Raw genomic sequence first — 72,089 nt, 5'->3', positions numbered from 1 at the left:
TCATTGAGTTCATTGACTTTTTAGCTTTTGCTAACTTCCTAGATATTCTAGCTTGAGTGCTCTTGCTGGGATAAAGTACCTGTGGTGGTTTGAGTGAGAATGGCCCTCATAGGCTCATATATTTGAACACTTATTCTTCAGGGAGTGGCACTACTTGGGAAAGACTGGGAAGTGTGCCCTTGTTGGAGTAGGTGTGCCATGTTGGAAGAAGTATATTATAACTAAGAGTGGGCTTTGAGGTTTCAAAAGGCCAAGCCAGTCCCAGTATCTCTCTTACTGCTGCCTATGGATCTGGATATAGAACTCTCAGCTTCTTCCACAGCACCATGTCTGCCTGCATGCTACCGTGCTCTCTGCCATGATGAAAATAGAATAAAACTCTGAACTGTAAGCCAGCCCCAAGTAAATGCTTTTTTTATATCAGTTGTTGTGGTCATCTTGTCTCTTCACACCAATAGAACCCTGACTAAGACAAATTCCATAAGCTAAAGCAACTCAGGGAGGGAAAGACTTGTTTGGCTTATAGGTTACAGTCCATCGTTGAGGGATGATAGACAAGGAACTCAGGGACGAACCTGAAGGTAGAACCAGAAGAAATCATGGAGGAATGCTGCTCACTAGCTTGCTCCCAGGCTCATATTCAGCTAATATTTTTATATAGCCCAGGACTCCTTGCCTGGGAACGGTACTGCTCACAGGGTCTCGGCCTTCCCACATCAATTAGCAATTAAGAAAATGCCCTACAGACCTCCACACAGGCCACACTGATGGAAGCAACTCCACAACTGAGATTCTCCCTTCTCAGATATGTCTAAATTTGTGTCAAGTTGATGAAAATTAACCAGCAAATTAGATGTCACACTTTAGTCAGTGTAATTTCATGGCCATCCAACGATCAATCAGATTTCTTTAAATGCCTTGACTGCTTGTCAAGAGAACCTGTGTGTGAAGGCATGCTTTCAAATTACAAATAATTTACAAGTCAACCTTAGCGTTCAGTTTCTGCTTACCAAGGCCAGGCAACGTTAAGTGAATGGATTTTTTTTTTCCTTCCTGAGCCCATTTGGATGTGTGCAGAGTCTTCTAAATCCTTAAGAATATGTTGAGCTTTTCCAAAGTTTCCTGTGGCCAATCCAATTTTAAAGGCCTTCTTTTTAAGTTTTTTGACTAGAGTCTTGTTTTCCACAATGAAATCACCATTAACACAAGATTTATAATTTATGTTACCACCATGGGGATAAGACTTTGATATCTGGGAAAGGTATTTTCTCCTGCTCCCATCAGAGATTAACATGTGTGTGTGTGTGTGTGTGTGTGTGTGTCTGTGTGTCTGTGTGTGTGTATCTGTGATTTTTTTGTGAATTTCATATCACACACTTCAATCCAACACATATCTTCATGCCTTTGTATCTGCTCTTTGCCCTTGCAATCTCCTCTCAAAAGAAAAGAGAGAGAGAGAGAGAGAGAGAGAGAGAGAGAGAGAGAGAGAGAGAGAGAGAGAGAGAAACAGAAATCATAAAGTGGAAACTGCAGTGTGTCACACAGTATACTCCTTTATTTACACATCTTTCCTTGCGAATGTTCATTGCAATGAATTCTTGGTCTGGTTCGAGGCTTCTGGCTTCTGTTACACTATAAATATTGGATCTTCACTGGGACTCCTCTTGGATATCCTGTTGTTGCCCTGTATCATGGAGATCCTGCAGCTTTGGATCTCCAGTCCTTGCTCCTTCACATGTTACAGCAGTTCATAGATGAGCTAGATGTTTGGGTAGGCCAACTCAAAGCCCTGGATCTGGGCCTGGCCAGTATCTGAGCTGCTCAGTCCACCAGCTTTCCCACACTCATTCCAACAGGGCCCACACTCTGGCACTGTGTCAGCTAGCTCACCCAAATGTTGCAGCTAGCAATGGGGCAGGGCCTGTTCTCCAGCTCTCAGCCCAGTGCACCTGCCCCCACACCACCAGGGCCAGTTCTATTGTGTTGTCCAGGTGAGATGTGAGGTTGCTCTCCTGAGTGCCACAGCCAGTGAGGGGTAGGGGCAGCTCTGTGCAGACCTTGGACATTAATATGTCCCTAGAAGGCAGCTCAGACCAGAGATGTCCACAGGACCAAAAAGTGGGCTTTGAGAGTTTGTCTTCTAGAAATGACAGGGAAACTTTACCCATGTTACCTTAACAACATGGCTACCTAATAAGACCTGAACAATGATAATACCAGTTGACAAACCAGCATACATGGGAGAATTCTCACAAGGCTCAGCTATAGGCAAGGAAATGACTGTAGAAAGAGGGACAGTTAGTTTTCCCCAGTGATGAGCTACCTGTTAGGTTATGTAATACCAAGTGGTCAGCCCTGAAATCATATATAAACACAAGCAACACTAAACAGAATCGGCAGGGCAGGTTATACTTATATATTGACGTGAATATATATAACAATAATAATTAAAGAAAAAGAGACCATAAATTTGAGAGGAAGCAGGGTGAGTATGGGAGGGGTGGAAGGAAGAGAGGGAGGAGGAAATGATAATTATTCCTTAATCTTAAAAATTACAAACAACAAAAGTCAAATAATTTGGATAAAATATATAAAAGTAAAGGAAAGTCAGGGATGGTGGCATACACCTTTAATCCCAGCACTCGGTAGGAGAAGGAGGGTGGATTTCTTTTTCTTTCTTTCCTTTTTCATTAAAAATAGGTTTTTTCATACATTATGTTCTGATTGTGGTTTTCCCTGCACCAACCCCTTCCAGATACTCCCCACTTACTCAACAATGAAAAGCCATACCCTCTATTTCGCTCCCTCATTAGAATACAAAGGAATCTTTAATAATAATAATAATAATAATAATAATAAAAACATACAAACAAACCAGAATCGCACAAATCAAACAGGAAAAAAAAGAGCTAAAGAAGATACACATACAGATGTTGATATGTCACTCAGAAACCAATGAAAATGAAATCAGAAAACTTAATATATAAGCAGAAGACCTGTAAGATTAAAAATAATGCCAAACCAAACATTGGGATAAAAAAAAAAAAAAAACATCCAATAATACTATTGAGTTTGTTTTGTGCTGGTCATCTACTTCTGGGCATGAGGTCCACTCTTTCTTGTATTCCCAGTAAGACTCCGTTGGAAAAAATAAATGTTTCCCTTTGCAAGCAATTATCAATTGGATGTATCTTCTGGGTTCGGCTTGTGTCCACTTCCCATCTTAGCAGTGGGTCCCATTTGACTTACACTGCAGGGTCTATGTATGCTGCCAGTCTCTGTGAGTTCATATGTATACCAGCTCTGCTTTGTCTAGAAGGCCTTATTTCCTTGATATCTTCCATTCTTTCTGACTTTTATACTTTCTGCCTCTTCTGCAGAGTTCCCTGAACCTCTGGGAGGAAGGATTTGTGGAGACATCCCATTTGGGGCTGAGTGTTCCAAGGTCTCTCACTCTCTGAATAATATCTGGCTGGGGGGTGGTCTCTGTATTTGTTTCCATCTGCTGCAGGAGGCAGCTTTTCTGAGGAATGTTGGTCTCTGAGAGTTCCTGAGGAACCTGGCCTACATGGTGAGTTTGAGGCCAGCCAGGGTTATGTAATGGCTCAGCAGGTAAAAGTGCTTGCTGATGGAAGCACATGGTGGACGATGGACAGAACCCCTTCTAAGGGCCTACCTTGAAAGAAATAGCCAAGGTTCTTTGCAAGAAACTTAGTAAGGTCAGAATCTAAAGAGCTACATAAAGAAGGAAGAATAAATGAAAGTACTATCATTTTACTTTTCTTCTTAGTTGATCTAATAATTAGTTCTTCAAAAGCAATAAATGCAACAATGTATTAGTTGATTGTAGCTTATGGAGAAATAGAATGGATGCCAGTAGTGGTATAAAAGACTGAGAGCAAATGATTAAATATATTGTTATAAGGTTCTCCTGGTGAAGTGGCATTGAAATGATTGCAAACTCTACTGCAAGTAATACCTTTAAAAACAAAGGGTAATTGGTGTTCTCAAAGGAGAGGAAAATGGGATCGTATACACTTTCCGATTAAAATATGAAAAGTTGGCCAGGCATGGTGGCATGCATGTTTAATCCCAGCACTCAGGAGTCAGAGACAGACAGATCTTTGTGTAGTCCTGGTCAGTGCAGTCCATATAGTGACCAAAACCATGTGTGTGTAACATATATACCTAATACTAAACAATTAATCTCTTTAAATGTAAATGGCTAAAGTAAACTAAGATACAGGAACACACACACATATCAAAAACTAAATAAAAAACACAATAAAATCCAAAACACTTGAAATCGACTAAGCTATCAGAGGGCTCATTCCTGGAGAAAATGGTCTCTCCCTTTCTCTGCAGCCATCTGTAGCTCTTCATAGGGGGGGGGGTGCTTGTAAGATTTTTCCCATCTGTGTTGGCATGTCAACTGGTATAGTCATTATGCAATATGAAGCTCTCAAAAACATAAAAAACCAAAAATATTCTTTAAAAAGATACAACTATATATCCTCCCTCACACAAAAGTCTTGTTAAATATAAAGACAGATAGATTAGAAGGGCTAGAGAAAGATAGACCATGCTAACACTAAGAAAAAGGAGAGTCAGGTAGCTTATTTATTTCAGGTAAAGCAGATATCAGAGATAAAGACATCAGAGATAAAGGGGCAGAGTACAGGCAGTGGTTAGAGAGAAACTCACAGCTATTCTAGGAAACCCTATATATTTACTTACTTGTTTGTGTGTTTACTTATTTACTTTGTAATTTGCTCTCCTTCCAGAAGGCTTGCCTTCTAGGTTCTTTTATGTATATATACACTGGGGAGTGACGGGTTGGACATGCTAAGGTGCAAGTGTGGAAAGTCAGAGAATGCTTTTTAGCAGTCAGGTTTTCCCTCCCACCTTGCTAAGGCAGTATCTCTTTTGTTTCCGCTACTGTGCTGTTCTCTTAAGATAGCTGCTCTGTCTGGTGGATCTCCTGTTTCCATCTTCTGTCCTGTTGGAGTTTTGGGTTACAGATTCATGCTATCACATCTGGCTTTTTGCATGGGCTCCATGGTTGTCAAGGTTGCATGGATAGATCTTTTACCCACGGAGCCATCTCCCTGGCCCTAAAACTTCCTCAAACAAACACATATTCTTTTCTGTTCTAGAGAACCCTCACAAATACAGAATCCTTTCAACAAAAGGTACTGGAACACCCAGTGTTGTGGGAAATATTAAAAAAGGAACGGGCACATTCCCGTGCTTGTGCTGACAAGTCTCAGCCCCAGTGGTCCGGCCAGCCTGTTCTTATATTGTGGAGACTCTCTGGCCCAGAGCTCCCAAAACGTCTCCACCCAGCTCGCTAAGTTCCCATCTGTGGGTTGTTACCACGCCAACTCTGTGCTTCAAAATCCCCCACAGCCTTTGTGGTGCACCTCAGGCAAACCCACACTTTGCCACCATACCTTTCTCTCTTGAACCCGGACGAGCCGCTGCATGAAGGAAACACAACACAAAACTTAGTTCAGAAATGACTGTAACTCAATTTCTGGGCGGAGCAACTAAAATCCTAACCTTGTAAGCCTTATTAAATCTGAATCCTCCAGTGGCAAATCCTGACAGATCCGCCATTGAAACCGGGAGACACTCATAGCTACATCGTGTCCTCAGACTATCCCCATTTAAAAAGAAGCTAACTGTCTCTTCCTTCCTCTCTTCTCTTCTCCAACCTGGAAGTCCCACATATTCACCCCGTGATTGGCTCCTTTATACATTAGAGAATTGGTTCAAAAGAAGTCACCTGAGTATGACTCACTCCTTGTCTGAATCCCCTCCCAGGAGAGCTGAATTAGTATCAACACACAAACAGCACCATGCCCATCCACAATACCCCACCATGTGTATAAACCTTCAACCAAACAAAAATGTGACCTTGACATACAACCAACCAACAACAACAAAACCACCAGCAGCAGCAACACCCGTACTCTAAACATCACATCTTCTAGAAAAAGTAATCCAAAATGGAACACAGAACCAAATGTAAAGTTTTAAGTTATAAATTTTTAGAAGAAAGCATGGGAAAATCTGGGGACATGGCTTAGATACACTTGTAGTGCAAACATGAGGATCTGAGTTCAAATCCCCAGCTCCCCTAAAAAAAATTCCCAGTGTGACAAAGTATCTATAACTCTAATGCTGGTGGATGTAGAAACAGATGGGTCTTCAGAGCTCGCTCAGTCTAGCCAATTCATATATCCTGGATCCAGTGAGAGACCTAGTCTCAAAGCACTTGATGGAGCTCAATAAAGGAAGATACTCTAAGTCAACCTCTGGCCTCCATAGGCACATGTGTTAGTCAGGGTTCTCTAGAGTCACAGAATTTATGGATAGTCTCTATACAGTAAGGGGATTTGTTATTATGACTTACAGTCTGTAGTCCAACTCCCCAACAATGGTCAGCTGTGAATGGGAAGTCCAAAGACCTAGTAGTGGGACCTTGCTCAGTCCCACAAGGCTAGTAGATAGATGCCAACAGATGTGCTGGCAAGTAAATGCAAGCAGGTGAAGAAGAGCGGATCTTCCTTCTTCCAATGTCCTTATGTAGGTCTCCAGCAGAAGGTGTCGCCAGATTAAAGGTGCATACCACCACACCTGGATCTGGGACTTATTTTGTCTCAGGCTGACTTTGAACTCAGAGATCTCCTTGCATTAGTTTCCTGGGATTCATAGCCACTATGCCTCAAGATTTCCATGCCAAGATCCAGGTCAGAAACTTGTATCTCCCAGCCTCAGGATCTGAATCATAGATGACCAGATGTAGTTCATTCCAGGTATAGTCAAGTTGACAACCAGGAATAGCCACTACAGCACACAAACATGAACACACACACACACACACACACACACACACACTTTACATACACACACTCACACAGTGCATTAAATTTCAGTTAAAGGTTGTTTTAGACATTGCACCATAGTATTAAATGAAACAGAGGGAAAATATCAAAAAGTCATCATAATCAAAACAATTTTTCTTCTGCATGATGCAAAACCTTGTTAAAAATAATGAAAAGGCAAACTATAAGTGAGGAAAAATTGTAAACCTCATATCTAACAAAGTTCTATATTTAGAATATATAGGAACAGAGTTGAATAGTAAGAAAATAACTTAATCAAAAGTGCTAAATTTTTTCACCAAAGACACCATATGAAAGGCAAATAGATACACAAATAATAGCCAAACTCTGTGAAGAAACACCAATTAAGCTTTCATTGAAATATACTGATAATACCAAGTGCCGGCAAGGATGCAGAGGCTGAAGCACACATTGCTGGATTCCGAGAAACCAGATAAAATTCTTATCTTTGTTACTCTGTACAAAAAGTGTTTTTGGAATGTTCTGGCTTTCCAAAATTTGATTTATCTTTGACTTTTCCAAGTTTAAGTATAATATAGGTTGGTCCAAAATTTCTTACATTTACTCTGCTTGTTATTGGCCAAGACTCCTAGATTTCTAATTTGGTGTCTAACAGTAATTTGGAGAAATTGCCAGTTGCTATTGTGTCAAATTCTGCTCCTGTCCTTCAATGTCTTCATTCTGTTTTGGGTATTCCTGCTTTGAATATGTTGTTTCTTTTGTAGCTGTCTCACACTTTTTGGATATTGTGCTATGTTTGCTTCAGTTTTTCTTACACTTGCTTTTCGGTTTTTGGATGTTTCTATTGTTGTGTCCTCAACTCACAGACTCCCCATTCGACTTATCTAGTCTGATAATTAGCCCATCAAAAATTATTCTTCATTTGTGTCCCGGGTCCCAGTATTTTTGATCTTTAGCATTTTTTACAATTATCTCTTAGAAAGTCTTCCTCTAGTGCTTATATTATCCATCTGCCTTGCATTGCTGTGTGCTTTGCCCATTGGCGTCTTCAGCATATTAATTATGGAGTCTTGAAAGTCTTTGTCTGATAAGCCGTTTCTATCCCATCTGAGTCTCGTTTAGATGCTTCTTGGTTTCTTCAGACTGTGCTTCTGCCTTTTATTATGCCTCGGGGGTTTTGTTGTTGGAAAGTGGACATGATGTACTAAGTACAAGCAACTGTAGCAGAGAGTCCTTTAGTGATACAGTCATAAAGCACTGGGGGAGGGGAGGAACATTTAAAAACCCGTGCTTAGCTCTGAGTCTCTGGATGAGCCTGTGGCCCTGGACTGTGAACTTAGAGGGGCTCATGGCTTCTCCCTGTCCTGAGTAGTTCAGGGAAGTAGAAGGGGCTAGGCTGTGTATTTCCTTATTCTAGGTAAGCAATGATTTTTTTTTTTAATTCCCAGCAGATTAGAATCATATAACAGTTTCTCCTTAGGGCAAGTCTTGGTAAGATCATATATTTCAAAATGGTTAATCTTCTCCTACTCTTGCTGGAAGCACAATGAGAGTATCCTTTGAGAGCTTGGTAGAGCTCCTGTTGCTAAAATTCACAAAAAATATCAAGGCTCCTAGAGAAATGTTAACTCTCATATCATCCATTCAGAGTCTCCAGCAATTTGTCAGTTGCAGTGCAGACTTTCCCAGTCTTGCATTGGTCCCAGTACAGGTTGCGACTGGGTTGGCGGGGCTCTTCTCTGGAACATTATGGTTTCTATATATCCCTTCCCATCTCTCCAAGTTTTGAAGCAGTACTTTGCCCTATGACCTTACTACTCTCAGATCTAAGAAGAGTTGCTGATCCCTGACCCCTCCCTTTTCTACCCTGTCTTTGTTAGGATGGAGTGGCAATTTCTATACTCCTTGCATGCTAGACGGGAAGTTCTGTGTATTCATTTAGGACTATGCCGGGGCCTAGCAAACACAGAAGTGGATGCTCACAGTCAGCTATTGGATGGAACACAGGGCCCCCAACGGAGGAGCTAGAGAAAGTACCCAAGGAGCTAAAGGGATCTGCAACCCTATAGGTGGAACAACAATATGAACTAACCAGTACCCCGGAGCTCTTGACTCTAGCTGCATATGTATCGAAAGATGGCCTAGTCGGCCATCACTGGAAAGAGAGGACTTGCAAACTTTATACGCCCCAATACAGGGGAATGCCAGAGCCAAAAAGTGGGAGTGGGTGGGTAGAGGAGTGGGTGGGGGAGGATATGGGGGACTTATGGAATAGCATTGGAAATGTAAATGAGGAAAATACCTAATAAAAATATTTTTAAAAATTTAAAGAAAAAAATTCTCAGACATAGCAATAGTCCAGATAATGCCTGACTGGCTTTTGAAAATGCTGGCGTGAGTCAGATTTAGATCCCAAACCCAGGTTATAGACCTGCAGAGAGACTGTGAAAGTCTTAACCCTGCCTGTATCTCCTTCATAGTTTTAGGGGTGCCATTCATGTATTATCTAGGTTCAACAAGATCAGTAGCTTCCCAAAGGGAACGTATCCAGAGTATTAGAACTATTTTGAAAACTGAATTCATGCCCCATCCGAAGAATTTCTAATTTAGGAGATTTCTGTAAGGCCGGAGGAACTATTGCTCTGTTCTTATATTTTCACTTATTTGTCTTTTCATTTGCTTTTTGCTTTTCAGCCATTCACGTGTCTAGAAAGGTTTAAGAGCTATTTACTGGTCAGACCTCTTCATCTGACTCTAATTTCAAGCAGTCAATATGCATTTCATGGCTGTGACCTGCAGGTGGCGATGCTGTAGTACAACTCTGAACAATAGCTATGGAAAACCATTTGGCTTTAAAGAAGAAATAATGTAAAGTCAAGGCTCCAGATCCAGTCAGAATAAAAGACCTCACAGTTTAGGGGACATAAAAAAAAGATTGATCCATGCCTAAAAATAGTCATTTGTTCCTTCTAGTAAATCTAAGTGGATTTGAAATGTGACTTCCACCCTTCTAATTTGAGTGACAGCCAACAGGCCAAAGGCAGCATATATTTGAACGTTTCTCTAAATGCATCGCCATTACCCAGTGGAGAAAATCTATCACTTAAAACTGACTCTCTCCTCATTTACAAAGTATCAGTTCCTGAGTAGAAGGATTGGAAAACTTAAACCTCCACTGTAGATTATTATATTTGCAGTCCAAGAGCCTGTAATCCTGAATCAAAGGGAGCACATTCTAGCATCCAGGACCACAAGCCCGAGGATAGCATCCTTGGTAACCATCTAAGACCCAAGGGCTGGCTGAAGTTCTGATACAGGATTAGAATTTTCATCTCCTATGTTTTATTTTAATTTTTCATATTTTTCTCTTGAAAAAGGTCTTGTGTAGCCCAGGCTGGTTTTGAACTCACTATGTAGACAGAGGATGACCTTGAACTCCTGGTCCTCCTTCCTGCACCTCCCAAGTGCTGGCACTGCATGAGTCCAACACCACACCCAGCACATTCCTTGTTCTTAAAGTGCCTCCCAAATAGATGACAATTTCCCTAGCAAAGTGAATAACTTGGCGTCAAGCCTGGCCTAAAGATATTGTTGGCAGCATGCATCATAGATGAAGTTCAGGGTCTCAATTGTTCCAGAAGATACATTTCTAGGTCTCAAGAGAGATATGTCTAAGGTCAAACATGTACGTGGCCAGAGAATAGTGGTTTGACTCACTTAGCATCCTGTTCCAAGGTGCTCTCAGAAGCAAATGTCCTTCAGTAAAGCAGAGCTTCCCATGCTGTGTGACACAGCACAGTCTTCTTGGTTTCAAGTGTCTGAGCAGACCCTGAGGATGTTATAGTCGGGATCAGTCACTTCTCCCCATGAGCAATTGATTCCACTGATCCTGCCGAGTTAAACAAACACTGGTATTTTGTATATATTCCACAGCATAGGAAAAGCTTTGGAGTTTTTACTTTGTTTTGTGGTGTTGTGGACTGAACCCAGGACTTTGTACACAAAGTAGGAAGTTCTACAATGAATCCTGCCAGGACTCTGTAGGGAATACCCACTGGGTTCAATTCTTCAATACCTCTAGAAGATGACTAACACTTTGGCCTGTTGTGTGCTATAGTCTAATTTGTCCAGATTAAGGCTTCCCCTTGGAAGCATGGATGGCCTCGGGGTAAGACTGTTCAACTGTGGAAATAAGCCATATGTGATAAAATGACAGCAAGCTGATCTGTGCCCATTCTAGAGATAGAATAGGGAAATAATAATATTTTCTGCCAGACATAAATGTAATATGGTGTTTTATTTGGAGCTGTTGTTGCTGTGATGAAACACCATGATCAAAAGCAACTTGGAGAGGAAAGGGTTTATTTGATTTACATTTTCTGAATCACAGTCAACTGTGGAAAGTCAAGGCAGGCACTCAAACAGGAAAGGAAACTGGAGCCAGGGGCTGATGCGGAGGCCATGGAGAGGCGCTACTTATTGGCTTGCTCCTCACGGTTTGCTCAACCTGATTTCTTTTTTTTTCTCTTCTCTTCTCTTCTCTTCTCTTCTCTTCTCTTCTCTTCTCTTCTCTTCTCTTCTCTTCTCTTCTCTTCTCTTCTCTTTTTCATTTCATGACTCTCTTCCCAATGATGGCTGACTAGGCCATCTTCTGCTACATATGCAGCTAGAGACATGAGCTCTGGGCATACTGGTTAGTTCATATTGTTGTTCCACCCATAGGGTTCCAAACCCCTTCAGCTCCTTGGGTACTTTCTCTAGCTCCTCCATTGGGGGCCCTGTGTTCCATCCAATAGATGACTATGAGCATCCACTTCTGTATTTGCCAGGCACTGGCATAGTCTCACACTTGACAGCTATATCAGAGTCCTTTGAGCAAAATCTTGCTGGCATGTGCAATAGTGTCTGGGTTTGGTGGCTGATTATGGGATGGATCCCTGGGTGGGGCAGTCTCTAGTTGGTCCATCCTTTTGTCTTAGATCCAAACGTAGTCTCTGTAACTCCTTCCATGGGTATTTTGTTCACTATTCTAAGGAAGAATGAAGTATCCACATGTTGGTCTTCCTTCTTCTTGATTTTCTTGTGTTTTGCAAATTGTATCTTGGGTTTTCTAAGTTTCTGGGCTAATATCCACTTATCAGTGAGTGCATATCAAGTGAGTTCTTTTGTGATTGGGTTACTTCACTCAGGATGATATCTTCCAGATACATCCATTTGCCCAAGAATTTCAAATTCATTGTTTTTAATAGCTGATTAATACTCCATTGTGTAAATATACTACATTTTCTGTATCCATTCCTCTGTTGAGGGACATCTGGGTTCATTCCAGCTTCTGGCTATTATAAATATGGCTGCTATGAACATTGTGGAGCATGTGTCCTTATTACCAGTTAGAACATCTTCTGGGTATATGGATCTTCCAGTAGTACTATGTCCAATTTTCTGAGGAAATGCCAGACTGACTTCCAGAGTGGTTGTACAAGCTTGCAATCCCACCTACAATGGAGGAGTGTTCCTCTTTCTCCACATCCTCGACAGCATCTGTTGTTACCTGAGTTTTTGATCTTAGCCGTTCTGATTGGTGTGAGGTGGAATCTCTTTTGATTTGCATTTCCCTGATGATTAAGGATATTGAACATTTTTTTCAAGTGCTTCTCAGCCCTTCAGTATTCCTCAGTTGAGAATTCTTTGTTTAGCTTTGTACCCCATTTTTAATGGGGTTATTTGAATTTCTGGAGTCCACCTTCTTGAGCTCTTTGTATATATTGAATATTAGTCCCCTATCAGATTTAGGATTGGTAAAAATCCTCTCCCAATCTGGCCTTTTTGTCTTATTGACAGTATCTTTTGCCTTACAGAAGCTTTGCAATTTTATGAGGTCCCATTTGTCGATTCTTGATTTTACAGCACAAGCATTGCTATTCTGTTCAGGTATTTTCCCCTGTGCCCATATTTTCGAGGCTTTTCCCCACTTTCTCCTCTATAAATTTCAGTGTCTCTAGTTTTATGTGGAGGTCTTTGATCCAGTTAGACTTGAGCTTTGTACAAAGAGATAATAGCATCCAGGACTACAAGCCCAAGGATAGCACCACTCACAATGGGACAGGTTCTTCTCCATCAATCAGTTACTAATAAAGTGTCCTACAGACTTACCTACAGCCAGATCTTGTGGAGACATCTTTTCATCTGAGGCTCCTTCCTGTCTAGTGACTCTAGTTTATGCCATGTTGACATAAATCTAACCAGCACATACATGTAGGCAGCTCATGGACTCTTTCTGAAGGCAAGAAATAAACTATCTTTCTACTACATATTTGACTCTCACTCATAGCCCTTTCCCAAATAAGAGATGCATGAAATTTGCCACTAATCCCAAATTACAATGAGTAAAGCAACATAGAGACCCCCCCCCAACACACACATGCACCCTGTTGAAGGTCCAAGGTTATCAGCCTTAACCTACATATTCTTTTTTCCCCCATGGAAGTCACTGGGACTGTGAACATAAGGCCAAGCTCAGCTAGTTGGTTCTTGAGGAAAACTATAATTTTTATTCGTCATCCTGAATTTGATATCTATCCAGTCTTCTGTGGTCAATTGTAAAATGCATGATGGAACAACACTTCAAGGGCAAACATACCCTGTTGTCTTTTCTCTGGCCCACTGAGGCTTGTGTACAGAGGTAGAAGTAAGTGGTAGCATGTTTATTTTAGGACTCATAAGTGGTGACAGTGTGAAGCCACAGCAACAGTAGGAAGAAGGAGTACATGGGCTAGAAGAGCATCACTTTGTGTATAAGTCAGTGCTCTGGGAACAGTCACAAAGTTGTGCAGCCATCACCATTATTAATCTTAGATCATCATCATCACTTCAGGAAGAAATGTCACGCTTCACTTTAGTCTTTCCTTAGCCCGTACGAACCACTACTCAACTTTCTGTGTCATCTCTGTGGATTTGTGTATGCATAAATGGATGCACACCATGTGCTTTCATATTTGGATTCTTTTATTTAATGTGTTTTGAATGTTCATCCACATTGTAACAATTGTCAATACTTCATTATTTTCATAGGTGAATAATATTCCATTGCACGGACAAACCAAATTTTATCTATTCATCCGTTAATGGAAATTTAGTTTTTCCCACTTTTTTTTTTACATGCAATGCATAATAATGTTATACATATTAGTGCATAAGTTTTTGTGTGGACAAGTTTTTATTTCTCTTGGGTAAAAAAAAAAAAAAACCTAAGAGTAGAATTATTGCACTGTGTCACATCTCTCAGTTTTCAAGAAACTTCAAGACTTTTTCTAATTTGCTCTTATGACTATCTGTTGTTTGCATTGCTGTTCATAACAAACAACAGAAACCACAAAAAACTTCTATAGCCTGCCATGTACTATTTGACTCAGAGAATAACTCCAGGTCCAACCTGACAACTTTTACTTCCTTTTGTCTGGCCCCTTTGTGTCTGCCCCGGTGGTGCTGTATCTAAATGGAGGCCATCATGTTTAGGGAACAGAAGGTGGTAGGCAAGGCTCACAGGACAGAAAACCTTTGCCAGGCTTCTGAAATAAGAACATGTAAGCCAATCTATATGAAGTAGAGCAAACAAAAGAGCAAGAGAGTGATGGACAAGGTCAGACAGGCAAGGGCTTTGGCCAGGGAAAGTTTGTCTGATGAGCTAATGTTTGAGCAGATAGCTAGATGAAAGCATTGTGAATAAAGGGAACAGTTAGGGCAAAGGCCCTGTGGTGGCAGCATGCTTGGCTTTTTGGAGGGCTAGCCAAGGGCACTAGTATGGCTAGAAGACTGTAAACAAGAGTGGGAGTGATAGAGTAAAGGCAGGCGGAGATACACAGGGAGGGGAGAGGTTATAGCACCTTTGGTATGGTTTAAATATATCCTCTCCAAGTCATGTACTGAAGATGCAATTTCCATACAACAGTGCTGAGAAGTGATTTACAGGTAAGTAGGTCATGAGACTGTCACCTTCTTGTATAGATTAATGCTATAATCATGGATGAAAGTTAGCTTATCAAAGGAATGGGCTCATGACAAAAAGATGGGTTTGTCCCCTTTCTTTCCTTCCATTTTGTTGTCTTTCTGTCACAGTCACTGTATACTTGCTCCTTCTGGCCATGTGATGCTTTCTGCCACATTATGATGCAATAAGAACTCCTGCAAGATCAGACTTCCCAGCCTTCACAACTGTCAACCAAATAAACATCTATTGTTTATAAATTACCCAGTGTGTGGTATTTTGTTCCAGCAGCAAGAATAAATCGACAAAACGGTCTTGATGGCCGTTAAGCAAGTATATACTTTACTGACAAGATAAATGGAGCATCATGTGGGGGGTTATAGAAGCAGCTGAGGCTGTAACCCAGTGGCAAAGCATTTGCTGATGGTACATGAGGCTCTGGCTTCAATCTCCAGCCCCACAGAAGAAAAAGAACCACTTTAAGAAAGGAAGAACAGGGCCTGACTTATATTTTAGAAGAATCCCTTTGGCCACTGTGTGAGGTGGGGCTACAGAGGTGATCAGATTCTCTACAGCTCTGCTCTTCACCTGACCTGGAAAGCAGGATATACACAGGTACATCAGGCAGAGGGATTTACTTAGATCACAACACCCCCTGTTTAACACTCTCCAGTGGCTTCCCCAGCACATCCAATCCACTCTGGTGCCCTTGCCTGTAAGATCAGTGCCAGCCTTTGTTCTGAGCACATCTCACTCCCCCTCTCCCTCCAGCTATGCCAGCCTCATTGAGCTACCTTCCCAGTGGCCCTGCTGTTCACACTCAACAGGCTTATTTTTGATTCCTTTGCATTTTTCTTCTGCCATAATTTTCTCCAAAGTTTTATCATCACCCCAAACCCACATGAATATCACATACATAGGAAAGGACTTTTCTGACCCCTTGCCACAGAGCAGCTCTAGATCCCCCCACCCCCTCACCACAGCCACCCACAGTGCTCAGTCTCACACTTCTCTTTGTGATTATCTTGACTATTTACATATTTTAAGGTCACCCTTGAATGTGAGCATCAGAACATAGGCACTTTATTTTACCCAGTATTGTATTTCCAAGAACCTGGGAAAGTGTTGGCTCATTGTAGGCACTTCCTCCATGTCTGTTGAATGGACAATGGCAAGAAAGTCAAGCCATTGCTCTTGAGTTTTCTAGCCATATAGGATAGGCTAGACTTTTTGAAAGAAACTGTGCAAAAAGTAAAGGAAGCTAAAAGTACAGCAAAGGAAGAAAATGCAAAAAGTATTGCTAAGCTTTTGAATAAAGCATAGGTCACTGAAAGCTGGATTGAGTCTCTATCCACATAAAAACCACAATAACCTCACACTCAATGGAGAGACTGAATACTTCCCACTAGGGACAAGATGCAGACACCACTCAGGCTAATTCTATCCAACACTGAAATGGACATTCTACCCAGGGTAGTTAGGAAGAAAGTAGAAGAAAAGGCCTCCAAATTAGAATGAAAGTTGAAAAAGCACCTCCTTTTGCAGGCAACATGATCTTGCATCTCCAAAATCCTAAAGAAACCACTGAAATAAACACCACTAAAATCAAAGTGGGAGGTTAGCAATGTTGCAGGCAGCTTGCAGGGCATTGGGACTAGAAGACAGGACGTCCTGCCTGTCCAGAGTTGCTGGAGCAGCCTTTCCATGCTCTAGGCTACCATCTCTGTGGAATGAAATAGTCCAGACACACAAAGACTCATTCTGTCTTTCTGTAAGCTGTGCTCCAGCTCTAGCCTCATCTCCTTTTGTTCAAAGGTTGAAGGATTATATTTTCATATCCTGTGTGCCTTGTGAACTGTGCCAGCCAAGCCAGTCTGCAGCCAGAGTGTAGTTATCTCAGGATAAGGAATTCAGGATAAGGAATTGGACTCTATAAAGCATCATTCTTTAAGCTTTTGTACTCTCTCTCGCTCCCTCCCTCCCTCTCTAGTTTTGTTTTTCACTTGGTTTCCTAGCAAATTTCCTTTTGAGAAATTCCAATATTGTCTCATCTGAACCAAGGGGAATAAGATTTGTCTACAAGTTGGTCACTGTAGGGCTAGCTTAGAGGTCAGGGGTCCCTTGAGGCTAGGTGTGGGGGGTAGCTACAGCCAGCACAGCTGGAGATGCAAAGGAGGGTTGAAGCTGTGCAGATTTGTTTTTTGGATGATGGCTTAAGATACTGAAATGATAGGCTTTTGGCTTAGGATCGAGTGCATCTCACTAGGGAAGAATGTGGTTGCTTGGAGACTTGCCGATCTGATCAAGATGACTTTAACTGGGGGGAGGGGGGACATGCCCATATCACACTGTAAGGCCAGATACTATAGACAGCAGCAGGCATGTCAGGAACAGAAGAATAACAGAAAGACACCCTGTGATTTTCGGGAGAAAATGGCTGAGAAGGAAATTGGGTATGGTGCTTCCAGCTTGGATTGTCAATATGCCAGTGTGAAGAGTGAGAGCAGAAAACAAAGCAAATTGAGATTGTTTTCAAACACAAAAAAAAGTAAAGAAAAATCGAAGCTATCACCGAGACTCAGGAGTAAAAAAATCCACAACTGAAAGACATTCATCATCTGCTAGAGTGACTTGAGTTTCCCAACCATAGGACAGAATCCTTTGTGCTCATTTGTACCAACTTTGTGGCATCCAGAGGGTAAGATTAAGAACACAGAATCAGAGAGAGAAGCACTGAGGAAATGAACATGAAGTCCAATAACTGTGGAAACTCTTCCCTTGGTGGTGCCCTTGGTGCCTCACATTGTGGACAGATGAGTGAAGAAGTCAGACAGGGCTTCTGCACTCACAGAGCTCCTACTAAGAGCAGATAGACAAATGCAGGCACTAAAAATGGACAAAATAACCTCCAGATCACTATAAGATCTGCAGAGAAAGTGCAAGTGATTGCAATGAAGAGGAGGGAGGACTGGGAAGCTTGGGGGCCCTGAGGTCACCTACCTGCAAGGGTGACTGTTGACTGCAGGGAGAACAAAGTGTGGGAGTAAACCATGGGAACAGAGAGAAGTGCTAGGAGACAGGAAACAGCCAAGGACCAGAGGGTGATCCAGGCAATTGGCTCAGATTTCTCCTGCCGGAAACTGGCAGGAGTTTAGATAGCTTACTGGGGGAGGTAGGAATTATGGAAAGGCAGCAAGGAAGTCACAAGGGAAGAAGGAAAGCCCAAGTGAGGAGACTTCAATCCCACTTAGAAGACGGAACAAAATAATTGTGGAAGGCATAGGAAGGGAGGGACCTGGGTGGGGCAGGGGAGGGGGAGAGGGAAGGGGAAAGAATGGCAGGATCAGGTATGGGGGTGGGGAACAGGGGGGCAGGTGAATGAATGGAAATATGCAGCTGTGGGGTGGGGAGGGGCGGTGGGAACCTCTGGAAAGTCCCAGAGACCTAGGGTACGAAAGACTCCCAGGACTGCAATGCCCAATAGTGGGGTGATGGAACCTAAAGAGACCAACTCCAGTAAATAGATAGGGCCTCCAATGGAGGGATGGGGTCACCAACACATCTCCAAAGTTTTTGACTCAGATTTTTTCCTGTCTAAAAGAAATACAGGTGCAAAAATGGAACAGAGACCATTTTAAATTAACAATGACCTAACTTGGGATCCATCCCATGGGTAGGCACCAAACCCTGATGTTATTACTAATGCTATGTTGTACCTGAAGACAGGAGCCCAGCACGACTGTCTTCTGAGAGGCTCTACCAGCTTACTGAGACAGATGCAGATACTTAGGGCCAACCATTGGACTGAAGTCGGGGACCCCAATGGAAGAGTTAGGGGAAAGATTGAAGGTGCTGAAGGGGATGGCAACCCCATAGGAAGACCAACAGTGTCAGCTAACCTGGACCCCTGAGAGCTTCCAGAGACTAAGCCACCAACCAAAAAGCATACATGGGCTGGTCCAAGGCCCCTGGCACTTATGAAGCAGAGGAGTGCCTTATCTGACCTCAGTGGGAAAGGGTATGCCTAATTCTGAAGAGACTTGATGCCTCAGGGAAGTGGGATGTAGTAAAAGGTAGGTGAGGTGGGAGTGAGGGAATACCCTCTCAGGGACAAAAGGGATGGGGAATAGGGTGAAGAACTCTGGGAGAGGGACTGGGAGGGAGGACAACATTTGGAATGTAAATAAATAAATTAATTAAATACTTTAAAAAAAAAAAGAAAAGAAAAAAAAGGAAAGGTGGATCTAATAAGATTGACTTCCAACCCAAAGTCATCAAAAAAGACAAGGAGGGGCACTTCATACTCATCAAAGGTAAAATCCTCCAAGAGGAGCTATCAATTCTGAATATCTATGCTCCAAATAGAAGGGCAGCCACATTCATTAAAGAAACTTTAGTAAAGCTCAAAGCATACATTGCACCTCACACAATAATAGTGGGAGACTTCAACACACCACTTTCACCAATGGACAGATCATGGAAACAGAAACTAAACAGGGACACAGTGAAACTAACAGATGTTATGAAACAAATGGATCTGACAGATATCTACAGAACATTTTACCCTAAAACAAAAGGATATACCTTCTTCTCAGCACCTCATGGTACCTTCTCCAAAATTGACCACATAATTGGTCACAAAACAAGCCTCAACAGATACAAAAATATTGAAATTGTCCCATGCATCCTATCAGATCACCATGGACTAAGGCTGATCTTCAATAACAAAATAAATAATAGAAAGCCAACCTTCACGTGGAAACTGAACAACACTCTTCTCAATGATACCTTGGTCAAGGAAGGAATAAAGAAAGAAATTAAGGACTTTTTAGAGTTCAAAGAAAATGAAGCCACAACATACCCAAACTTATGGGACACAATGAAAGCATTTCTAAGAGGAAAACTCATAGCTCTGAGTGCCTCCAAAAAGAAACTAGAAAGAGCACACATTAGCAGCTTGACAACACACCTAAAAGCTCTAGAACAAAAGGAAGCAAATTCACCCAAGAGGAGTAGACAGCAGGAAATAATCAAACTCAGGGGTGAAATCAACCAAGTGGAAACAAGAAGAATTATTCAAAGAATAAACCAAATGAGGAGCTGGTTCTTTGAGAAAATCAACAAGATAGACAAACCCTTACCCCGAATCACTAGAGAGCACAGAGAAAGCCTTCTAATAAACAAAAATCATAAATGAAAAGGGAGACATAACAACAGATCCTGAAGAAATCCAAAACACTATGGGACACAATGAAAGCATTTCTAAGAGGGAAACTCATAGCTCTGAGTGCCTCCAAAAAGAAACTAGAGAGAGCACACACTAGCAGCTTGACAACACATCTAAAAGCTCTAGAAAAAAAGGAAGAAAGTTCACCCAAGAGGAGTAGACGGCAGGAAATAATCAAACTCAGGGGTGAAATCAACCAAGTGGAAACAAGAAGAACTATTCAAAGAATTAACCAAACGAGGAGTTGGTTCTTTGAGAAAATCAACAAGATAGATAAACCCTTAGCTAGACTCACTAGAGGGCACAGGGACAACATCCTAATTAACAAAATCAGAAATGAAAAGGGTGACATAACAACAGATCCTTAAGAAATCCAAAACACCATCAGATCCTTCTACAAAAGGCTATACTCAACAAAACTTGAAAACCTGGACGAAATGGACAAATTTCTGGACAGATACCAGGTACCAAAATTAAATCAGGATCAAGTTAATGAGCTAAACAGTCCCATATCCCCTAAAGAAATAGAAGCAGTCATTAATAGTCTCCCAGCCAAAAAAAGCCCAGGACCAGATGGGTTTAGTGCAGAGTTCTACCAGACCTTCAAAGAAGATCTAATTCCAGTTCTGCACAAACTATTCCACAAAATAGAAGTAGAAGGAACTCTACCCAACTCATTCTATGCTGGTCTCTTCTTAATCACCGCTAATTTCTTAGCTCCAGCTAACCAGCATCAATAGTCCCAGTAATGCAACGTTTTTGCTTTAGTAGTTCTGGTATCTTGTTAATCACAGCTGATTCTTCAGCCTCAGCTAACCAGAACTACAGAATCTTCACAGTCAAATCAGCAATGGCCCTGAAAAGAGTCTTTAATTTTCCCTCTGAAATTTCAGAAGCCAGACCTCCATCTTCTGCACTGTTCTCAACATTATCTTCCAAGCTCCTACACAACATCTGACAGAGCTCTTAACAATGAATGGATCTTCAAGCCCAAAGTTCCAAAGTCCTTCCACAGTCCTCCCCAAAACATGGTCAGGTTGTCACAGTAATACCCCACTCTGCTGGTACCAATTTGTTTTAGTCGGGATTTCTATTCCTGCACAAACATCATGACCAAGAAACAAGTTGGGGGAGGAAAGGGTTTATTCGGCTTACATTTCCACGCTGCTGTTATCACCAAAGAAAGCCAGGACTGGAACTCACGCAGGTCAGGAAGCAGGAGCTGATGCAGAGCCATGGATGGATGTTACTTATGGGCTTGCTTCCCCTGGATTGCTCAGCTTGCTCTCTTATAGAATCAAGACTAACAGCCCAGAGATGGTCCCACCCACAAGGGGCTTTTCTCCCTTGATCACTAATTGAGAAAATGCCTTACAGTTGGATCTTATGGAGGCATTTCCCCAACTGAAGCTCCTTTCTCTGTGATAACTCCAGCTGTGTCAAGTTGACACAAAACTAGCCAGTACAGGAGCCATCCATGTGTTGGGGAAATCCCTGGGAAACAGATCAGATACATCTTTCCTGAGACACACATTCTCCATGAATAGTACCTTTCATGTTTCCAGATAAAACATCTAAAAATCAGCAAGGATACTCTGAAATACCAAATGGAAGGGATCTGGGAAGTGCTGACAAAGTCTGCTGTTGTCACAAGGAAGTCTGGAGCAGAGTCAGAAAAGGGACAGTCTGGAGGGTTGAGCAGGACAGGATTAAGATCACCGCAGGCCAAGACCAACTGCAAGTGGAGGCATTTGAGTCAGCCTGAACAACATTTACCTCTGTGTTTGTTTGCTTTATTTCATATTTGTTTTTAAAGGTCAAAGAGAAAATCAGAGGAGTTCATATATGGTCTTAAATTTCCAGTTCTTTTAGAAAAAGGACCCTCAACTCCAATAGTAGTGATTTGTTCTTGGGTACAATGACAATGGAGTAGATGACTCATTTGGGAAGGTCCTATGCTCTCCAGTGAAGGGGTCTTCACTGAGACTGTAGTAGGTAATGAAGGATGCTAAAGTGAGTGAAGGTGGAGAACAGGCCTGGCCCAAGCAGAGCCTGCCAAGTCATCGGACCTAGCAAACAGATGCAAAAGCTTAATTTGCCTTTTAGTTGCCTATATTAGAGAAAAACAGAAATCAAATGAACAGTCAGAAACAGCCAATAGACTTTTTATTATATAACTATGGATATTCCAACTAGATAAACAAATAAGATGAGCAAATTATTGTAACTCATCAAATGATTTCTTGGCTTCTTCTGCATCCATCCTAACCATCAACAAATATGCTCAGTTTCTGTACAAAGGGAGCTTAAACATGGAAGTATGTAGCCATAAGACGGTTAGGGCAGTGACCTGGATACAAACTGATAGAGCCTTGGAAATGGGCTCTGATGGGCATGAGAGGCAGAGAAAGAATTCAGTATGTAGTTTTCAATGGGTAGGACAGGATGTGCTAATGTAAGAGTGTTGGACTGTGAAGCATTTTAGCAGGACAGGTAGATTTCTGCCTCTAGAAGTTATGGAATTTGTCCACTAATTGCTTGAAAATGGGAAAGACTGTAGAAGTAATGGTTGAGAGGGAGGAGAGCATGCTCTATTTTGAACATAATATGTATTTCAGGTGTACTAGACATTCTAGTGGAGATGTGAAACAGGATCACAGGTGCTGTCAAGTCAGAAACTCAAGCAAGGATGTGGGTGGCTTGAAAAGATGGAATGTGGAAATTATCAGATTATAGCCACGAGGTTACAATGTATATTTCTGGCAATATTGTCTGTGAGATGCTCAGGCAATATCTTATTCCTACAAAACACCTATAAATTCTGGAAAAAAAAGATAACATATGTCTTTTTAAACACATTACTGAGCTCAAAAGGAAATAAGTGAGATTCAAGAGCCCAAACAGAGAGAATTGAACTGAAAGAAGCAGCTAGGTGCTCTACCACTGAACTACATCCTAACTCCTACCTTTTGATTTTTTTTTAATAATGCGCATAAATAGCATTTTAGGGCAGCATCTTTGTATCTTTCTGGTGACCCTTTATATATTTTCTTGAAAGATATGTTCACTCAAGTCCCTTGTCCATTAAAAAGATTTAACTTATTTCAAATTGTGAGTATATCTGTTAATCTTTGTGGATATTTGCACCTACGTACAGGTGTCTGTGGAGGCTAGATAGAAGAGGGCATCTGATTGCCGGGGCTTGAGTTATAGTGGCTGTAAGCCAACCTATGTGCTTGGTTGAATCTGAACTCATGTCCTCTGCAACAGTAGCAAGAATTCTTAACAGTTGAGGTGTCTCTCCAGCTCCTTTTGCCCATTGTTAATTGTTTTTTTTTCCTGCTGAGTTGTAGCAAGTCTTAGTTGTTATATATTTGGGATATTAAATCCTCCTACAGACACATAGAGCAATAAAACATAACGAAGGCCTTAGATTAAAGGTTTGTGTTCATGTGCTACTGAACTTTTACAGCAAATAGTATTGAGAAAACTGGAAAGCCACACACAGAATGAAATTGGACCCTTATCTCTACTCTACAAAGTATAAACTAAAAATGCGTTAAACTTGAACAGAAAACTTTGAGTTCCAAAGAAAACATGGGGTAAAGAAACCCTTTGACATCCATCACAGTTGATCAATATTTTTTATAGAACATCAACAAAAAAAGTTTTTAAAAATGGTTTAATGTTAAATATCAGTACTCAGGATTTGTTTTTACCATATACAAAACATCTATTTTTCTAGTTTATACTCCATTTTAAATCAGATTTTAATTAAAATATAATATGCAAACAGAAAATCTCATGTATGCCTTAAATGTTTTACTTAAGGAATTATCCAGATGGACACTTTAATCAGGAAACATAATATTGCCCCAGAAGCTCCAGCCCCTTCTAGCCTGTTCTGTCACTGTCTTCCAAAGGTCCTATATTTCAATATCTAACATAGTAGATAAATTCTATGTGGTTTGTGACTTTTTAGCATGTAACATGATAGCATAGACTGGTGCATGTCTGGCCACTTTCATCCATAGTACTGGGTATCAGTGTAATTTGTTCATTTTCATTTCTATATAATATTTCACTGTATGAATACACCAGAATTTATTTATGCATTCTACTAGTGCTGGCTGTTGGGGTTGTTTTCAATTATTATTGTTACAAACAATCCTGCTAAAACATGACATCACACATGTCTATTGATTAACACACACCTGTACATGCTAGAAGTACTGCTCTGTGAGTGAGATGATGTATGCACTGACTTCCTGTAGATACTGACAAGAACTTTCCAAAGTGGTTGTCCAAGTCTATTCTCACCCGAACAGTATTCATGACTTGTAATTGGGCTAGGAATGGATCTCAACAGTCGAGTGCTCACCTAGTTTGTGAAGGCTCTAGGTTCAATCCTTAGAAACACAACAAGGGGACAAGAGCTTAGTTTGCTGGTAAAGTTCTTGCTTAGCATATGAAAGTCCTGGTTTCGATTCTTAGTATTACAAACAAAACAAAAAGAAATTGTTAGCCACTTGTAACATGTCTCCTCACTTTTTAAAAAATTTTTATTAGATGTTTTCTTTATATACATTTCAAATGCTATCCCAAAAGTTCCCCCGCCATGCTCCCCTACCCACCCACTCCCACTTTTTGGCCCTGGTGTTCCCCTGTACTGGGGCATATAAAGTTTGCAAGTCCAATGGGCCTCTCTTTCCATTGATGGCCGACTAGGCCATCTTTCGATACGTATGCAGCTAGAGACAAGAGCTCCGGGGTTCTGGTTAGTACATCATGTTGTTCCAACAATAGGGTTGCAGATCCCTTTAGCTCCTTGGGTGTGTCTCCTCACTTTTTAGGTATGGTTCTTGATAAACAAAACCTTAGTACAACCCAACCTAACAGTTTTTCCTGTATGACTATCATGTTGATGTTCTGATCATCCACACGTATATGAAGATGCTGAAGGAACCATAACCTTGGTAGTTACACTAAAAAAATTCCACTTGATAATAATGTAAGAGAACAAGTAAATGCAACTGTTTTGACTTCAGCATTTCTATGTATGTATTAGTGAATAAGGTCTATGGAAAATTCATAACAACAAAGAGTTATGGATAAACAGAAATCTAAAAATTCACAAACTATCCTAGGTTGCTAGGTTCCTGAGAAGCAAAAGTAATCCATCTCCATAGGATGGAATATCAAGCCAGGCCAGACAGTTCCCCCACAAAATCTCACAAAACTGAATTAAAACACCTGACGAAATGATAATACAAATTGGCAGAAAAAATAGGCAGTAGCGTTATCCCTGTGTGAAACCCCTGAAATGGACCCAGAATATATGACTATTATAGTTAAAGAAATAAAATGAGGGGCTGGAGATATGGCTCAGTAGTAAAGACAACATATTTATTCTTACAGAAGACTTGAAATTGCTTCCCAGCACCCATGTTGGGTGGATTACAACTTCTTGTAACTCCTGCTCCAGGAGGCCCCATGCCCCCTTTTTTTTTTTTTTTTGTCATCCACAGATGTGTTCCCATTGGTGTTGCAAACACTCACACAGACACACATACATGAATAAAAATAAACCTTTAAAAAAGAATTAAAAATGAACAGGACAAAATAGTAGTAATAATAATAATTAATAATTCTTTGAAAAGACTACTTTTTGCTTTCCCATCCACATTAGAATATGGCAATCAATATTTTCATATTTTTAATTAAAGAAATTGTAGACTCATGCATTTGCCAGAAATAATACAGGATCCTATCTAATTTTCACCTTGTTTTTCCGACTGAGAACACCATGCATTATTAAAGTACAATATCATAATCAGAATTTTGACACTAGAACAATAGACTCATTTTATTTGAATTTCCCAAGTTTTACATATACCAAGCATTTGTGTGGGCATTTATGTTGTTATACTCTGCCTCGTTCCTGCCTTTCCCCCTATACTCAATCACAAGCAACCACTAATCTGTTTTACATCTCTATAATTTTGTCATTTCAAAAATACACGAGTTGAATCATGCTGTATATAAAATTGCAGGGTTAGCTTTTTTTTTCACTGAAGATGACTCTTTTGAGATTCATCTACATAGTTGTGTGTAGCATGGTTTATCCCTCTTTTGGTGACTAGTATTGCAAGGTCTGAATATACAACAGTTTGTTTATGCATTTGCCTATTAAAAATATGAGTCTTTTCCAAGTTTGGGCCATTTTGAATAAAGCTGCTTTAAATGTTCACATGCAAATTTTTATTTGAGTCTAAGTTTTCTTTTCTCTGGAATAAATGCCGAGGAGTCCAGTTGCTGGGGCACTTGTCCACGATACATTTAGACTGTAAAAAGAACTTCTTTGAAAACAGACATGGACATACTTCCAGTGGGATTCATTTCACTCAGAACTGCTCTAGTCATCCAGGCTCTTCTCTATGCCTATATGAATTTTAAGATTTTTAAGACTTTTTTCTTACTTCTGTAAAAAATTATATTGGGATTTTGTTGGAGATTAGGTTGAATCTATAGATCATTTTGGTAGAGCAGTCATTTAACAATATCAATTATTTTCAATCCCCCAAAATGGGAAGTTTCTGCAACTTCCAGTGACTTCTGCAATTTCATTATTCAGAGTTTGAAAGTTTTCATTGTAAAGATTTTTTTGCTTCCATGTTTAGACACAGTTCAAGGATGTGTTTATAGATAATTGAGAAGGGACTGTTCCCTTGATTTCTTTCTCAGTATGTTTACCATTCATACATAGAAAGGCTGCTGATTTTGTATGTTAATTTTATATCTTGCCATTTTGCTGAAAGTGGTTATTACGTCTATAAGCTTTCTGATGAATTCTTTGGTGTCTCTCATGTATGCAGTCATATCATCTGCAAATAAGGATACTTTGACTGCTTCCGTATCTACATTAAGCCCTTTTATTTCCTCCAGTTATCACAGTATTTAGTACTTCAAGCTGTATATTGAACAGAGTCTAGGAAGTTGACACTCTTGCCTTGCTCTCCTGGGTGCTGCAGCAGGTGAGAGGCCGACCCAGCTTTCACACTGTCCGGCCTTGTTCACCTACAAGGCCCCATGCGTACCCCTCCCCCACAACCAGAGCCAGCTCTATTGTGCTGCCCAGGGCAGGTGCAGGCTCTGCTCTCCTGGGTGCCAGGTTTCCCAGCTGTCACAGGTGGCAAGGGGTGACTGAGGAGGGCATCTCTCACTCTCCAGAGGCAGTAGCAACCTTTTTTTTTTAAACAAATTTTTATTAGATATTTTCATCATTTACATTTTAAATACTATCCCGAAAGTCCCCTATACCCTTCCCCCACCTTGTTCCCCAACCCACCCACTCCCACTTCCTGGCTCTGGCATTCCCCTGTACTAGGGCATATAATCTGTGCAAGACCATCTTCTGGATAGCAACCTTCTTTGCTCAAATTTTACTAGTTTGAGTTTTCTCTTTCTTTTTTCTTTTTCTTTTTTGATTTTTGTTATTGAAGTTGTTTATCTTCTCAAACAACCAGTTCTCAGTTCAGTGATTATTTCTACCGTTTTATTAATTTCTATTTAATTAATTTCTGCCCCTATCTTATTAGTTTTTTCCCCATATATTGCATCCCATGATGTTTTAGAATATTTAAGTTTTATTTCAGAGGTATACACCTTTTAATTTTTGACACTGAATTTTAATTTTTAATTACAAAATTAAATCCTTTACCTTTCTTTCCTCCTAACCCTCTCACATACTTCTTGCCAATCTCCTTTAAATTCATGGCCTCTTCTTCATCAATTATATATATATATATATATATTAACTTGTTGAGTTCATATAATGTTGCTTATATGTGACAAGGAAGACAGCAACGAACATGCCAAAGTGGACAGGAAACAGCCCACAAGGCCTCAAGGCTACACAAATAAGTACTGAAGGTAGTTACTGAAGATAACTGAATAAAGTTGGGAGTGGAAGAGGTGATCCTTCCCAATGGACAGCACACCAGTTTATTGTCTCGTCACCAGACTCTAATGCCAAATGGTAAGCCCTCCACAAAGAAAGGTGGTACACGTCTTAACTTTTCCTTGTGACTTCTTTTGTATTGAAAAGAGATCCTTCTGTCATACAATACAACCTAACAACAGTTTCCTCTCTTTCTACTCCTCCCAGCTCGCCCACCTCCCATTCCCCAGATCCATTCTGCCTCCATTTTCTTCCAGAAAAAAAAAAAAAAAAGGCCTCTAAGAGATACAGCCAGACAGGACAAAACAAGAGATCATGAGACCAGATAAAAACCCTCACACTGAGGCTAGATGAAGTACCTCAATAGGAGGAATGAAGCAGGCAAAACAGTACGAGACACACACCTGCTTCCACTGTTAGGAGTTCCACAAGATCAAACTAACAGCCATAACATATATGCAGGCCCCATGTTTGTCACTTCAGTGTCTGTGAGCCCATATGTGCTCTGCTTAGTTGGTACCTTTTGTAGTCATGGGTTATCCTCAGAGATCGTCATGGTACTTTTTCTTTTCTTGTTTTTGTTTGTTTTCTGAGACAGGGTTTCTCTATATAGCCCTGGCTGTCCTCGAACTCATTGTGTAGACCAGGCTGGCCATCCTCCTGTCTCTCAGATTAAATGCATGTGCGACTACAGCTGGATTATGTTGCCTTTTCTGATTTTTGTTTGAATTAGGCATGATGCAATTCTTTAAAATATTTGAGATTTTTCCAGGGCTCAAGAGATGGCTCAGTGATTGAAAATGTTTGCTCTTTGTGCAGAGGACCTGAGATTGATTCTTAGCACTCACAGTTAGGTAGCTCACACTACCTACTCCAAAGGTTCTCATGTTCTTCTCTGGTCACCCACACTCATGTGCATACAAACACACTGCATGTATTTATACCACATGCATGCTACAGCCCTTAGAACTTACAAAGGGCTCTCCGATCTCCTGGTTCTGTAGTTACAGACGGTTGTACATTCAGATGGCTGTGAGCTCCCCTGTGGCTGCTAGGTTTTCCTTAAGAGCAACAAATGCCATCTCTCCAGCCACATACATACAAATTTCAAAACCAAAACCAATTCTTAAAAATTGAGATTTTTTTTAACATGTATGATTCTGAATTTTTGGTCAGAAATTTCAAAACCTTCACATTTAGTTACTTGACCTCAGTTTTAAACGCTGGGATTTAGAGTATGGGCTTGTGATTGGTTAGTTTATATATGAGACTTATGCTCTGTGGTGAGCTTATCTCTAAATGCTGAGGAATCCTGGGACAGTCTCTCTCCACTCAGCAAGATCCCAGATGGCAGAGTGCCAATAGTATAGAATATAAGAAAATATAGTTAATATAAAAACATTAGCTCCTGCTCTCCTGCTCCTCTCTTGCTCTTGCTCTTTCCTTCCTGCTCCACCCTTTCCCCATTCTCTTCCCTCCCCTCTCTCCATGTACTCATGGCTGGCATCTCCTCTCTCTCTCTCTCTCTCTCTCTCTCTCTCTCTCTCTCTCTCTCTCTCTCTGCCTCTACTACCTTCTTAACTCCCCTCCCCATGCCCTTGATAAACTCTAATCTATACTAAAAATAAATAAATAAACATTACTTCCATTTACATTCTTTTCCTTCTGTACACTTGATACTGTTGTCCTGGGTCTCAGACATGTCCCACTCACCAAATGACATTTAGAAAGCCTAGGAAGATACTCTATTTTATATACTCACATTTCTGTTCTTTCTGCTGCCTCATGAGTCCTCATGTCTCTGAGTCCTCACCATTGTTTCTTTAAGTGCTTAATTACCACATCCACTTTGTTAAGATCAAACCCAGGGACTTTGCACATGTTAGGCAAGTGCTCATCCACTGAGCTATATCCTCAGCCTGTTTTCTTTTAATTCTAGGACTCCAAAGACATCAGTGCTTTATTTTTGTCATTATCCCATAAATACTGAGAATCTGTTTTTTTTTCCTCAGTCTCTATTGTCTTTGTTGTTCAAATTTTGTCAGTTCCATTGACCTGTCCTCAAATGCACTGATAGACTAAATTACTGGACCTATATAATAGGCATTTAAATTTTATTATTGTACTTTTGGTTTTGTAGTGTCTATTTGACTATTTTATGTAGCTTCTATTATATTGCTGGAAATTTCTGGTTTTTCATTTGTCTCGAGATAAGTTTTAGTTATTTGTTGAAATGTTTATGAAGATTGTTTTAAAATCCATGTCAAGATAATGCCAACATCTGATTCATCTTAGCACTAGAAGCTATGCATCATTTTTTTCTCTTGCAAGTTTTGATTTTTCTCATTCTTATTATGAAAGGACCATTGTGTCCTGGATTTCCTGGATGTCTTGGGTTAAGAGTTTTAAGATGATAGAAGTTTTTAAAGAGAAAATGAACAAATCCCTTTAAAAGTACAGGAAACACACATTATAACAGGTAGAGGATTTTAAAGAGGAAATTATTAAATATACATAAATACAGAAAAATGCAAACAGGTGAAGGATATGAATAAAATTGTCTAAGAACTGAAAATGGCAATAGAAGCAATAAAGAAAACACAAACAGTGGTAACCCTAGACATGGAAAACCTATGAAAGAGAACAGGAACTACAGGCACAAGAATTACCAACATAATATAAGACATGGAGAGAGAATCTCATGTATAGAAGATACAATGGAAGAAAACGATACATCGGTCAAAGAGAATGCAAAATTTAAAAAGTTCATGACACAGAACATTTAAGAATTTAGTAATTCTTGAATGGAATACTATGAAAAGACAAAACATTAGAATAATAGGAATAGAAGAAGAAGACTCCCAGGTCAAAAGCCCAAAGAACTTTTTCAACAAAATTATAGAAGAAAATTTCCATAACCTAAAGAGATGTCCATAGACATATAGATGTTTACAGAGCAACACCTAGATTGGACCAGAAAAGAAAATCCCCCTGCCCCATAATAATCAAAACACTAAATGTATAGAACAAAGAAGGTACGGACAAAGAGAGAGGGGGCCAGTGAGATGGCTCAGCAGCTAGAACAGTGGTTCTCAACCTTCCTAATGCTGTGACCCTTTAATACAGTTCCTCATGTAGTGATCCCAACCAAAACTTATTTTTGTTGCTATGTCATAACTGTAATGTTGCTAATGCTATGAATGATAATGTAAATATTTTTGGCTGATATAGGTTTGCCAAGGGGGTCAGAACACACAGGCTGAGAAGCACTGGGCTACAGGTAGTTGTTGCTGAGCCCAAGGACAATCTCCAGGACTCACAGTGTGAAAGAAGAGCAACTCCTGCAAGGTGTCCTTCCATCTCGATATGTGCAACATGGTACAAGAGTGTGTGTACACTCTGGTGCGTAAACTAGGATTTAAAAAGCTTATTACAAAAATCAGTTTATTGTGTCCTAGACATGTCATCTACTATTTCAGTAGTTCATAATCCTATTTAAAGCTTTTATTTTGGCAGTAGTCACTCTACGTATGACATACAGATCTTGGACTGTGCCTATGGACTCTGGTTCCAGGGACAATTAAATTTGAGAGCCTCTGAAGGCTGTTTTCCCCGACTGATGTGCTGCAGGGGCTCCCACTCGTTGCTGATGGTGAAACTAAGTGGGCACAAGGAGTTTCCCCAGGCCATTAAAAGAAAATGATGCATACTTCCTGAGCCATACCACGTTGGGTAGGATCTCATTTGCTAGCACTTCCAGCACTAAACCAGTTGCTTTCTCTTGTCAGGGAACGGGAGTATCAGTGTCAATGAAAGGCATCATTTCTCTTGGTCCCTTATTGTTTGCAAATCTTTGAACTGATTTTGTCTTTTGATGCATGACACTTGGCTCCAGAATTCCCACTGGGATTCCTGTACCACCCCAGGGAAAGACAAAATGCATCTAGGCAGCCCTCTGTTGCTTGAATGGAATCAGTAGAAACTGAGCCTGTATGTCCTTCTAGGCTGAAAGTCAAAGAAGGTCTTTTTAATATTTTTTTTTCCAATCCTAAAGTACCCCCAAAAAATACATTTTAAACTTTCCACTTTTCAGAGTTCTCACTGGATTGAATCTGGTGTTATTTCCTGAGTTTATCTTCTGGAGTGTAAACTATCATCTCTAGGTCCAAAAAATGGCTTATCTCAGATTGGTTTCAACTAGTTTCTGTTTTTCTTGATGCTGAATTACATATTCCCACTTCTTCATGTGTGTGCTAACTTTTTATTTTGTCTTGAACAGTGTGGATTCTCTAGGATAGTCAGATTACTGATTTCTTGCTCTGGTGGGCAGATAAATGACTATTTAATAATATAAAATTCATAGGTATTTATTTTACAGTTCACATATGTGTAGGTGTGTGTGTGTGTGTGTGAGAGTGAGAGAGAGAGAGAGAGAGAGAGAGAGAGAGAGAGAGAGAGAGAGAGAGAGAGAGAGAGAGAGAGATCAGTGTTGGGTGTTTTCCTCAGTCTTTCTCCATCTTATTTTGAGACAGGGGTTTTCACTGAACCTGAAACTCATCTGTTCTGCTAGACTAGCTTGCTAGCACGGCCTCAAGACCCTTCTGTTATCACTGGGCTTAAATATGCACACTCAGAGTTTTACATGGGTGCCAGGGATCAAAATCTGGTCCCCATTATTGCATAACAAGCACTTTACCAATGGAGTCATTCCCTTACAGCCTTGTCTTATACTTTTTCATGGTAAGTCTGTTTCAATAATTAGCTTTTAATCTCAGGGAAAGTCCTTTCATCTTTGGATAGTCTTTGCTCCAGCCCAAAGCCTTCTGAGTTTCAACGGGAAACTTGAAATCTTTACCCTTTTATTTGGCAATACTCAAACTTCGAATTCTGTCTTCTCTGAAGTAGGCAGGGGCTGAAAGCCCTATGTAGGACTTTCTACCTTCTGGCTATTGCTTTCTTCCAAGTCCTTGGAGTCCCTCCATGCGCACAAAGCCTGCTGTCAGTTGAAGATTTGGAAGCTCTCTTCCCGACCGCTGACTGTTCTGACCAGCCCAGTCTCTACCCTCTGACATTGCAAAAGGAAATAGTGTGCATTTCTCAGTAAGGTGCAGTAATTCTGTGACATAAGAACGATGGTTACACACAGGGGAAATGATACATAGCTGTGGCTTTCAACCAGTGATAGTCTCCTTTTCTAGGAATCAAATCTCTTCTAGTGCCTGTCTGTTTTTGTTCAGTCTTCAAAGCATTCAAATAACTTTTTTAAAATTTCAAATAGTCCTCCAAAATAATATTTTATCTAGGGTTAGTAATTGTTATTTATGGAACAATTATATTGACATAAGCTATGTTGCCCTTACTAGGACCAGAACTGCCCCCTTTCTGCTCTTTTCAATCATGACCTCTTCATTTGCGTTGATCTCGAAATAGACTCCTTCCAGGGTTCTTTTTTCTCTAGCTGCACTTGTCAACCATACATCGTCACCACCAGGATGGTTTGCTTTGAAACTGCTCTCCTTTCTTGCTTTTCAGGGACTTTTCTTCTCACCATGTAAACTCTATTCATCAGACATTCTGTTACTATATTGACTATCTAATACATACATATCCTGAAAGGATAAAGGATTTTTTAAAATCACAATTTCGCTGTTTTTGTTTACAACTCCTTGCCTTCCCTAGATCTATAGTGAAGCAGAACACCATGGGATATGTAGCAGGTTCCATTCACTTGACAGTGGACAGGAAGCAGAGAAACAGTGGTAAAGTAAGACAGGTTATACAACCACACACCCATAGTGATCCACTTTCTCCATTTGACCTCACTGCCAAAGTTTCTGCAACCTTCCTAAAGAGCACAAATTATGAACCACGTCTTCGATAATGAACCTGGGGTACACATTTTATGTTCAAGCTTTCAGAACTCGGCAATGTCAAAACTGTAAGGCTTTGCTGGGCATGGTGACTCATACCTTTAATACCAGCATTAGAGACAGAGGCAGGTAGATCTCTATGAGTTCAAGGGAGGCCTGGAATACAGAGTTAGTGCCAGTACATCTAGAGCTACATAGTGAGACCCTGTCTCAAAAACAAAACAAAACAAAACAATTCCATAGCATGACTAAACTCCTATTCATCTTTTAACCTTTATATTTGGACATTTTCTCATCTATCCAGACACTTATTCTTACCGCATCCTGGATTGCCTGCATTTTCTCTAGTATGCCTTATCTTATAGGGGGAGGGGGGTTGTGCTCTTCCTTTTTAGGATATTAAAACAAGAAAGACAATTGGAGAAAATTATCTTCATAATAAGAATTATAGATAGCACCACTCACATATTACTAAGTGTTTGGGGCTTTTGTATTCTGCATTCTCTCTGATAGTAAAACAACAAATGATAATTGAGGAAAATCTACTGTGATCATAATGATAATAGATAACATTTATTGAGTGCATTCTGTGCGCCAGTGCTGCGGTAGATGCTTTCAAATTATTTTCTCATTTCATCCTCACAACAACCTTGCAAAGTAAGTACCCTTCTAATCCTCACATCCTAGATGACAAAACTGTGGCTCAGAAATTGAACATGGCAGTGGAAGGGTATTCTAGAATCCAATCATGTTCCACAATCTTCCACTTAAGCAAAGTGTATGTATTAAAGCTTAGGAAAAAAAAAACCAAGATTGCCCTTGAGAGCTGAACTGTTGAATTAATGTAAGATGAATATTAACCAAAATATGCAGTGACACCTTAATAAGACAGAATGGTTCCCTTGCTAGCAAGAACTTGACTGTAACCTGATGGAAGTTATTGGTATGTCTAAAGAAATAATATATCAAATAGAAAGGAGGCTGGTCAACTGCATATGGATACACAGAACAAAAGACGAATATGAGCAATGCAATTCAGACACTTTCCAAATAATATAGTAACCTGGCCTAAGGACCTATCCCTGAAAACCCACATATTTTGGAAGAGTTTTCTAAATTTCTTGGGTAGATGCTTTAATATAAATAATGTAACCATATCCCTGCATTTTCTATCATGCCCAATATGCAAATTTCTCATAATTTGATGTCTATTACACTTTCCATGTTCATAAAGGGATTTACAAGTATGGTTTATAGTGGCTTTTACAATTGCAAGGGCAATCACCCTGAGAGAACATGCAGAGGATGCCATCATGGCTACTGTGGCAGAGAAAACAGGTGATCATATTTTGGGCCCTACATGAAATTACAATGCCACTAAACTAAGCAGTTTTTTCTGTTTCTAAGTATCTTTTAATGGGTGAAAATATAGCTTTTTAATTTGTATTTTCAGTTGATTTAGAGCTTTCTGTAATGTGTGGAAGATTACATGTGATAAATTCCTAAGTCTTTAATCAAGGGGAACTGGAGAGATTATGAGTGATATGAGGGAGTGTGACTGTGGTATTGGTAGAGTGTAGCAGTGAAAAGTGGTGAAGCTGATAGCCAAGGGCATATGAGCCTCACAAGCAAGAGTTTAAAAGTGATACCTGCTTTACATTACTAATGTCTATGATACAAAAAAGCAATGGTATGCTGCTAGGGGCCCACCTGGATTGTAGCTTTGACAAGAGGTTAATAGGAGGTTTGAAGAAGAGGTTGAAGGAATTTTGTGTATCACAGTGTGGATTCTAGATTATTAGTCTAGATCCAAAGAAGAAGAGGAGAAAGAGGAGGAAGAGGAAGATGAGGAGGAAGAGGAAAGAAGAGGATGAGGAAAAAGAGGAAAGAAGAGGAGGAGACAGAAGAAGAAGAAGAAGAAGAAGAAGAAGAAGAAGAAGAAGAAGAAGAAGAAGAAGAAGAAGAAGAAGAAGAAGAAGAAGAAGAAGAAGAAGAAGAAGAAGCTGTTGACTTGGTCAACAAAGAGAAAAGTTCAGAGTTATCGAGCATGAAAATTCTAATAAGAGTGGATGCTCTATGGACATTGCCTATATGCCCTGGCTTCATTCCACACTCTTTCCCTGTAAATTATGTGACCTGTGTGCCCTTAACAACTGACTTTGGCTACCGGGAACTATTAGTTGGAGATGGAGTAGGAAAAGAAGTCAGAATGAGGTAATTCTGCATTTTCCCCATTTCCCCTTCCAGGAGAATTTCTGGCAGTGGCAGCATCTTTCTCCACAATTTCAGCTTCCTAGTGATGATCATCATAATCCCAGATTCCATCAACTAGCCTTAGCTTACCTCTTTCCATGTGTCCTCCTAGTGTCGAAATCATACAGGCTTGCTGCTGACCTAATCTCTGTACTGATTCGTCATTCCTTGGTTTAGTTCCTCAGCTCATCTATAATTTGTATTAACAAATAGTATTGCTTTATCTAAAGCAGTTTCCTTTTCTTACATTGACACCAGTGCTTGAGACTATGATTGATGTTACACCTTTCCATGTTAGACTTTCAATGCTGAACTTTGACCAGGAATTCCTCTTATATGGCTTAATCCTGGCCTCAGTTTCCATTTCATATGGAATATGTAAGTCCAGGACCAGTTAGTATATGTACCAGTCTTTCAGGTATCAGCTTAGAAATTTAATTAGGTCCCAAGATGGTCTCCCAAGCAGGATTTATTGAAAAGACAGATCATGTTCTGGAAGTTTAATAGGAGTGCCATTATAATATTAAAATCTGGAAATGTTCTTATATAAGAAGAACCATTGCCTATTTTGAGATTCAGATGATTTTAAAAATATTGTATCACACTACCCAATTTATTTAAGTTGCCATATCTGCTTCCATGTTCTACAGTAAGCACCACACAAAAGCAGACCTCAGATTTAGTTTTGAACCAGTTTAAGACAATCTTTACAAAACCTTTTTATTGATTCTTTGTGAATTTCACACCATGCAGTCCAATGCCACTTATCTCTCCGTACCCCAAACCTGCTCTCTGCCCTCGCAGCCCCTCCCTCAAAGGAAAAAAATCCCTCAAACAGTAGCAACAATGAGCATCTCCCTTGGAAACTGCAGAGTGTCACACAGTATACTCTTTTGTTTACACATCTTCACTTGCAAATGTTCATTGCAATGGTCTGGTTCGAGGCCTCTGGCTTCTGTTACACTATAAATATTGGATCTTCACTGGGACTCCTCTTGGATATCCTCTTGTTGCTCTGTGCCATGAAGACCCCGTTGCTTTGCTTCTGCAAGACCAGGCCCTTCTCATGTTTCAGGAGTTCATAGATGAGGTAGGTATTTGGGGGTGGGCCAGCAGAGAGCCCTGGTTCTGGGCCTGGGTGGTACCTGAGTTGGTCAGATTACCAGCTCTCCTGCTCTTGCAGCACCAGGGCCTGCTCTCCAGCTTTGCCCAGGAGACAGGCGGGGCCTGCTCTCCTGCCTGTGGCAGCTTGCAAGCAACAGAATTGGCTCTCCTGTGTTCAAATCCTTAGGGCCAGCTCTCCTACACCCACAACCCCAGGGCTATCTCTCTAGCACTGCCCAGGTGACGTGCTGGATCCCACTCTCTCATGTGAACAACAGGAAAGACAATCATTTTAACCAAGGCTGGCCTAGAACTTGTGAGCCTCCTACTTTGACTTCTAAATATTAAACAATTTAAAAAAAAAGTCATGTTCCTTATTGCATTATGTTATTTTCTTTGCGAATGAGACTGAATGTAAGGAGCCGCCCTCACATTCGCCATTACAAGATGGCGCTGATGGCACTGGTACCCGTGTAATCAAACCATCTGTGCATGCGCCGGGGTAGTTTCCCACCCCATGTGCTCTGCCTTCCCCGTGACGACAACTCCAGCCGATGGGCTGCAGCCAATCAGGGAGCGACATGTCCGAGGCGGAGGACAGTCCTCCATAAAAGGGACGGGTTTCCGCCATTCTATCGATCTCTCTATCTCTCTCTCTCTCTCTCTCTGGCTCTCTTCTCCACTGGCTCCTGAAGGGGTAAGCAATAAAGCTTGTGCCACAGAAGATTCCGGTTGCCCTGAGCGTGTTCTTACCAGGGGGGACAAAAGCCCGGGCAATAACTGAACCTCAGTCTCTTGTTCAGACCCAAGTAGTCTTGGGTGACTTTGAACTCTCAATCATCTTCCAGTCTCAACCTCCTGAGAGTTGTAATTAGAGGTTAGCCACCATTCTTGCCCCTATCTTTCCCAATCTCTTTTCTATCCTCTTGAGTTTAGACCTCACCCTCTATCTCCTTTCAGCCTTCATTTTGATTTCTCTGGCCTTGATGTTTTCATGTCCTCAGTGATCACCATCTGTGGGGTCTTGGGATGCTTTAGGCAACTTCTAAGCCTACCATTTTAGTTTCTCCTGTTTTCTCTGCTACTTGGTCACCTTATTTCAGTGTCCTATGGGTGGTGTTCTATTTGGTTGTTATCCAAGTTCTAAGCATGAGATCATTTCTTGTAGGACAAGGTATCTAAGACAACTGTAGAGAGGAGGAATTCAGCCCCGAATGGTCATATGCTTTTTATTTCTGACACAGCATCTCTTTAGGGAATAATTCCTCCTAATTTAGTTCATGAGATCCAGATGGGGAAATCATGCCACCTGCCATCTTCACAGACTTGTAAATGACCTAGCTCTAACGAATCAGGCTGCTTAGGTAACTTCTTCAAGGTGTCAATGAGGAATTTCATTTGCCAGGCAATTAACAGTACAACTGTTAATTGTACTGGACTAATAACTAATAATTGGCTGACATTACTGAGAAAGGCATGAGTAAAAATGTCACTTGCACTCCTGTGTTTTCTTGCTTGTCCTACACCACTCTCAGCTCAACTTCTCTCAGTGGCAGTCAAAAGAGTCATGGTTATAGGACTCACACCCCTGTACTTCAGATCTTCCCTTAGAGAGTTACTGGACAAACAAGTCATGGAATTTTACATTTGGTCATATTAGGTAAAGTCATGTGATCAGTAGAGATGAGATTATGGAAAACTATAATTTTTTTGTCCTTCTCTGGCTCCTTTACCACAACACATGCATTCCTAGAAGACCATAACAAAATCACGGAAATTACATTTGTTTGAGTTATATGGAAGGGATCTGGAAGACGCTATTTTTCTGTCTTCTTGGGTCCTCTTGAAGTCTGAGATCCTTAAAAATAGGCGAGGGCTTGGGATCAGAAGTTACATAAGATACTTTACTCAAGAAATGAGATCATATGGCATCAACTGAGTGGGGAGACAGTGTCCATACTATTGGGTCAAAGGTAATATTATCTAGTCTTTGGAATCTCATTCTTTGGATCTGAGGGGAGAGTTGGGATACAAAGATTGTATGTATGTGTGTGTGTGTGTGTGTGTGTGTGTGTGCGTGCATGTGTGTGTGGGGGACCTATTTTCTAGTTCTACCTCTGCCACTTCCTAGTGGGGTGATGCTAAAAGAGTTACCCTACTGATGTGAGTTTATTTCTCCAACTTTAAGATGAAGACAATACCCAGTAAAGTTGCCAGTAACAAGTAAATATGATATTAATGACTATTGTTAAAGGAACTACAATAGCTCTCTGATAAACATCTCTGCTACTCTTGCCCCCTACCACCCACTCATTGTATAACAATGAGAAAGTAAAATGTTAACTTTATTGAAGAACAATTTATGTGCAGAAAACAAATCCATTCAGTAGTAGCACTTGATGTCTGGTGGTATGATTTGACAGTGCATCTTGATGAGTTTTGACAGATATAGATACTTTAGAAAACATCACTGCCATCATGACAGAACATTTTTATCATCAGCCCCACCCCCATTCCTAGTGCTTAGTTACCATCTTAGTTACTGCCTCTCGGTCCACAGCTGCAGTCATTTTTTGTACATATAACTTGGATCTCTTGTATTTCATGCCCTGCAATGACTTTCCCTCCCCTAGGAAATTAAATCTAAATTCATTACCATGCTCTTTCAATGCCCTTTGTATTCGGAATCTTCACACCTCACATCATACGGTCCCTTATCACTTCCTTCCTTCTAGCCAAGCTGGCCTCCTTTGTGTTCACAACACTTATCATTTCTCACCTTGAGAACGTTGTTGTTTCCTCTGTTTGGAATCTTTGTTCCTCAAATATAATCATCTTGCTTGTCTTCTTTTAAGTCTTAACTTTAATAACCTTTCTCGGAGAAGTTTTTCTAACACTCACAAGAAAAAAGGGACCCTAATGTCCCTTCTTTTTTTGGGAGATTCATCAGAAAAATAGCCCCTGTTGTTGTTATTATTATTGTTATTGTTATTATTATTATCATTGTCGTCATCATCATCATCATTATTAATTCAAATATATGTATGTCTGTTACACTCAGTGAACTGTAGTTGCTAAGGTAGAAAGGTCAAAAATGTTTTCTCCATTGTATCACAGTACCTACCACATAGCAAGCACTCAATAAGTATTTCTGAATGACTTGACAATGCACTAACAACACATATAGAATATTATCTGGAATATAAATTGTGTGCAATGAAGATTATTTTCTTCTATCAGCTTCTACTTTCCCTTCTTCAAAATGATAAAAGCTATGTATAAAAAACTCACAGCTAGCATCATATTCGAGTGAAAGACTTTTTTCTTCTAAAATCAGGGACAAGACAATGATGATTGTTTTCACCATTACTAATTAACATAATATTGCACGTTCTTGCCAGATCGCTTGGCAAGAAATACGAATAAAAGGCATCCAAATGGTAAGGAAGGAGTAAAAATATCTCTGTTCACAGATGACATGATCTGATATGTAGAAATACTAGAAATTTCAGAAACAACTGATAATGCTAATAAATATATTCAGCAAAGCTCTAGAATGGAAAATCAACATGTAGAAATGATTTGTATTTTATAGCAATGAACAATCACAGTAATAAACAACCCAGAAAAGAAATTAAGAAATAGTTCTATTTACAGTAGCATCAAAAGGAATAAATATAACCATGGAAGAAAAAAATTCTTGTATGCTGAAGATTATGAAACACTGCTGAAAGAAATGAAAGAGAACATCAATAAATTGAAGGGCAACTTATGATCAAAAGACTCAATATTAAGATGACAATAATTTGCAAAGCTTTTTATAGATTCTATGCATTCCCTGTCAAAAATGCCTCTTTGCCTTGTTATTTGTTTTATAGAAATAGAAAACTCATTCTATGATTCACATGAAATCTAAGGGACTCCAACTATATAAAACACTCCTGAGACAAAAAATAAGTAAAAAGAAGGGTTGGAAGAATAACACTTCTTCATCTGGAAACTCCAAACCTATAGTAATCCAGATAGTTTGCTATTAGCATACCAATAGACATATAGATCAATGGAATAGAATAAAGAGCCCAGAAATAAACTCTTGCATATGTGACCAACATTTAATTTTTGAGTAAGATGAAACTCAGTCTTTCAGCACTGAATACATTACCTGTGAGTTTTTCCTACGTGACTTTTATCATGTTAAGCAAATTAAAGCAAGGTTTTGGAGAGGATGCTAGAGCATTTATCTCATGTGTGTTACATATTAGGCACTTCTAGGTATACTAATGTACTATTAAGCCATTCAACAATCATTTATTGACTGCTACTGTGTGCTCTAGACATTGAAATATATAAGCAAGCAAAGTGTATATTCAATGAGGATAAAACTAGATAGACACAGTCAGAAAGACCTGTATCCAATTTGATTCCAATTTGATTCTAAACAAAAAATTAACTCAAAATGGATCAGAGAACTAACATAAAACCTAAAACTATGAAATTGATATAAAACATAAGAGAAACTCTTCATAAAATGGGATTTGACACATGACACCAAATGCCTAGTAACAAAAGAACAAATAGATAAGACGTTCTCAAATTTAAAGCCATTATTTTGAGACTCTTGTATATTTCAGTCTGACCTGAAACTTGCAGCTAATTATCTTGCTCCAGCCTTTTCAGTACTGGTATTACAGTAGTATATAGCCATCCCTATCATAAATTAAAAGTTATTAAAAGAATACCAACAACAAAATGAGTGAAAATATTCCCAAATCATATATATGATAGGAGTCAATAGCCAGACTATAAAAAGAAATTCTACAACTTAACAAAAGTAATATCCAATTTGAAAATGAATAATGAACTTCAGTAAACATTTCTCTGAAAAAGATGTACAAATGGCCATAAAACACTTGTAACCACTCAAAGTAACCACTCAAAGAAACAAAATTAACAATCACAATAAGATACTCCTTCATATCCATTTGTTTAATTATTTAAAAGAAAAACTTCCCTCCTGGGTCCACCCTCACCTACTTTGCCTCCCAACTTTATGACTCTTGACTCTATCCCAAAAGTCCCCCATACCCTCCCCCCTACTTCCCTACCCACCCATTCCCATTTTTTTGGCCCTGGCGTTCCCCTGTATTGGGGCATATAAAGTTTGCATGTCCAATGGGCCTCTCTTTCCAGTGATGGCCGACTAGGCCATCTTTTGATACATATGCAGCTAGAGTCAAGAGCTCTGGGGTACTGGTTAGTTCATAATGTTGTTCCACCCATAGGGTTGCGGATCCCTTCAGCTCCTTTGGTACTTTCTCCAGCTCCTCCATTGGGGGCCCTGTGATCCATTCACTAGCTGACTGTGAGCATCCACTTCTGTGTTTGCCAGGCCCCGGCATAGTCTCACAAGAGACAGCTATATCTGGGTCCTTTCAGCAAAATCTTCCTAGTGAATGCAATGGTGTCAGCATTTGGATGCTGATCATGGGATGTATCTCTGGATATGGCAGTCTCTAGATGGTCCATCCTTTCGTCACAGCTCCAAACTTTGTCTCTGTAACAGTTTGCTAAACACATGAAACTCAAGAAGAATGAAGTCTGAAGTGTGGACACTATGCCCCTCCTTAGAATTGGGAACAGAATACCCATGGAAGGAGTTACAGAAACCACGGCATTCTTGTCACCACTGAATCTATGGCTATATCTTTTTTTTTTCTTTTTTTCTTTTTTGCCAATACAGGGTTTCTCTGTGTAGTCTTACTGTCCTGGAACTCACTCTGTAGACAAGGCTGGCCTCAAACTCAGAAATCTGCCTGCTTCTGCCTCCCAAGTGCTATGGCTATATCTTGCCACACTAGTCATTGTTGTAATTTACAACATTCACAGCTGGGTGAGGCAATTACTATTTTCCCCAGAATCCTATGGAATGCTTTCTATTACTATGAAAGCTCTCCAGCAGGAAGGAAGCTTCCTAGTCAGTACCAACTTAATTTCTTCATGGCCTGTGACAAAGGTATGGAGTGTCTTTAGCCAAAGGGTCTTACAGTCATGTTCTAGTGGGCACCCAAGAGCAAAAACAAAATTCTTTGTCTTTGGGGGTCTCCAGAACAACTCTTACCAACAAGAAAAAGGGTGGTATTACACGCATGTTACTGAGTTTTAGATATGCCACCCTGGAAGAAACATAATTGCCTACATAAGCATTTGAACTCTTACATATAAACACACACACACACACACACACACACACACTTATATTTAAATAAATACATGCATACATTTAAGGAAATGTATATAATAGTGGGGTTCCATATGGCTCTTTAAAACATTCTTAGTGTTGGTTATCCCTCCTTCCTACACTATGCTCTGCCCTACCTTCCCATTCAGATGGACATGAAGTCATAATCCTATTGCCTCCTAAACAGCTGGAATTATGAACACATGCCAGTATGGACATGAAGATATAGATAGATATCATTTGGCATGCTATTCCTGTCAATTTTAGTTTATTTCTAACTATTTTTTTTCAGGTATTCTCTTTATATACATTTCAAATTTCAAATGCTATCCAGAAAGTTCCCCATACCCTCCCCACCCACTCCTCTCCCCACCCACTCCCACTTCTTGGCCCTGGCGTTTCCCTGTACTGAGACATATAAAATTTGCAAGACCAATGGGTCTCTCTTCCCAGTGATGGCTGACTAGGCCATCTTCTGATACATATGCAGCTAAAGACACGAGCTCCAGGGCGTACTGGTTAGTTCATATTGTTGTTCCACCTATAGGGTTGCAGATCCCTTTAGCTCCTTGGGTACTTTCTCTATCTCCTCCATTGGGGGGTCTGTGATCCATCCAATAACTGACTGTGAGCATCCACTTCTGTGTTTCTTAGGCCCCAGCATAGCCTCACAAGAGACAGCTATATCAGGGTCCTTTCAGCAAAATCTTGCTTGTGTATGCAATGGTGTCAGCTTTTGGAGGCTGATTATGGGATGGATCCCCGTGTATGGCAGTCTCTAGATGGTCCATCTTTTCGTCTCAACTCCAAACTTTGTCTCAGTAACTCCTTCCATGGGTGTTTTGTTCCCAATTCTAAGAAGGGGCAAAGTGTCCACACTTTGGTCTTTGTTCTTCTTGAGTTTCATGTGTTTTGCAAATTGTATCTTATATCTTGGGTATTCTAAGTTTCTGGGCTAATATCCACTTATCAGTGAGTACATATTGTGTGAGTTCCTTTGTGATTGTGTTACCTCACTCAGGATGATGCCCTCAGGTCCATCCATTTGCCTAGGAATTTCATGAATTCATTCTTTTTAATAGCTGAGTAGTACTCCATCGTGTAAATGTACCACATTTTCTGTATCCATTCCTCTGTTGAGGGGCATCTGGGTTCTTTCCAGCTTCTGGCTATTATAAATTTTTTAAAGTGTTTGGAATTATAATTTTTAAAAGTGGATTTATTTTTATCTTGTGTGTATGATGTATATTTTGCCTGCATGTACGTCTGTGTACCACGAGTCTGTAGTATCTACTGAGGCGAGAGAAGGTGCCAGACTCCCTGGAACTGGAGTTACAATTATTAGCCAACATGTGGTACCAGGAACTGAACTTGGATCCTCTGGAAGAACAGCCAGTACTGTTAAATAATGAGCCATCACTCTAGTCTGCCTAGGAAGAACTCATTGTTGTTTGCTCATGAGGAAACATTTTCCCAAGAATTCTGACCTTTTCTGTTTGTTTATTTGTTGTCCTTACTTATTCATCATGGAATAAATTTTGGAAATGGACTTTCATTCAGTTAAAAGGTTCCACATTCTAGTACAAAGAGCTTTTATTCTCTAAACCAAATTGCTGACATGTGCCACCACCCCTAATCACTTTAATGTGTATTTTCTACAAGTTAGAACTTTCTGTGCAGCCGCACAGCATTTGTAATTAGAAATCAAATGGTAACATGTTGCGGCCTGCCCGCAGTCCACAACACGAACGGTTCAACTGAGAATGGCAGTTCAGGCTGAAAAGAGAGGAATCTAGACGGGGCGGAAGAAACAATGGAGCCAAGACAACAAGTTCTGATCAAGGCTCAATTTTACTATTTTCAGACACCCAGTTATAAAGGAAGGGGGAGGGAATCCAACTTCCCGCCAAGTAACTCAGGGTCCAGTAGCAGGACGAACACGTGTGTGCCTCCAGGCAGCAAAGGCAGGTTCCAGCAGTAGGTACGAGTGACAGGACGAATGAGCCGGTAGCTCCACCCTTGAGCAAGCAGGTTCCAGGCTGGGGGAAGGGAGGCCACATTTCCTCCCATTAGTTAACAAAACAAAAATAAAAAAGGGGGTGGCCTGAGGCAGAAAAATTATCTATGTTCAATAGTTCTGCCTGAGTTTTTTAGGGCTAAAGAAAAAACCTACAGCGCTGGGCTGTAGGCTCTGACTTTATAATGCTAATTAGTGCTGAATAGGTAGCTACCTGTTTGCATTTTAAGTAGGGCGTTGGAACCCTGGCTGAGTTTAACTAAACAATTTTAGAATAACACTGAGCTGATAATTATCCACAATTTTGGGTGAAAGGCAGGGGAAACAATGAGAAGGGGTTAAGACCAGCTCTTTAGTACAAGGCCAGTTGGCTTTTTTATTTGGTGGGAGGCAGTGAAGGGCTTGCCCTTAAGACAGCAAGGTCTCCAACCTCTCTCCCCCCTATTAATTAAGTTTAAATAGGCAATGCTTAACAGAGGTGATCAAATGATTCTTTTCATCCATAGATGAGTGGGCCTTTAACCTTGACTTGGGTGGACATTGACCTGATTCCTCCTGTGAGCATTATAACAACTCACATCTGTGGCTCTTGGTATCTTTTGGGGAGGGGAGGCAGAGCCTTAAGTATTTTTGGTTTTTAGCTGGAGTCAGATACCAACCTCTTTCAAATCAGGTGTGTCGCACAGGGAACTCAGAAACGGTCAAGCTGGACCTTCCCTCCGCAGTAATCTCCTGCGCCAAGCGGTACCCATACTGTATTCATATGATTATGAATCAGTTGCGCAGTTCTGAGTTAATGCGCGGTCTCTATATGAGACTTGTCAACCTCAGATTTAGCAAGGCCTAGACAAGAATTATGTCAGTATTAACACCATTAATTTTGGTTAAAATAGGAGCTGAAAGTCTTTCCTCTTCATCTCTGTTATTCTCAATAGCCTGACGAACTAAGGACACCTTGCAGTAACAGCAAGGGTGAAAAGCCAGAGACCAGCTAAGGGACTAAGCCCATCTCTATCAAAATAAGAACTAATCTCTGTAAATATATATGAAATTTCTACTTCCCTAGCTCTCCTGGTAAATCTAAATCTTATCTTAGACTGAAAAGCCACATGCTGGGATGTCCTTGGAAGGGAGATTAGCAGTACCACCTGTTTGCTCTTAGGGGCGGAGAACCGGAGAATGTAGATTGACCTGCTTGAGAAAAGGAAGAATTCTAAACAATGAGAGTGTAGCAATGTAAATTTTTTGTTTGGAGAAGTCAAGGTACTTTATTTAGATGCAAATTGTAAAGCTAAAGTTAATCCGGCCTCTTGTAGGGGAATTGGCTCAGAGGAAAACAGTGTTTTTTGAGAGCTTCCACTCCCAGCTCAAGAGGAATTTTAGTCTTTAGAATGATACTTACAAGAAGAGACAGAATCTGTGTTTACCTGACGAATTAATCTCTCTGGTAGCCACCATGCTTCATCTTCATCTCGTGAAAAAACACAAACCGAGCCTCTTCCCCAGATTAGAACTGGATCTGGACCCTTCCATTTATTAGTCAGGGCGTCCTTCCATTTTACCAATGCATAAGAATTAGAAGTAACTGGGTGCCAGTGGCGTTCCGCTGCAGACTGACCTTTAATGTCAGTTTGCAAAAAGTTTAGGACAAATAAGGTGAAGGCAAGATGAGCCTTTGGTGACCTTGGGGGATATGCTCTGAATTAACTTTGCTAGGTAATTTAGAATATAGGAATCTCTAATAATTGAACTGAATATTAGACCAGTCTAAGATTGAGTTAGAATGGCTGGTCACACTGAAGAAGAGTGAAAAATCATTATGACTCTATTAAATGACTAATTTTACTAAGTCTGAATATACAGTCTCTGATGTACTATTGCCATAAAGTTAAAAGGCTAGAAGCTAGTCTAAACTGGAAAAATGACAAGCAAGGATTTAAGGTAAACTTCCCTTGAGAAGCATTAGTTAATAAAATACTTTCCACTTAGGAAACAATATATACTGAAAGATTAAAACTTTTGGCTTCTTGTAAAGAAGCAGAAACAATAAACATTTTTCTTACATAATGTAAAGCTATATTAGCCATACGTAGAGGCAAAATTTTCTAGTGATTACCAGTTTACTAGAAGCAAAAGTCTTTGTATTTAAGCATTATTTTAAACATCTGAATAGATCTGTAACACTGTTAAAAAGAAATTTTCTTGAACACAGGGAAAAACTTTTTTAGGCATTGTTTGCAAAACAAAAGAAAGGGCCACAAGCCGTTCTGGGGCTGCCCAGAGCCCTGTATTGACTCAAAGGTAAAATACTTTTTAATCTGAGCATTAATCTTAAATTTGCAATCAAACTGCAAGCTGCAGTCAATGGAACAATGGCAGTTTTAACCATAATTTTTAAGTTTTTGTGCAAGGTTAGGATAATACCTACAACTTTGGGAAAGCAAAACCTATGTTTAAAACAATTTATCACTGTTGGTAGACTATTAAAATCAATATTAGAAGCATTACTATCATATTACGAAGTTTGGATATCAATTAATACCTATGAATACCTATTAAAGCAAGCTTTAACACTTTAATAAAGAGGCATTGCTTTATATCTTATCTTAAATTTTACTATTTAGGATAGGAACCACATTAATCATTATCTAAACTAGAAATATCTTAAGAGACTCAGCCTCTGAAGCTTAATCTCAAACTCTAACTCGCTTCAGGGCCTCACCAACTTTCTCCCAGGTTCCACAATCTATCGTTTCTTCTTCTTTGAACCATGGACAACAGCTATCTATCTTATCTAAAAAATTTCTTACTAATTGTACTTCAAGACTTACTCCTTTGGCCCGAAGCAACTCCTGAAAGCTAAAAACAACCGCCTGATCCATGACTTTGAACCCTTCCTTCTTCCACCTAAGCAGCTTTCTAAAAAGCTGCGGCACACCGCCTGTCTCCGTATCTAGTTCCGATTAACGAACTACTGACCCCAAGCAGAAACAGTGTTGGGTCAGCACTGATTCAAACTTGATTCGTATCCTACCTCATCCTCAGCAACACTTTACAAAACTGAAATTTTAGGCTAGCGCTAGCATGTGTACCTGTCCGTTGCTCCGATGCTCCTCTGATACGAAGATCCTTTCCTTTCTTGTGGAGCTCCACACAGCAGTCGTTTCTCTTAGCATCCCTCTGCCATTCTTCAGGTCCCAGTTCTGGCGCCAACTGTTGCGGCCTGCCCGCAGTCCACAACACGAACGGTTCAACTGAGAATGGCAGTTCAGGCTGAAAAGAGAGGAATCTAGACGGGGCGGAAGAAACAATGGAGCCAAGACAACAAGTTCTGATCAAGGCTCAATTTTACTATTTTCAGACACCCAGTTATAAAGGAAGGGGGAGGGAACCCAACTTCCCGCCAAGTAACTCAGGGTCCAGTAGCAGGACGAACACGTGTGTGCCTCCAGGCAGCAAAGGCAGGTTCCAGCAGTAGGTACGAGTGACAGGACGAATGAGCCGGTAGCTCCACCCTTGAGCAAGCAGGTTCCAGGCGGGGGGAAGGGAGGCCACAGTAACATTTTTCTATCACTTAACCTTTAGACTCTTTCCAAAGTTTTGTTCCTTGTCTATAATGCCCTTTATAAGAAAATGATTCCATCTATATGCACGGATTGCTTAGACTCCATTAGAAGTATGTTCCTTATACTCCATTAGTCTGCAATGTTCTTCAGTCTCTTGTTGATCTCCTGACCTGCAATCTTTGAAGGTAGAATGTCTCAGAGTCAGACGATTCTGATTTATCATTATTATTAGACTCAAAACATTGCTTTTGGCAAGTGTATCACAGACATAATTATTTTGTTTTTCTCATTGTACCCTATTATATGACTATAATTTTGATACTCTCATTAGTGATGATTTTCAGATTGATCACTTAGAAGTGGAATTGCTTAGGCTTTTCTTGCATAATGTTGTTCTTTCACTTTGTATTTAGTGCTTTGTGAAGTAGCTGAGATTGTACGACTTACTAACAATACCTCATTAAACTAAACTTTTCATTTTTTATTTAGAAAAAGAAAAACAACAGGACATAACAAGAATTGGCAAGGATGTGGAAAAATGGAACCCTTGTGCATTACTAGTGGGGATATAAAATAATATAAATACTGTGGAACACAATGTTATGATTTCTAAACATAGAATTACTACATTATCTTACTTTCCATTACCAAGTATATGCAAAAGAATTAAAAGTAGAGGATCAAGATATATGTATATCAATGTTTACAATAATACTATTTTATAATATTTTATTGATTATTTGGGAATTTCACATCATGAAGTCCAAGTACCCTCAAACTGAATCCTTCTCTATCAGCACCCCTGCAAGAAGCCATCAATCACTTTAGCATCTTTATCACAATTTTTAAGAGTTCTCTCTTCTATGGCTTTCTATCTAGGCCATTACTTTCAGGGGGAAGTGAGGGGATGTCACATAGACCTTCCCTATGTCCCTCTTTCTCAACTGTGAATTTGCAGTCATCAATACCACAGCAAAATTATCTTCCTTGCCCTTTACAGTCATCAGGAGCATGTATCATGGACCTCCACATGAGTTCCAGCATCACTCTGAGCCCCGGACTTCAGCACAGTCTCTGGTGGCAGTGCATGTCACAGATAGCATCATGACCCTTTGTCACAGCATGGGGCATGGACACTATCCAAGCCCTTGGTGGCAGCATAGGTCAAGGACATCAACATGGCCTCAGGTGGCAGTGCAGACCACTGATATCTGCATGTTCTTCATGATCTTCAGTGTTACGATGGGCCACAGATATCAACAGAGACACTTGCTGCAGTAGGACCACAGACCTAGACAGGGCTCTCAGCAGCACCATGGACCATGGACATCATCACAACCTTGGGTGATTGAAAAGTCTACTCACTGGCAACACTAGTCTTTTTTTTTGGGGGGGGGCTCTGCTCCCTGTCACCTGATGATTCAGAGCGATTAGAGCTTCATTTAGTTCAAGTTTTTGCAGTGGCAAGGCCAGAAACGGGGAGTGACACCAAGTCACTCCACCTAGAAATCAAAGGGTTCCATGTGTGTGTGTGTGTGTGTGTGTGTGTGTGTGTGTGTGTATGCACATGCACATGTGTGTGCATGAGGAAGTCATTTAAGCACAAATAAAATCAAGACTGAGTAATCACCTTATCACATGCCTAAAGACAAAGAGAAAAATTGAGATATTTGGCAACACTAGTCTTAAAAGCCCAAATTAGCAAACAACCCAGTTGCTTATCAATATGTGAATGGATAGGTACATTATAATAAATATATATGATGAACATTTTCAGCTGTATAAATTAATTAAGTTTTGATGTATGCCATGACATGAATGAACATGGCAGAAACAAAAGCACCAAGATGGTATGATTGTATCTCTATGAGACATGTATAATCAGTAAATCCAAGAAAAGCACCGGAGTAGCTAGGGCGCAGGGTCGGCTAACACTCGTCAGCTACCCACAACACCCGCCACAGGATCTTAAGACTTCTGGAGAGTGGAACACAGCTTCTGCTCCAATCCAATTGCGCGCGGGACCTGAGACTGCATTAGTTAGGGAAGCAGAAACCGGCCTGAGTAGGGCCACAGGCCTCATCCGGCCGGATCAGCACTGGGGTAGCTAGAGCGCAGGGTCGGCTGACACCCGCCAGCTACCCACGACCCCCGCCACAGGATTTTGAGACTGCTGGTGAGTGGAACACAGCTTCTGCTCCAGTCCAATCACACAGGACCTGAGACTGCTTTGGTTGGGGAGGGAGAAATCCGGCCTACATAGGGCCACAAGCCTCTTCTGGTCAGAAAAGCACTGGGGTAGCTAGGGCGCAGGGTCGGCTGACACTCTCCAGCTACCCACAACACCCACCACAGGATCTTAAGACTTCTGGAGAGTGGAACACAGCTTCTGCTCCAATCCAATTGCACGCGGGACCTGAGACTGCATTAGTTAGGGAAGCAGAAAACCGGCCTGAGTAGGACCACAGGCCTCTTCCAGCTGGACAAGCACCGGGGTACTGCCAGCTACCCACGACCCCCGCCACAGGATTTTGAGACTGCTGGTGAGTGGAACACAGCTTCTGCTCCAATCTTTAAACAGTGACAACAACAACAACTAACCCCAGAGATTACCAGATGGCGAAAGGTAAATGTAATAATCTTACTAACAGAAACCAAGACCACTCACCATCATCAGAACCCAGCACTCCCACTTCGCCCAGTCCAGGGCACCCCAACACACCGGAAAAGCTAGACACGGATCTAAAAGCATATCTCCTGATGATGGTAGAGGACTTCAAGAAGGACTTTAATAACACACTTAAAGAAATACAAAGGAACACTGGTAAACAGGTAGAAGACAATAAAGAGGAAGCACAAAAATCCCTTAAAGAATTGCAGGAGAACACTGCTAAAGAGTTACAAATCCTTAAAGAAAAACAGGATAACCTAATCAAACAGGTAGAAGTCTTTAATGAAAAACAGGAAAACACATCCAAACAGATGATGGAAATGAACAAAACCATACTAGACCTAAAAAGGGAAGTAGACACAATAAAGAAAACCCAAAAGGAGGCAACACTGGAGATAGAAACCCTAGGAAAAAAATCTGGAACCATAGATACGAGCATCAGCAACAGAATACAAGAGATGGAAGAGAGAATCTCAGGTGCAGAAGATTCCATAGAGAACATCGGCACAACAATCAACGAAAATGTAAAATGCAAAAAGATCCCTACTCAAACCATCCAAGAAATACAGGACACAATGAGAAGACCAAACCTACGGATAATAGGAGTGGATGAGAATGAAGATTTTCAACTCAAAGGACCAGCAAACATCTTCAACAAAATTATAGAAGAAAACTTCCCAAATCTAAAGAAAGAGATGCCCATGAACATACAAGAAGCCTACAGAACTCCAAATAGACTGGACCAGAAAAGAAATACCTCCCGACACATAATAATCAGAACAACAAATGCTCTAAATAAAGATAGAATACTAAAAGCAGTAAGAGAAAAAGGCCAAGTAACATATAAAGGCAAGCCTATCAGAATTACACCAGATTTTTCACCAGAGACTATGAAAGCCAGAAGATCCTGGACGGATGTTATACAGACACTAAAAGAACACAAATTCCAGCCCAGGCTACTATACCCAGCCAAACTCTCAATTAACATAGATGGAGAAACCAAAGTATTCCAAGACAAAACCAAATTCACACATTATCTCTCCACGAATCCAGCCCTTCAAAGGATAATAACAGAAAAAAACCAATACAAGGACAGGAACCACGCCCTAGAAACAACAAGAAGGTAATCCCTCAACAAACCTAAAAGAAGACAGCCACAAGAACAGAACACCAACTCTAACAACAAAAATAAAAGGAAGCAACAATTACTTCTCCCTAATATCTCTTAATATCAATGGACTCAACTCCCCAATAAAAAGACATAGACTAAAAGACTGGCTAAAGAAACAGGACCCAACATTTTGCTGCTTACAGGAAACTCATCTCAGAGAAAAAGATAGACACTACCTCAGAATGAAAGGCTGGAAAACAATTTTCCAAGCAAATGGTACGAATTTTCCAAGCAAATGGCTCTGAGTGCCTCCAGAAGGAAACTAGAGAGAGCACACATTAGCAGCTTGACAACATACCTAAAAGCACTAGAACAAAAGGAAGCAAATTCACCCAAGAGGAGTAGACGGCAGGAAATAATCAAACTCAGGGGCGAAATCAAGCAAGTGGAAACAAGAAAAACTATTCAAAGAATCAACCAGTCAAGGAGCTGGTTCTTTGAGAAAATCAACAAGATAGATAAACCCTTAGCCAGACTCACTAGAGGGCACAGGGAAAGCATCCTAATTAACAAACTCAGAAATGAAAAAGGAGACATAACAACAGATCCTGAAGACATCCAAAACACCATCAGATTCCTCTACCAAAGGCTATACTCAACAAAACTGGAGAACCTGGATGAAATGGAGAAGTTCCTAGACAGATACCAGGTACCAAAGTTGAATCAAGATCAGGTTAATGATCTAAACAGCCCTATATCCCCCAAAGGAATAGAAGCAGTCATTTATAGTCTCCCAACTAAAAAAAGCCCAGGACCAGATGGGTTTAGTGCAGAGTTCTATCAGACCTTCAAAGAAGATCTAATCCCAGTTCTTCACAAACTATTCCACAAAATAGAAACAGAAGGCACTCTACCCAAATCATTCTATGAAGCCACAATTACTCTGATACCTACACCACAAAAGACCCAACAAAGATAGAAAACTTCAGACCAATATCCCTTATGAATATTGATGCAAAAATCCTCAATAAAGTTCTTGCTAACCGAATCCAAGAACACATCAAAACAATCATCCATCCTGACCAAGTAGGTTTCATCCCAGGGATGCAGGGATGGTTCAATATACGGAAATCCATCAACGTAATCCAGTATATAAACAAACTCAAAGACAAAAACCACATGGTCATCTCGTTAGATGCGGAAAAAGCATTTGACAAGATCCAACACCCATTCATGATAAAAGTCTTGGAAAGATCAGGAATTCAAGGCCCATACCTAAACATGATAAAAGTAATCTACAGCAAACCAGTAGCCAACATCAAAGTAAATGGTGAGAAGCTTGAAGCAATCCCTCTAAAATCAGGGACTAGACAAGGCTGTCCACTTTCTCCATACCTATTCAACATTGTACTTGAAGTCCTAGCCAGAGCAATTCGACAACAAAAGGAGATCAAAGGGATACAAATTGGAAAAGATGAAGTCAAAATATCACTTTTTGCAGATGATATGATAGTATATATAAGTGACCCTAAAAATTCCACCAGAGAACTCCTAAGCCTGATAAACAGCTTCGGTGAAGTAGCTGGATATAAAATTAACTCAAACAAATCAATGGCCTTTCTCTACACAAAGAATAAACAGGCTGAGAAAGAAATTAGGGAAACAACACCCTTCTCAATAGTCACAAATAATATAAAATATCTTGGCGTGACTCTAACTAAGGAAGTGAAAGATCTGTATAATAAAAACTTCAAGTCTCTGAAGAAAGAAATTATAGAAGATCTCAGAAGATGGAAAGATCTCCCATGCTCATGGATTGGCAGGATCAACATTGTAAAAATGGCTATCTTGCCAAAAACAATCTACAGATTCAATGCAATCCCCATCAAAATTCCAACTCAATTCTTCAACGAATTAGAAAGTGCAATCTGCAAATTCATCTGGAATAACAAAAAACCTAGGATAGCAAAAACTCTTCTCAAGGATAAAAGAACCTCTGGTGGAATCACCATGCCGGACCTAAAACTCTACTACAGAGCAATTGTGATAAAAACTACATGGTACTGGTATAGTGACAGACAAATAGACCAATGAAATAGAATTGAAGACCCAGAAATGAACCCACAAACCTATGGTCACTTGATCTTCGACAAGGGAGCTAAAAACATCCAGTGGAAGAAAGACAGCATTTTCAACAAATGGTGCTGGCACAACTGGTTGTTAACATGTAGAAGAATGCGAATCGATCCATTCCTATCTCCTTGTACTAAGGTCAAGTCTAAGTGGATCAAGGAACTTCACATAAAACCAGAGACACTGAAACTTATAGAGGAGAAAGTGGGGAAAAGCCTTGAAGATATGGGCACAGGGGAAAAATTCCTGAATAGAACAGTAATGGCTTGTGCTGTAAGATCGAGAATTGACAAGTGGGACCTCATGAAACTACAAAGCTTCTGCAAGGCTAAAGACACCATCAATAAGACAAAAAAACCACCAACAGATTGGGAAAGGATCTTCACCTATCCTAAATCAGACAAGGGACTAATATCCAATATATATAAAGAACTCAAGAAGGTGGACTCCAGAAAGTCAAATAACCCCATTAAAAATGGGGCTCAGAACTGAACAAAGAATTCTCACCTGAGGAATACCGAATGGCAGAGAAGCACCTCAAAAAATGTTCAACATCCTTAATCATCAGGGAAATGCAAATCAAAACAACCCTGAGATTCCACCTCACACCAGTCAGAATGGCTAAGATCAAAAATTCAGGTGACAGCAGATGCTGGCGAGGATGTGGAGAAAGAGGAACACTCCTCCATTGTTGGTGGGATTGCAAGCTTGTACAACCACTCTGGAAATCAGTCTGGCGGTTCCTCAGAAAATTGGACATAGTACTACCGGAGGATCCAGCAATACCTCTCCTGGGCATATATCCAGAAGATGTCCCAACCGGTAAAAAGGACACATGCTCCACTATGTTCATAGCAGCCCTATTTATAATAGCCAGAAGCTGGAAAGAACCCAGATGTCCCTCAACAGAGGAATGGATACAGAAATTATGGTACATTTACAAAATGGAGTACTACTCAGCTATTAAAAAGAATGAATTTATGAAATTCCTAGCCAAATGGATGGACCTGGAGGGCATCATCTTGAGTGAAGTAACACAATCACAAAAGAACTCACACAATATGTATTCACTGATAAGTGGATATTAGCCCAAAACTTAGGATACCCAAGATATAAGATACAATTTGCTAAACGCATGAAACTCAAGAAGAATGAAGACCAAAGTGTGGACACTGTGCACCTTCTTAGAATTGGGAACAAAACACCCAGGGAAGGAGTTACAGAGACAAAGTTTGGAGCTATGATGAAAGGATGGACCATCTAGAGACTGCCGTATCCAGGGATCCATCCCATAATCAGCTTCTAAACGCTGACACCATTGCATACACTAGCAAGATTTTGCTGAAAGGACCCAAATATAGCTGTCTCTTGTGAGACGATGCCGGGGCCTAGCAAACACAGGAGTGGATGTTCACAGTCAGCTATTGGATGTATCACAGGGCTCCCAATGGAGAAGCTAGAGAAAGTCCCCAAGGAGCTAAAGGGATCTGCAACCCTATTGTTGGAACAACATGATGTACTAACCAGAACCCCGGAGCTCTTGTCTCTAGCTGCATATGTATCGAAAGATGACCTAGTCGGCCATCAATGGAAAGAGAGGCCCATTGGACTTGCAAACTTTATATGCCCCAATATAGGGGAATGCCAGGGCCAAAAGAATGGGAATGGGTGGGTAGGGAAGTGGGGGGCGCTATGGGGGACTTTTGGGATAGCATTGGAAATGTAATTGAGGAAAATATGTAATAAAAATATTAAAAATTAAAAAAAAATCAGTAAATCCAAAGACAAAATGGAGACTAAGAGAAATTGGGAGAGACAGGAAGTGTGAGCTATAGTCTGGTGGGTACAGAGTCACAAAAAGAGTTTGAAAGTAAATGATGGTGGTGTGTTCTTAATATTATGAACAGATTTAACACTAGTGATCTGTGCCTTTAAAAATTGTTTCAAAGGTAAAATTTATATAAAAAAAACACTTTAAGATTGCTAATAATGCTAATACCAGAGTTTCCAGCTTAAAAATTGTAAAAGTTGAAAGAAAAATACCATTCTAACACTAACCAATGAAAGTTAGAGTTAGTACATAAACTTAATCTAAAGAACCTTAGAACATGGAAACTTATCTGGGATGATGAAGCTCTACCTGATACTAAAGTTCTCCAAGAAGTTATAAAATGTATATGTGTTTATAGAGTGTCCCAATAATTTAGGCAAAACTAACTACTGAACTGAGCAACAAACAAATGTACTATTATAGCTACAGACTTCTGCTATTAATAATTGATAGATTAAACAGGCAAAACATCAGTAAGGGTATAGTAGAAATGAAGAGTACCATCAATCAATTGGGTATAGTTGACATTTACAGAGTACTTTGCATAGTAAGAAAAGAATAATATTCTTCTAAAGCTCATAAGAATCATTCAACAATACAGCCCACATTAAACGCCATAACAATTTCAAAAGTTTGTAGAACTAGAAATCCTACAAAATATATTCTCAGTACACAGTGAAATTAGGCCAGAAATATGTAAATGGAAAGATCCTGGACAATCTCAAAATAGAGATTAGGGCATACATTTCTAAATAACATAGCCAATGAAGTCTCAAGAGAATGCTTTCATGTAAATAAAAATGAAAGTCAGAATTGTCACAATTTTTCTGATGCAGAGAATTTCAAAGGCAAATTTATAGCATATATTCAATATATTAGAAAACAAAATCTAAAATCAGTAATCAGAACTTCCACTTAGAAAACAAGATAAAATAGAGCAACTTAAGCTTAAATCAAGAAGAAAAAAGAAACATCAAACTTAGTACAGAAAATCAGTGAAATTGAGAACAGGAAAATAATGTGCAAAATTAGTGAAACAGAAGGATAATTTTTAAAAAGCCAAGTATGAGCAATAAAAGTGTAGTTAGGCATACCAAGAAGACACAGATTTACAATATTAGACATGATTTTACTGATCCCTTGGACTATAAAAGGATAATAAAAATAATACAAAGATTGAACCAATTGTAACATTCTAAACTTAGTTTCAGTAGTGAATTCTTCCAAATGTTTAACAAAGAAAGTAAAATAAAAAGAACATCTAGCTTATACAAGGCTGACAGAGGCCCATGGATAATTACAAGAAAAGAGAACTACACAGACCCTTATGTCTCATGAACGTTAATGAAAATCCTTCGTAAAATACTAGGAAATGAGTTCCAAGATGTATGAAAGTGATCATGTCAATAGATACTTTCCAATACACTTCATAAATTCAACATCACTTTTTGACAAAAAAATCTCTGGATAAATTAATAATTTAAAAACACTTCCATAATTTGACAGATCTCCATAAAACCTATAAGAGCTTGCACTAAACTTAATGGTAAGAAACATGATGCTTTCTCCATATGATAAGGAATAAAACTAGGACATATCTTCTTACAACTCCTGTTCATCATTGTACTGAGTCCTGGATAGTGTAATAGGAAAAGGAAAGGAAGAAAATGTACACATTTAGAAAGAAAAGTTATCTTTGTTTATAGGTGGAATAACTTATGTAGAATATTCTAAAATATATTAACATTTTATATATGAAATATATAAATATATTTTCACATTTTGCATATATGAAAAATATTAAGGAGAAGTTGGAGATTAAAACTCATACCACAATATAATTACAATAGCACAAAAATGAAAATAGTGAGATAAAAATTTAACACAACATGTACAGGATCAACATACAAGTCTATAAAAATCAGATGAAAGAAAGCAAATCTTTGAACAAATGGGAAAATATTCATTGTTCATGTATAGGAAAAATTGTTAATACACAAATTCTTTCCAGCTTGATTTATAGATGCAATGTATAGCCCTGGCTATCCTGGAACTCACTTTGTAGACCAGGTTGGCCTCGAACTCAGAAATCTGCCTGCCTCTGCCTCCTGAGTGCTGGGATTAAAGGTGTGCACCACCACGCCTGGCTCTATAGATACAATCTTGATCAAAATCTGGGCAAACTATTTTATGGACATCAGTAAATGGATTATGAAGTTTATATGAAAAATAAAAGTAGCAGGATAGCCAATATAATACTGAAGGATAAAGTTGGAAGACTTTCCTACTCAACCTCAAGACTTCCTATGAAGCCACACTAGTTGAGCCAGTGTACATTTACTGAAATATAGAATAAACAACCTATGAAATAGACTCATGCAAACAGAATGTTACTGACTTGTGAAAAAAAGAACAATGAATGAGAAAAATATATGTGACTTTGGTTTTGGCAATTCATCTTTTATATATTCCTTAAAAGTGCAGCTCATAAAAGAAAGAAATTGTAAGTTAGATTTCCATTAAAATTCAAAGCTTCTCTGTCAAAGACATTGTTTAAAAATCAAAGGTAAGTCACAAATTAAAAAGATAACATTTGAAATCACATACTTGATAAAGGACTTGCATCCCACATGTATCATAACACTTTAGGGTTTTTTGAGACAGGTCTCAGTGTGTAGCCGTGACTGGTCTGGAACTCAACTTGTAAATCAGACTAGCTTTGTACTCACAGATCCACTTGCTTCTGCCTCTCAAGGTTTTAATGCTAGGATTAAAGGAATGTGCCTACCACACTGGGCTTACCAATAACATTTTAAACTCAACAATATGAAAATGAACAGTACAGTTAAGAAATGTGAGAATACATGAATAGATATCTTAACTATTAAGATAAGCAGATAATATCATAAATAAATAAGCATATGAACATTATGTCACTAAGTAATTGTAAATTCAAATGAAAATTACTTATGATTATATACCTATTAGAATGGTTAAAATATAAAAATTGAACATTCAGTGTACTGGTAATGACGTAGAGATACAGGGACTCTCATTCATTGTTAGTAGTGTTATTAATGAGGTACCGTTTGATAATAAAACAGATTGTAGTCTTTCTGTCAATTAAGTGAATGCAAGAATGGAAGAAAATCTTTCCAGCTATACATGTGACAGAGGTTAATATCCAGAATACACAAGGAACTAAAAAAAAAAAAAATCAACACTGGAAAAACGCCTAATAAAAATAGACTATGAAACCAAACAGAGAAGTCTCAAAAGAAGAAATATAAATAGCTAGTAAACGGTTTTCAAAGTGTTCAACATTGGGCTAAAAAGAGAACTCAGTGGTTCAAGTACTTGCTGCTCCTGCAGAGGACTCTGATTTGGTTCTCAGCATCGACACAATGACTCACAACAATTTGTAACTCCAGTTCCAGGGGCTTCAACATCCACTTATGACCTCCTCTGGCACAAAGCATGCTCATGGTATGTATACATATATTCAGGCTAACACTTAAACACATAAAATAGATAAATTCAAATAAAATGAAGTGTTCAAACACACTATTAGTCTTCAGGTAAATCCAAATTAAAACCACTTTGATAGAATCAACTAACCTGGGCCAAGCCAAAATGCATGCATGGGACTGACCTAGGCCCTCTGCACATATGTAACAGTTGTGTAGTTTGGTCTTCATGTGGAACTTCTAACAGAGGGAGCAGGATCTGTCTCTGACTCTGTTGCCTGCTTCTGGGACCCTTTCCTCCTATATAGGCTGGCTGACTAGTCTAGCCTCAATAGGAGAAGATGCACCTAGTCTTACCACAACTTGCTATGACAAGGTGGATTGATATCCATGGGAGGCCTGACCTTTACTGAGGAAAAAGGGAGGAGGGAAGGTTGGGAAGGTACTGGGAGGAGAGGGGAGAGGAGTAACGGTGGTCAGGGTGTTAAGTAAGTAAGTAAGTAAGTAAGTAAGTAAATGAATGAATAAATAAATAAATAAAGTAAAAAACCCACTTTAATATTCCTTCTCATCCCAGTCAGAGTGATTATAACCAAAAGATCAAAGGATAACAAATGCTGTTGAGGATGTGGGGAAATGAAGACCCTTAATCACTGTTGATGGGAGTGATGTGGTCACTATGGAAATTGGTGTGGCAGGTCTCACAAAGCTGAAACTTGAGCTTCCACATGACTCAGTCATACCACTTCTGGGTATATGTGCAAAGGGTGCACAAAAATGATGCTTGCTCATTGGTGGTCAATACGGCTACACTCTGGGCTACCTGTCAAGACCCTGTCTTTAAACATGCATACAGGATGAATAAAATATCACCTCTTCCTTGGGACCATTAACTGCCAATAGTTCTTCAAAAAAGCATAGGTGCTTCATGGGTACTTCCATTACAATAAAAAGGAAATCAAATCAGTCAAGATGTCCATCAATTGATGAACAGGTAACGAAAATGTGGTATATGAACACAATAATTTACCAAGTTGTACAGAAAAAATGAAATTTGCAAGAAAATTAATGAAACTGAAAATAATTATACCCAATGAGGTAGACCAAATCCAGTACATACATGCTACATGTTCTTTTTCATATATAGACCCTGCCTTCAAATTTTTAGATTTCTGTTCTTAAGAGTGTCAAGCCGGGCGGTGCTGGCACACGCCTTTAAACCCAGCACTTGGGAGGCAGAGGCAGGCGGATTTCTGAGTTCAAGGCCAGCCTGGTCTACAGAGTGAGTTCCAGGACAGCCAGGGCTATACAGAGAAACTCTGTCTCGGGGGAAAACAAAAACAAACAAAAAAACAAACAAAAACAAAACAAAACAAAAAACCAAAAAAGAGCGAGTGTCTATAGAGGCTAGGAAGTAAGAAAGGAGCCAGAGGGTAGGAGTAGGTATTAGGATGTATAGCAAAACACACAGCATATTAAAATAGAAGGGGGACTAACAGGAAATAAAGGTTTAAATAAGATGGAGAGAGAGGGTAAGAGAAAGGAGAGATGAGATGACGGGCTTAACAAACAAACAAACAAACAAAGATGTATGAAAAGGCCATACAGAAACCTATTTCTTTTTAATCCAACCACAAATAGAATTTGAAAAGGGAGCTTATATAGGTGGATAATGCTGCTCCCCAAAGGCCTAGATTTTTTATTGTTGTTTGTTTGTTTTGTCTTAGTTAGCTTTTAAATTTTCTGAGAGTATAATTTGATTGCATTCTTCCATTCCTTTTCCCCACCAAACCCTCTCATATATCCCTCCCATTGTCTTACAAATGCATATTTTTTTGCTTTAATAATTGTTACTGCATGCATCTTAGTGTGAAAATTCCAGAGCCACATGCAGGACATCTTCCTGTAAGTTCTTGGTCAGAGAGGACCCACAGGCTCCCAAAATAATACAGTTTATTTTCATTGCTGGTAGCTGTCCACCAGGATTAGACAGTAAGGCCCTGTTGCCAAAACATCACACACTTTGGCCCCCAAACATGGAGAATTCAAGATGGAACTGAATTGAAAGCTTTCTGCTGATTAGTGTTCATGGTGCTAGAAGTTGCTGTGTGGGCTGCTTGAGGAGAAAAGAGATTGATGGTCTTTACCCAACTGTTCACCCTCTGTGGCACAATACTAGCTTACTAGGCAAGATATGCCTACTGGTACAGTAGTGACATAAGTGTTTGTAGCTTTCTGATGGGAATTGAGGCCCACACCACAGGAAGAAATACACTCTCGGTACTGTAAGATAAATCAAAACCTATGGCTGAGAGAAAGATTCACAGGCCCTGGTGGGGAGCCTACCATGGTTGTTTTGTTAAATGGACATGTTCTCAAATATTTTCTAAATAATTATGTTTGTACACATAAACTAGTGCCACCCTCAACCTTGGGCAAGGATGTGCATTTTTGTTTGTTTGTTTGTTTATTAGTTTGCTTTTGTAGTGGGTGAAGATTAGCGAAGGGACCTATATCTGGTCAGTGTACTGAGAATAAGTGACTGCTGAATGTTCAGCCATAAATGATATAACTGTATCATCCCTGCCACCGTCCGGAGAACACTGTAAGAGAAGGGGTGAAAATACTGTCAAAGCTGGAGGAAAGAGAGAAATGCTATGAAACTGCCATCCTGATACAGAACGGCTGCTACAATCACAAATACATAGTATATGTCCATTTGCTGTACAAGGCCTACATGGGATTGGGCCCTCTCCATAAACACTGAGGAAACTGCCCATGAGGCACCTATCCTTTCCTAAAGAACCATTGGTAGTTAATGGCTTCACCAGTTGCCTATACTCCATCAAACTTTCCCCTACTTGTGCTTATGTAACCAACCCTAGCTAAAATCAGTAGATGAATAGGCAGGAAAGTAAGAGAGGACCGTTTGTAAAGACAAAGCATTCAGGGGGAGGAAGATGGGGATAAGAAAGCAATATTGGAGGATGAATATAAGCACAATAAATGGTATGTTGCATAAAATTTAAGAAATTAAAAAGAAAATGGACCAGAAATTTCTTACAAAGCAAAAAATAATCTTGATTATGTCAATTGTTCTCTTAGATGTTTACCTGGTTGATTGAAAAAGCCATGCTCTTACAAACACCTGCACACTTTTTCAAGGACAGTTTTAAAAGGTAGCCAAAGCTGGCTTCACACTGGTAATCTTCCTGGGTCTGTCTCTTGACTGCCCTACCATGTCTATCTGTATATATTCCTATTACAGTATTGTTCATAATCACCTGAGCCAGGGAGCAATGAAGATGTCTCTTATTAGTTGAGTGTATAAACTTTGGTACACCCAAAGAATGGACAGTATTCAGTGCTAAAACAGAAATGAATATCAATCCATGAAAACCCATGGAAGAAAACTTGGATGCAGTAAAATAAGTCAACCAGAGGAGACTACATAATGTACCATTTAAAGGACATTACATTTTACAGAAGAGGCAATTTTAGACACAATGATTAATAGTTCCTAGTGCTTCAGAGGGTGGGAAGATGAACGATAAAGCAGAAGGGATGTTTTAGGAGACTAAAATAACTGTGTAATCATGTAATGCTAGGTAATACATATTTGCCAACCCCCATAGGATGTTACAGCACAAGGAATAGATCTTACTGTATAGTGTGCAGTTCTAAGATGTCAGCTAGGTAGTCAAGGGTCCTGGCAAAGAATGCAGACTATGACAAGAGGCCCTCAGTGTAGCATAAGTACTTGCAACAACTTCACTGAAAGATGTGGGAGGGACAGGTCTGGACCCCCACAGCTTTGGAAACATATGGAATCTGTAGAAGTAACACAAGATCTGTTCATAGTTACTGTAATATAGCAGATAAAACTAGTTTCCCATAGGGTTATATGTTATCAATTATGATGATGCTATGCATATACATCGAGGTGAACAATTAATTACATAGATAGCCTATGGTGGGAACTATAGTTCCCACTGCTGGTGTAGAAATATATAGATAAGCAAGAGGAGAAAACTAAAATAATCCATGTGGTAAGTTAAAGTTGGAAATATCTGTATGAACTCAATATTGATACAGATCGGTAAGTGTAGAACCAGTTATAGAAATATGTATATAAACACATTAATATTCATGAATGTATTTCTTTGTTCTGTCAGCTGAGACTGTCTGAAAGCAGTGAACCAAGCACACAGATCTCGGTATCCAATACCATTAAAAAATAAAAAAAGCATAATAGCTTTTTGGAGAAATGGGTGATTTTAGGACTGCACTGGGGAACACATAAAATGAAAGCCTAGCATTTTATAATGTCACAAATTGAAGTGCCAAACATATGCATACACTGATGGTATGTCAAAAATGGCACTGGCTAGGGCTGGATGGTTCTTTTTCTCCATCAGTTAACGAATTAAAAGGCTGGATCAGATGTTTCCACAGTTAAGCTCTTGCTACTTGTTTAATGGATCCAAGTTCAGTTTGTAGAACCCACATTGACTGGCTCGACACCAACTGTAGCTCTGGGTCCAGGGAATCCAATACCTCTGGCCCCTGTAGTTACACACACTCATTCATACATACCCACACAGTGATATGCATGCATATACATAATTAAAAAGAGAAAAAAATCATTAAGATAAAAAATAGGACAGAGAAAAGGGAAGAGTGACATTTTTGGTAAGTGTTATAGACTTCTGGGATAAAGAGGGGTTCCACAACTAGGCACCACTGACTCTGGGGGGACATGGGATTTTATTAGGTTCAAGCACTCTCTTCCTGGTGACCCTCTTGTCTCATCTACTGTTCCTAAGGTACCAATGTGTCCTCCCTGATACAGAAATTGGGTTTCCCATCTTTTTCCAAGTAGGTACCTGCTCATAGGTTTACTAGTACTGAAATGAATGTTGGTTGCTTAGGTTTTGGGACTAATTAGGAAGGTCCCTGTTGTAACAACCAGGAAAGAGAAACTTAACGGGGAAGAGAAACTTAAGGCAGAGAAGTGGAACTGGGTACTTATCTCTCATTCTTGCCTCCCCTTTCCTGGGGCCCACAGCCTCATAACACAAGACCCAACTAAGAGAATTCCCAATGGCTAAATCTAGAACCAAGCCAGCATGAAAAGAAATAAAAAAGCACCAGATTATAACTTAAACCATAAAATAGATATCTGTAAGTATATGTTGATATATATATATATATATATAACAGGATAAAGTAATAATTAGGGAGGAAACAAATGTTCTTGGTAGAATAATTACTATCATTTATGTACACGCTAAACCCTCAAGTAGGGAGAACATAATGACCAACTCCTTAGGTATGGATTTGACATAGTGACTTCCTTCCCAATGGAATGACATGGGGTAGAAGTGGAGAAGTAGTAAATTCTAGCAGTACTACCCTGGCAAGCTGAACACCAACAGACAGAAATCATGATCATGTGTATCTTTACACTATGCCATACAATGGCACTTGAATTCTGTACTCTTCCTCACAGTAATCCATGGAAATATCTGACAAATTCCATATTGTAAGTTCTAGAAAATAGCTAACTGGTACTTCTAAAAAACCTCAAAGAAATCTGAGAGATTACTGTAGCCAAGAGGAACTTAGGAGAAGATGCTGTTAGAGTTTCTATTGCTGCACTAAAACACCACCATCAAAAAGCAAGTTGGGAAGAAAAAGGTTTATTCAGCTTACATTACCACATTGTTGCTCATCATCAATGAAGTCAGGACAGGAACTCAAACAGGCAGGAATCTGGAGGCAGGGACAGATGCAGAGGTCATGGGGAGCTGCTGCTTACTGGCTTGCTCTCCATAGTTTGCTTAGCCTGCAGGACCACCAGCATAGGGATGGCACAACCCACAGTGGGCCGGATCCTCACTCATCAATCACTAATCAAGAAAATGCCTTACAGTTGGATCTTACGGAGGCATTTTCTCGAGAAGGTCTATCTCTAGTTTGTGTGTCAAGTTGACAGAAGACTAGCTAGCACAGCATGCCACCTATTCTTAGTGAGTTGTGGAGACATAAGAATGATGGCCATTGAGTTAAAACTAGAGGAATATAAATATTGTTAGGTCTCGAACAAAGGACAAGTGGCTAACTGGGGTGCCAATTTAACATATCAAAGCAGACCTGGTTGCAAGGTTCTCCTAGCATCCCTTAGTCTCTGCCTGTTAAAGGGTATGGCTGGCATTCACAGCCCGCTACCCTGAACTCTCCAGCCCAGGGGCTGGGTTGACCTTCCCCAAGCAGTTCTTCCCTACATAATCAAGCCATTTTGGCTATGCCAGTCCTTTTTTATTCTTTACCCTCTTGGCTTCTTGGTATCCTGATTTCCTGGCTCTCCCCTCTCCAAGCCCTGCTTCTCCTCACATGGCCAGGCTCAGGGTCGTGTTCATTTTGAGCTCTCCCAGATGTTTTTGCCTCTGGTTATGCTCTCCCTTTTATCTACAGTAAACCTTCTCCTCATCACACCTAGGAGCAGTCATGCCCTTCCTTTTTATTTATTTTTTTTCAATCAAGTATGAACTTTATCAGTAAAGCTTTTACCAGTTCATCCTTTTAGGGAATATATTATACTCATGTAACACATTAGGTAAACTGGATCTGGGGTATATGGGAACTCTGTGTGGTGCTATAAATAGGGTTGGCCCAAAGAGTGACACTATTAAGCAGTGTGGTCTTGTTGGAGGAAGTGTATCATGTGAGGGTGGGCTTTGAGAGACCCTCCTCCTAGCTGTCTGAAAGCCACTCTTCTCCTGTTTGCCTTTGGAACAAGATGTACAACACCCAGCTCCTTCTCCAGCACCAGGTCTGCCTGGATGCTACCATGCTTCCTGCCTTGATGATAATGGACTGAACCTCTGAACCTGTAAGCCAGCCCCAATTAAATGTTGACCTTTATAAGTGTTGTCTTGTTCATGAAACCCTGGCTAAGACACTCTGTAATTTTCTAGAAACATAAGGCTGTTCTAGAAGACGAAGACTACCTTAAAATATTCCATAACCCCAAAATGAAAAAGTCCATCACTATGTTTATTTTCAATTCTCTGCTTAAAAGTGATGTTGAACAGCATTTCAGTGCTTTACCGATCATGCGTGTTTTTCTTTAGTGATTTTCCTATTTGTGTCTTTTGTCCAGTTTTCCATTGGAGTATTTATACATTGTTAATAGTGTGTGAGATAAAAAAAAAAAAAACCTTGTCCATCATGCATGCTCTTTCTAAACATTTTGTTTGTCTTTTAATCTGACGTGTTCTGCTATATGGAAAAAATTCCATTTTTATGTAGTCAAATCTGTCAATCTTTTCATTATGGCTTGTGCATTTCATATCATGCCCAAAAAGGCCCCTGGTACCCTGAGATTATAAAAATGCTCACTTACATTTCATTCTGCTGCTTTCATTGACTTGTTTTTCTCATGTTTTCCATTGTTATACCAAAGTTTTGTGTTGCATAGAAGTGAGGCATTACTGTAGATTTATTTATTTTCTAAATAATTAACTATATATATGTATAAATATTTATTTTACCTTGTAACTTGCAATGAGTCCTTTAACACCATAAATTTACATTTGGAATTTATTTCTGGATTTTTCATTCTTATTCTAATGAAATATCTATATTCTTGGGATAGTATTACAATATTTAATAACTGTAACTTTACAAAAGAAGATTTTTAATATACCACACATATATTTAAAATATGTTTTAATAATAAAAAATAAACTTTTTAACCAGGAAAATACTATACACAGAAAACACAATTGTTTTACATGTGTGAGAGAGAGAGAGAGAGAGAGAGAGAGAGAGAGAGAGAGAGAGACTGTCATGTACCTTGGAGGCCAGGAAAAGGTACCTGATTGAAAGCTGCCTAACATGGGTGCTGGAAATCAAGCTTAGGTCCTCTGCAAGAGCAGTATATGCTCTTAATGGCTAAGCTGACTCTCCACCTTGTTTGTAGCTCTATTATGAATTTTAATGTGTTACTGGGTAAGTCCTCTCTGATTTTCTCAAAATATCCTTGCTTATTTTTAATATTTAGTCCTTCAGACAAGTACTCTCAAAATGCTTAGAATTTTTTTCAGAATGTTTTTTAATTTGTAGGCTGATTATAAGAAAATGGACAGTATTCATACTATTAAGTCTTTTTATTTAAGAACAGAGTACATCTTTAAAACCTTATTATACACTTGGTACTGTGGTAGTGGTAGAACATTTACCTAGCATGTACAAAGTCCTAGATTTAGTCTCCAGCTTCATAAACAAAGAGTTTTATTTTATCTAACCTGTGGTGGTTTACATGAAAAAAAAATATACCCCAAAGGCTCATATATTTGAACTCTTGGTCCCTAGTTGGTAGCCCTGCTTGGTAGAGATTGTGAAAACTTTAGTAGGTACAACCTTGTTAGAGGAAGTATGTCAGTGGGAGAGTGTGTCTTTGGAGCATCGCCCTATTTCTTGAGCCTGCTCCCTTCCCCTCATTCTCCCTCTGCTTCCTGTGTGTGAATAAGGATGTGGAGGTCCAGCTCCTTGCTTCTGCTATCATGCCATACCTTCTCAGCCTTTACAGACTCCCTCTCTGAAACTAAAAGCGAAAATAAACTCTTTCTTCAATAAGTTTCTTTTAGTCCTGGTATTTTATCACAATAATTAAAAAGTAACTGATATAATATTTTAGTTGAATTTTATTCTTTTCTTTACTTGAATCTTGTATTGTTTGTTAAATGTATGAACCTAGGTAATCTATGTTTGGTGTTGCTGTTGGCTACTGAGTACAGTTTACCATTAAATTTATGTTTAGTATCTGTATATATGAAACTATGAATGCAATTTTATGTGACTTATAATATATATATCAACACACATGTTAGTACTCTAAAAGTTGTAGGCTACTTTGCCCCCAGAGGATCCATGCTCTCCTTACTTTTTCTCCCGAGTCTATTTCTCTAGCTGATGGCCATTTTCTTAAGTAGAAAAGAAAACAATTATCAGCCAACTATACCAGTGAAGTGGTTACGATACAAAGACTCTCAGGTAAGACTGACTGAAATCAAATTCAGATCCAACTATTTCGCCAATATGTGCTAAAGTAATTTGCTATCTCTATGTTATAGTTTCTCCATAATTACGAGTATGAATCAATACAATAATATCAAAAAACACTTTGGAATAAACCTAACCAAGGAACTAAAAGTCTTCTACTACAAAAACATTAAGACATTGAAAAAAGTTGAAGATACCAGAAGATGGAAAGGGATTGTCAGGATTAATATCATAAAAATGTCCATACTACCAAAAGCAGTCTACATATTCAATGTAGTCCCCATAAAAATCCCAATGCAATTCTTCACAAAATTAAAAAAAAACAACCTTAAGTTTCATATAGAGAAACACACACACACAAACATACACACACACACACACACACACACGAACAGAATTTCCCTCCTCTGCACCAAAACAAACAAACAAACAAACAAACAAACAAAACAAAACAGACCCAAAAAACCAACAAGGAGTAGAATACAGGACCCACTTATAAACCCACACTCACATACCCAATCTGACTTTTGGCAGAGAAGAAAACAATACACATTGGAGAAAAGACATTATCTTCAACAAATGATGGCACAATTAGATTGTTTGTTTGTTTGTTTGTTTTTAAAGAATTATTTATTTTATGTATATGAGTGCACTGTAGCTGTCTTCAGACACACCAGAAGAGAGCACTGGATCCCATCACAGATGGTTGTGAACTGCCCTGTGGTTGCTGGGAATTGAACTCAGGACCTCTGGAAGAGCAATCGGTGCTCTTAATTGTTGAGACATCTCTCCAGCCTTGTAAAATTAGATAGTTATCTGAACAAATATGAAACTTGATCGTTGTCTCTTGTTCTACACAAGACCCAAATAAATCAAGGACTTCAACATAAGACTAAGTACCCTGAATCAGATAGAAGAGAAAGTAAAGATTTTGTTTGCATCCAGTGTCACAGGAAAGGACTTTCAGAACAGAACCCTGATAGCACAGGCATTAAGACCAACAATTAATAAATAGGATTTCATGAAACTAAGATTCCTGTAGAGTAAAGGACACCATCACTTAAGTGAAAAGGAAGCCTAAAGAATGGAATAATCTTTGCCAGATGTACATTAAACAGAGACTTATTATCTAGAATGTATAAATAGCTCAAAATTAAATATCAAGGAAAGAAACAAGCCAGTTAAAATGGGGCATGGAACTAAACATAATTCTAAAAAGATAAAATAAAAACGGGTAAGAATTTTTTAAAAACTACTCAACACCCTTGGCCATCAAGGAAATGTAAATTAAAATGACTTTGAGATTTTATCTTACCCTAGTCTGAATAGCCAAGATTAATAAAACAAATGACAGCCCAAACTGTGAGGATGCAGGGAAAGGAAAAGATGTTTTAACTGCCAGTGGGACTGAAAACTGCCACAGCCACTAAAGAAATCAGTGTGGAGATTCCTTTAAAAGTTGAAAATAGATGTACCACATGATCCAGCTATATCACTCATTAGCATACACCCAAAGGACTTCATATCCTACTACAGAGATACTTTCACATCCATATACATTGCTGCTCAACTCATAACAGCCAGGAAATAGAGACAGCTTAGATGTCCATCAACTAATGAATGGATGATGAAAATGTGGTACATTTATACAATGCAATATTATTCACTTGTTCAGAAAATGAAATTCATAGGTAAATGGGTGGAGGTAGAAACAGTTGTTATTACAAGTAAGGTAACCCACTTTTTTCCAGATTCATTAATTGCTGATAAAGGAGGGAAGAAAGAGAATTTTAAGTTATTTAGTTTGATCCCTTGGGTCCCCTGGCTTCTATCAAACAAGATTAAGTATTTAGCTATTGGGTTAATATCTATGTATAGTTGCTGCCATCAGATGTAATCAAAATAACAAGACTTTCAAACTTTCTCATCATAGGTAGAACTTTACTATTGTCTTGACAAATCTGTCTTCAAAGATGGAGCTTTTCTGCCATTCCTGCCCCCTTCTTCTAGTGGTTCTGGTATGAGAAACTGTAGAGTTAGGGGTTGTAACCTCTCCACCCTCAGCCTGAAACCTGTTTGCTCAGGTTTCACTGTTATCTAGTAGAGAGCATGGGGTGGAGTCTGCCGCCCTGTCATTCTGCCACTCCCACTGCTGCTACCTGCTACCTTCTGCCTAGCTGTTCCGGAGCCAAGCAGTGGTCACCTGCAACTGGACTCCAGGATTGTTTGGCAGGAATTAGCCCCTTTCCCCTTCTTCATAACCTGGTGCACTGAAAAGTAAAATTGAGCTTTGATCAGAAACTGGTTTGTCTTAGCTCCTTCATTCTTCTGTCCGTCTAGTTCCTTTTCCTTCAGCTCGAGTCTGCCATCTCAGCTGTACCCATTCCTTGCGAGCCGCTATACAGCCCTCAACAGTTTGGCACCCAAATAGGGACCTGAAGAATGGCAGAAGGACGCTGAGAGAATGCTGTCTGTGTGGAGCTCCATGGGAAAAGCAAATGGTCTTCGTATCGGCCACCGGAGCAACGAGCAGGTACACATGCTAGAGCTAGCTTAAAATTTCATTTTTTAAAGTGTTGCTGAGGGTGCAGTAGGATACCAACTAAGCTTGAATCGGCAGTAACCCAATGCTGGTTCTGCTTTGGTCAGCAGCGTATTAATCGGTACTAGAAACTGGAATCAGGCTGTCATCCGCAGATTTTAGGAGCTGTTTCAG

The sequence above is a fragment of the Mus caroli genome, unplaced genomic scaffold, assembly GCF_978045245.1.
Source record: "Mus caroli unplaced genomic scaffold, Mus_caroli_1 scaffold_5, whole genome shotgun sequence".
NCBI lineage: Eukaryota > Metazoa > Chordata > Mammalia > Rodentia > Muridae > Mus > Mus caroli.
This window is presented reverse-complemented; position numbering follows the sequence as displayed.